Raw genomic sequence first — 72,089 nt, forward strand, 5'->3', positions numbered from 1 at the left:
CCTCTAATGAAATATCAGAGCAATCAAGACACCGGAGGATGGGGTGTTAGTAGCAGGTTGTGAATTTAGCAAGGAAAAGCTGTGCTCCTTTGATAAAACAATTTAATGTTGCATGAAGGAGGTTCAATCAATGTCTGAGACACTCTAATTTAAGTCAACAGAGAAAAAGGGGGAGATTGATAGTTGCTATATGCAGCAGAAATGTCTTGTTGATTATCAGCCCAGAAGCAGATTAAGGGCTTGAATTAAGTATTAAACAGAAAAGCACTATGTACAGTTGTCAGCTCTGATTAAGAAAAGTTATTTTTGATGCATTTGTAAATCATACATAAAATTACAAACCGAGAGTAGAAGTTGCTGGGATACTGATAGCAAGGGATGCTCAGCCTCCCAAAGTTTAAAAATGTATAATTATCCAACACCAGGATTGCACATACAAATTTGTACAATAATCTGAATCATCAGCCAACTGACCAAACACCAACAGATCACAGCAGCTGCCTCCATGGGAAGTGGGGGAGATATCACTGTTCTACAAATAGGGGAACTGGCAGAAAGGGGGTTGTGGACCCAGGACTAAACTCAGGAGTTCATAAATTGCTGTCTAGGTACAGTACTCCTACTGCTCTGGTTCTTTCTAAAATATTTAGAAGCTAATTTTTATTAACATTATTTAAGTTGATTTCACATTTACATTGCCACTGGGGGTGTGTAGCAAGAACAAGAGCCAGTGGCTGCTGTGCCAGCTGGGGGACTGCTGTGCACATTGTGCTGCTGCTCCTTGTGAGCCCCTCTGGGAGGCTGGTGGACATACCACCACATTTGGAAGCACAAGGGATGCAGTGCAACAGCTTTCAGATCTAAGCTTATAACCCTGCGCTATTATATGCTATATAGACATAGCATCTCTCATTCATATGGGACAAGAGGCACAGAGGTGTGCTGGGCTGGGTTTGGTGAGACCATTGAAGTGTTGGGATGCTCAGTGTTGCAGTGTTACACTTTGGTGTGTCAACGCCGCGGTGGAGTCCCTCATATGAGTTATGCATCTCAGTTCCTACAAAAGTGAGTTGCCTTGCAAGAAAGGAGGGTTGCAACAACTGGTGTGTATCTAATGATTATGTGAAATACATGAACATCTGGAACAGAGACAGGAACTCAGGATGCCTGTCCTCTAGGTGGATGACCTAACCAATACACGCACACTTGCTACTCCAGTGAATACTGGAAGGCTTTGTGAAGAGTAGGATGACTTTACATGGAGAAAGGCCAAACCCAATCTATGCTGACACTTGGTGCATTTTTCATTCTGGAAGCTGGAACATATGGGTTCAAGTTTTCACAGGTGGAGAAGGGAACTGAACCTAATTTTCAAACGTCTTGAGGAAGTGCTCTCACCTCTGAACAGTCACATGAAAGCACAAGCATAATCCCCTCCTTCTCAGGTGCTGCTTTCTGCGCAAAGCCAGTTGCCTTTCCTTTTTGAAAAAGCCGGCCCAAGAGGCACGCATGAGGTATGCTGTGGGCGTGTGTGATGGGCCCCGAGGGTAATGAACATGAGAATACAAAGCCTGAGGAGTGACACTGGGCTGGAGGTCACGTGGAGTTATCCAGCCCTGACCAGAATGGGGAACCTGGGGGCACGTGGAAGTGCAGACGTAGAGGGTTTTCCACGGGTGAGAGTGTGGGAACTTAGAGTAACCAGTAGGTTTTAAACCAAGCGAGCACACAACAGCCAGGGGCGGGAGCAGAGCCCACCCTCCGCCTTACATCACACTGCTCTTTGATGATGGAGGAAATAATAGTAAAATACTTACCATATAGATACTTTTTGTATCTAAATCATATTCCATGTTTGCAAATGCTTTACTGAAAATCAGCAGCAAGGAAGTGATCTTGTTTCACCACAACCACTGGCAGCAGGGAGAAATCCTATATTTATCTGCATGGAGGGAATGTGCATTTGCAACTGAGAAACACAAAAAGCAACAGTTTTAAGGAGCACGTTGGGGTGTTGCTGGTGAACTTTCACACCACAGACTGTCTAGCCTGTTCAAAGGCTTGGTCCTTTGGAGAGTTAACCTAAGCAGAACTGACCTGCCCTTGTTTTTTCACTGGATGTGAACATCCTCTGCTGGATTTGGCCCTCGGTAACTTATGTTGTGGGGAACTGAATTCAGATCTCAAAAGTCGTGAGCCAATGTCTAAGACTTTGTTGTCAGACGCCATAAACTGTGTTCAGGTATCTATAGTTACATGTGAAGTTTCAGGGAATGAAGAACCGTCCTTATTGTAAAATGGAAAGCAAACAGTTGTTTGAAGTTAGTCCTCTTTTCTGCTTCTGCAAACACAATCCTTTTAGTACAGACGATCAAAAATTGTAAAACATCAGACTATAAATGTTTGAGAAACAAGCACATGGATGGTGTAATATCCTACAGAGAGATATTTTGGCAGTGTGCCGTGTAACAGTGAGAGCTTTGTTAAAGCAGAAATTCAGCAAAAGCCTAATTACATCTACACAGAGATTGGGTACCTGGTAGAAATTCTCCATGGGGACAAGGAAATTATATCCCTACCAGATAGAAAGCAATTTGCTATAATCTGAAAATAACAATGTGAAAAGAGGGTCGGTTGCGTAAAATCAGTTCACAGGCAGAAAAAAGCAAAGGGGCGAGACAAGAAGAAACTATCAGAGTCTGACTAGACAGAGGGAGGAAGGAAAATTGGTACAACGTGATGTAACTTGCAGATTCTTGCTTGTATACTGATCAGGCGGTATATTGTCTTCAGTTTTAGCATTAGTAAGACAACTTAGCTTTCACTGATTGCTATTAAATGAATAAGCTGAACCCTCCAGCAATAAGGAATATGCAATTAAAGACTGCATACCAGAGAACGCATGTCGCTGTCTGTCTTAAATCTGTGCTAGTATTTGAAGGAAGTGTGAAGCACCATTTAAATTCCTACAGCAATTAACCAGTACATTCCATTTCCCCTCAGGGGAACAGAGCTGTCCTTAATTCTCCATTTTCATATTCAGAGAGAACGCATATGGAGATCCATATTAAAAAAGAGAACCCATGAGCTGAAGTCCACTGGGTTGTATTTGTGGAAATTAAGAGTAACTGTCTTGAAATCAACCTACTTTCCATGTACCCAGTGACAGCAGACAACAGAACATTGTTAAAAAAAGAATAGTTTCTGATACAATACTTTTCATGCAACACCTGAAGTAGCAAGTGCCTAATTTAGGTTACTAGCAAACAAAGTAATAAGGTGATTAAAATCTACTAAGTATTTTATTGGGAAGTTTAGTTCATTTATTAAGTTTGCTTAGGACTAGCATAATATCCAACATTTCACTGAAAGAGCGCCATTCCTAATATATGCATGGTTTCACACATTTTGATGAATAAAAGGTTGTTAAATAGTGAAACAATCCTGTCCTGAATATGGGACACCTTCAAGTTCCTCTTGGAGTATCTCTTCTGTGAAACTCTGCAGCATCAAGCAAGATCCAAACATTACTGCTACATTTCACCACTCCACAGCTATCTTACTATTCAAATAGTTTAATTGATTCTAGCATAGTGTGCTTTGACAAAATGCCATTCAACAGAAAACATGATTAGGGAAAAGAGAGATGAAAGGTAAGAGAAAAATAATCAGGTTTTGTGCTGAAGTCTGACAGAGATTACTTCTCTTCAGGTCTTTTGAGTTTCTTCAGAGAGAGATGGGTTTGTCTTCAGTAGCACAGGACTGTTTTCATATCTCATACAAAATGTCAAGATTTATTATTCCCAGTTTTCCACCATAACAAAGGAAACCTTTTATTTTTTTTTTTAATTTTATTTCCCCCCCCAGTCTGAAGTAGGAGCAAAGAGATTCAACGTAGACCTTCCCTGTGTTCATGTTTCTGACACGACAGCTGGGCAGTGCCCATGGCAGTGTCCTTGCTCTGCCCAAGCTGGGCTAAAGGCTTGAACCTCTGTCTCCCACGTCCCTGCATATTTTGTGCATTAGCATCTAACACCGTGGTGGCCTCATTGCTGACAGGGTTGTCACAAGTACTAAAAAGTAGTACATAAGCAGCCACATAGGAAGATGTTTTGGCATCTCCTATGTAAATATTACCTAAGCTGGATCTCCACTCATGGTCTGGGACTACCCTTCTTTGGAAAATAACTCAATTGCAGAGGGAAAAGCATGAAAAGAAAGAAGTCACTTACATAGAAACCTTGCATCTTGGCCCTGAACAAAACTCCTTTGATATAGCAAACAGACATTCTGAGATTAATTTTTCGTTATATATGGTCACCTGCACAATGTGCTCTTTCAATGGGTTGTGTCTTTATCTGGATCTTAGTGAACGACTCGTTTCTGTTTGATGCATTGGTGTTGCATCTCTTATCTCCTGGGAATACACATTTAATGGAAATTATGTATAGTTCTGTTCGGTGTGTTTTAAAAATGCAGCTCAAGCCAAAATGATATATTCCTGAAGATGAGAAAAATGAACACCATAGGAATGGGGAATGCTGTCAGCTGAAAAGCAGAAATTTTGCATTGTCTGATAGGACTGTGTGGAGTATCCACTAGGAAGCAATTTGAGGATACTTATCTAAAACTATTCTTCTGTGATCAGGCTGGCGTAAGACTTGCTGAGAGAATGAGTTGTTATTTCATGGCACGCTTGACAAACACACGTGTGTTGTGGGACTATGGATGAGAAACATTTTGTATTCAACTATAGCAGTGTTCACTGAGTTTCCTTCTGGTCCCAAGGGGTTCCGAGAAGAAAATGTGAACAGTAAAGCATGTACCGCCAGGGCATGCAACACAATTGGGAGATAAGGGATGTCACCATACAAATATTATACCTGGCTGTGTGGCCAGCCTCTCAAAACCAGACAGCAGCTTTTGGGTACTGGAGAAATCTTAAAAGATCTGTGATTTTCAAAACACGTATCAGTTTCTTCTGAAGACTGAGGCCTCTTTATGGGATCTTGAACCAGACAGAGACACTTAAAATACTAGCAGCACTGAAACACCAGACCCCAGGGGACTAACGTTACATAGCTTGTTTTGAAATGCTTTGCCTCACCATTTTACTGTTGTGTAATTCCAGTTTTCAGATGGATTTTCTCTTAAACACTTTGAATGAAGTACATCAGAAAGGTACACAGGCATTAAGCTTTTTCTCATTAGCATTCCTCTTGGCCCTCAGACTTCACTTCTAGTGCCTTTTCAGCTTTTAGTTCTTTAAAACTAGAGTCACACGGAGAGATTTTAAGTCTCAAAGCAGCCCTCCATGCTGGGATTAATAGTAATTATGTTGAAAGAATTTATATTGACACAATAAAAATACATACTCATTTGCTGGTGTTTATTATTCAAGAGACACTGAAGAAATCCTGAAATTTGACCTACCCAAAGAGTTTAAATATCGATGGGTAATGTGACCTTTTGCAAGCTGTTTCCCTGTCAAGAGGATTAGTAGTCATGATTTATGGACTGGTGACTAGTAAGAAATCCATGCAATTCTTTGTAACAGCATAAGCCTCTGGGATGAGAAGAAGAGTTGAGAACCACTGTCATTTTTGCTGCACAGCATGTTTTTTTTAGCATCACTTTGGAGTGATCCCACAGGGCTTATTGTACAAACTATTTAACTTATCTTTGTGGACTCACACAGAAAAACAACACAAAGTCCTGGGATCCAGCATAAACTGTACATCACCCTTTCAGGCACATTTTCATCAGTTCAGCATTTTTTTTTCTGTCTGATTCATCAAACCCTTTGTGTGAAATACTTTTGTCTCTCCCAATGTCAGTCATTATGTACAGGCCAAAATAAGCATGATCTTGTTCAACTGTCATCCATTTCTCCCATTCCAGTAGGAAGAATTCCTGGAAATATTTTAGGACTCTATAGCATGGAAACTGCTTCTGAGTTTGCCCAGCTCTTCGTGGTTATTACTAACATGCAAGGTTTGTCAAAAGGTAACAGAATTTTATTTCTGTGGTTTTGCAAGTGTTTTGGTGAGGGCAATAAGTCAAGAAAGAAACTGGAGATTCAAGCACACAGCAATCCTAATTAATGCTTAATAACTAGCTGTGAGAAAGGCTCCTACAAAACTTAGCTGTATCACTCCTTGTATGTTTCAGTAATTGAAAAACAATTTATAAAAATACCAGAAAACCTAACTATTGAATTACACTATCACAACTAAAATGTCCAAGAATGGTAAGCTATCAGCAGCTGGATCCTTTGCAAGTCACCTTCTTATCTACAGGGTTACCAAGTGTTATATAGACTGGTTACATTTCTTTGGAAACATACTGCTCTCTAGATAGAAGCTGATCTTTCCAACAGTTTACACCATACGTTCACAATCACTCTTAATGGGTTCAGAATTAGGTAGGAGACAGTGTTACACTTAATTATGAGAAGCTGGATCTGCTGGTTCTTACAGCAAGACAATCCAGCTTCACTTGTGAAATCATCAGCAGGGAATACCTCTGATAAGGAAACTGGTAGAGTTATATATTCTGCATACAAATGTAAATACAACTGAAAATACTGCCTAGTCAGCAGTCTGTATAACATTTGATATTATAGTTCACATTCTTGACTCAAGACAGGCTCGGTTCTGTATAGAATTCTGTCTCTGATGGAGAGAGAATGTGCGGTTGCAAAAGGCCTCAAGTCCTTGTTTTGTGCCCTGCAAAACTGCACTTCACCATCCCAGTGTCAAACCAGAGACTAAGTGCAAAACCAGAGCATCCATTCTCCTCTTATTATTAAACAACAGAATTGATTCTTCATCTTCGGACAGTAGATAACTATCTACTCCTGCCTGCCATGTCACCAGTGGCTTGACTGCTTCCCTTCTTTTAAACCAGTTTGCTCTACACTGGTAAGACCTCCTCTCTGATTTCTTGCACCGCTCACTGTCTTTATTCCCTCGGTCTTATCGGGTTTTTTTGCCAAGGTCCCTTTTGTGGTCTTGCTCATCTCTGGATTCAAACAGGACACAGAGTTGACAATTTTTCCAAATGAGAAAAGATTAGGAAGTACAGGAGGACTACAATCTCTCCCACAAGTGGAACCAGAAATAATTAGAATGCTACCAACCTGCCTAATGTGTTAGGAACCCTCCCTTGACTTCAAGGTGTTTTGCTCTCTTTGCTTCATTATCACTGGAAGTAGAACACAAAAAAATCTTCTAGCACTAATTCCTGTGCAGGACTGAAGCAGGTGAATTTCAAGTGTCAGGAATTGCCTAAATATAGACAAAATGCAAACTACTTCCCTTTGAACTTCAAGAGCAAGCAAGCAGCTGAAATGTGAAATTCTGATAAAACTCTGATGTATGACTTGGCCTCCCTTAAGATATAATTGCCATGTGAGTTTGGAAAGAAACTCACACATTTACTTAGAAATAAACACATGAACAGCAGCATGTTTTCCCTACTGATGATCAAGTAACACACTAAACTGTTTTTAAGACTTTGACTTGCTCACCATTAACATTTTCTAGGAGCTGCAGCCCCTTCTGTAAGAATCTAGCCTGACCGGTAAAGACTTGTCTCTCTCAGCTATTTTTTGCAGCTCCTTGAAACCTGGCAGGTGTGCCAAAGTACGTGCTGAAAACTGATTGAAAACCGCTGCTCCAGATCATTGTTCTGCATGTTTGTGGCTTGCGTAGAAAGATTCTACAGGAAGGAAATTACAGCAATGACACTACACTATTGCAGATACTGAAGACTCCTCTAACACCTTAAGTGCTGTGTACTACTGTGCAGATGGTTACTTCAGATCCTCAGTATAGAAATTCATCATAAATCGGGTCTAACAAGGCCCACATCTAAGCAGAGCTTAACAACTCAATGCCGAGTTGTGAAAACTGTACTTTCAGCCACAGCCAAACAGAGTATTGTGCTTTGTAGTGCAACGGCCTGATGCTTCAGGTAAAATGGGTGGGAGATAGTCACAGGAAATTCATGTTAGACATACAATTCAGATTATTTGGATTTAAACTATTTGTCTTCTGAGAGCAGCTACTAAGCATAGGGAATGCAAGCTCCTATAAATCCAGATGTTTCGCAACATACCTTATTCCAGATCTAGAGCAACCACTGTGAATATCATCCACTATTAGGAAAGCAAATCCCAGTCCTTTTATATGTTTTGGCTTTGTTGTTGTTGTTTGTTGGTTTTTTGTTTGTTTTTTGTTTGTTTTGTTTTTTTGTGTGTGTTTTTTTTTTAACAAAAACCAAAAAACCAAAACCAACACAGAAGGGCTGCAAGAAAACTGAAAACCACATGTAAGTGCTCTTGTAGGATACATATTCCAGAACTAAATAGTATCATTATGCAAATGAATATTACTTAGCAGTACAGTTGCACTGGCTTTTGAATTCCTGCCTGAGAATGAACCCACACAGCACGCTGACAGTCAAAGACAGAAAACTGGCTATTACTCCACCTTTGGTCTGCCAGTGTTGTGTGTGTGGTAACACAGCTCAGCCAACACAGTGAAGATAACAGCACACACCCATTTCTGATGTACAAGAAAAGTAACAGATTCCTTTGGCTACATTTAACAAGAACTGCTGAAACTGTTTGTTGCACGTGTAGTATCATACACATGCAGTGTCATCCTTCTGCCATCTTTTGGAGCTGACAAGTTTCAGTAGATTTTGAAAAGTCAAGTAAGCTACAAGCAAATTCATGTTAAAGCCTGGTGTTCAGAATGTGTAGCTGTAACTGTAGGTAATGAACGCTCCTGCAGTAGAATGTCCCGAGACTCAATGGAAATGGAAGAAATAAATGTTGACATCTGACATTAAAGGGGAAGTACACTGCTATGACACATTCCTAAGAAATAATTCTCCATTTTTACTTTGAAATACATATTTTTATTCCACAGTGTTTAATTAGCTTTATGGCCAGTTCCTTGGAAATGAAATGTCAGTCAAGGAAACAGTTCACATTTTCAAAACAAGTGCTTACCAGGATATACCTTAATGATTGCGCTAAACCTGGCAATTTTGTTATAATGTATTTTTTCTTCTTTAGGCTACATAATACATTATTCTGTATCATACAGCTTTCATTCTTCTCTTTTCTTCAAACACAACTGTTGTTCTCATTTTGGATTTTAACATGTTCACGTGCTCAAAGATATTATCCTAAAAACAACTTACCAGGTCACACATCAACAAGGAAATTGTAAAAATAGTAATAAAACTGTTGTCATCCTTACAGACTACCACCCTGCTGAGACAATGTTAAGGATGGAGGGTCAAGCACAGCTCTTGGCTAAGCTAGTGCAGATCTGTTAACTTCAAAAGGAATCCATCCACCCTGTAAGATTTCTTTGTATACAAGCTTCCCTAAAAGGTTAATGGAAATCAAGCTTTCAACCTACTCTAGATTTTCAAAAGGGACAATTTATCTTTTATCCCTTGGCAAAAAGGAATTTTCCAAAGTATTAATGAATTTCTGTCTCATCCATGCTTTGAAGTTTTGATACCATTCTATGAGTTTTTTTCTCCTTTGAATCTTTTCTTGTAAGTTCATTTTTTTTTCTTTCTCTAGAACAGCAGGAAGCTCTTTCCAGTTTTTAATAAAGATAAATGGAGCCCCCATGGTTTTTAATAATTGCAATGGAGCACTGTGGTACATTGATGAATTTCCGCAATCACCTGGTGTCATTACATCTTCTATAACAGGCAGAGATCCATATGAACAAGCTTCATAAATTCTATAGCATTCTGTATTTATTCCCACTGGGCATAATGTCAAATCACTCTGCAGTAAGGCATCTTGATAATTCTTGAAGCTTTCATTTGTTTCTTGAGGTTGCCACCTAGAAAAATAAAGGGGTTAAAAATTAATATTTTCCCACAGGCACTGCAATAAGAAAACAGAGACACACTTTAATTTAAATTCTTTATAAAACTTAAAATACTGTCAATGTAAAAATTTTGTATTACACACACAATCAATAAGCTTTTAGTCTTAACTATTCTTAAAGAGTATTCTAAAAACTTATTGAAAATGTCACTGTTGAAAATAAATTGTAACACTTTTTAGACATGGTTCTTTTAGGAAATTATTAATATTTAGAAGTGTAAGAGGCAAACTGAAACTCCATTTTAAAACTTCTTTCATGACTTGCATGATGCATATGTCAATTTACTTCACAGCAGAGTTCAGAAACAAATATATGGGAAGACACTTAATGGATTTCTAAATGAATTTTTTTGGCCTCAAATACTTTAAATCATCACAGGTTTGCTCTTCAAAAGTTAGGATGTAAAGCAATCTGTTATTCTGAATTCATCTGCCTGAACTGCCTCAGAACGTCTGTGAGATAGGAGTTCATGTCACAGAAACAATCGATCTCATATTCTTCATCAGGGTAGCTGAGGTCTTCCCAAAGCACTGCTCTGCCTGCAATCAAACATTTTACAGGTGCTGTCTAGCAAAATTAAGAAATACAATCAGAAGTCTATTCCTGTTAGTTAAAAGATCTGTCGTACCTACTTGAAATAAAGAATAGCCATGTTGTACAGATTATATCCACTCTCTTATATGGAGCACAACAAAACAAAGGGCTTTTTCAGCTACTCAGACATTATAACACTCAAGGTGCAAGACAAATATTTCTTCTCCCACCATAATCAAATGTGAATATGAAAAAACAAAAGATGGTCTGTATGTCTAGTATATGTAGGAGATTTTTCTATGTATTTTAAAATATGCTTTATGTATAATATATAAATGGAAACATTATGAAGGCCTATACAAATGTTCTCTGTTTTAATTACAACTGGTTACCTTTATTTGTACTATTTTTCAACACTCAAGAAAGGACTGGTAATAATGAACTAGACAAAAAAATCTGAATATTTTCTTGAAGTAAATCAAAGTCTTACTGTTCTCTCGCTCCAATCCAGCAAAGTTTATCAAGCCCATCCTGCTTCAGAATCTCCATTAGGGTTTCCCTAGAAGAGTTCTTATAAACTGTTCCTAAGAAATTACATAGGTATGTTCTTGGATCATGTAGCATTGACCAGCTGGGTTCTACAACTGGAAAATTTCTGTAGCTGTAAAAAACCATATAATTGTCTAATGTAATACACTGTTATGTCAAAGAAAAAATATTTTACACCATATTTACACCATTTTATCTTTACTGTAGCAGATTCTAAGACTAAAATCACCTACTTGTTGCCAATCCACATCTATAGACTCAGACAGACCCATGAGTAAAGCAGAGTAAGCACTGTCCTAAAAACTGGTCTTTATTCCCTTTGCCCCCACCACTCTCTTCAGAGACTTTCCAGAATACTTATGTCTTCTTTCAACATGGGAGATATTACGTGTATATGTTATAAAATGTTCCTGAGAAAGATGCTTTTTCAAAAGCAGTTGGTCTTGACACAATCACTAGTTTTGACTGAAATGTTCGGGTTAATGGTAACTATGGAGTTTAGGTCTCAGATACCTTAATCTCAGGGCATGCTTATCCACTGAAAATACCACTGGTAACCTCTCAAATGAAAATGTCACTTTAATCTGGGTGGAATTCATTAATCTTCTGGCTACTACACAGCTTGTCATATAAACTATTTAACTTGTCTTTTTGGACTCAACAAAACCAATGCAAAGTCCTGGGGTCCAAAGTATAGCATATGTCATCCTTTCAGATATGTCTTCATATCAGGCATTTTTCTTCTTTTTGACTGATTCCTCAAATCTTACATGACTCATTTTGGCCAGCGTGACAGCCAGTTGAACACTGCCCCAGCTGAAGGGCTGGCACTAACTTTTTTCATTACATAAAGTTACTATTTTCTTTCCAGAACAGATACATGCTAAAAAAAGTTTCTGCTCCTTTGCATTCTCCAATTAAGACAGATATTCATTTTAATGTTATTACAGGGTGTTTAGAAAGATGGATCCAATCTGAAATTTATATACAGAAATATCTCTACAATTACGAACCGCCCATGAATGAAACTCTTACCGCTTGAAAGCGTGGGGCATAGAGTTTCAAATGATTACCACTAGATGCCTCTATATTTTTGTGTGATTATAGCACGTTGCCATCGTGAAATACAGTGCTTTGAAATTGCGTCCATCTTTTTGAAACACCCTGTATTTTTGACGGATCACTGTTTTACTTCCCTGGCAGAAAAACTATGCCCTGATCCCAATACTTTGCTTGTTTCAAAGGTAGTTTCTACTTTATTTCACAATTATTTCTTCATTTCTATTAGTGAATGGTTCTCCGAACACATATTAACTTCCTTGATCTTCACAAATTTTGATGGAACAGATCTTTCCTAGATCCTCTACATGATTAATATTAATTTACTTTCAGAAAACCTTTTTGTCTTCGCGACAAATATTTTTGCAAAATTCTACATGTTTACTTTCCCTCTTCAGTGAGAAAATTCGGCACGTTTGCGTACCTTTAGCCACTATTTTTACAACTGTTGTTGGCGCACAAGGGCTGCAAACCCCATTCTGATACCCGATGCATCTTTCTCCGCCCAGCTTTGCACCCCGGTTTACTGTTCTGTCACTGCTTTCTGTTTTCTGTCACCATAATCTTGGCACCTAAAAACTCAACTTCTTTTTGCTTAGGAACTTCCAATACCATTAAATTTCTGCTACTACCAAGAAGGCAAATTTAGTGTATTTCAATGACACTATGAACAAGTTCAAGATATGTATAAAAACTCCATTCAGTTGGCCAACTGGCTCAATACAGGATATTGAATTAAAATTCAACACAATATACGAAAATAATCCTGTATTCTTTTCATCTTATGGTACTGTGATAAGTAAAACACTATTAACTCTGCTACTAAGGAGTAAAAATGCATTTAAGTGAATCAAACCTCCACATAAATACTTTGAGCAGTAAGTAAAACAAAAATGTTTTTGTGAATGAGCAGTTAAGTCAACTTAGGTTACTGTGGTACCAGAGTACATTAATTCCAAACAGGAGGTGTACGAATTCCTTTTGAAAGCAAAAACCCGGGTTAAAAAAGTACTACCAGTACTATCCCTTTCCTTTCCTAAACAATCAGTAGTTGAAATTTAATTATATATTTCGAATTCCCATGTCACTGGTACATATTACATCAGCAGTTATGATAAACCTCTATAGCAAATCTACTGAAGAAAAAATAACCAAACAGAAAACCCTACCAGACACAGGTTCATTTTTTAAAAGCTTCCTAAATCCTTGCATTATTTTCCTGTTTTTGTTTCTATCGCTAAACACAATTTTCAAAGTATCCAACACTTGATTTAGAAAATTATTAATACGATCATGTTCTACATTTTACCTACTGTAACTGTTTTGGGCATCAGCAGAAGTATTCAGACGTATTTTCTGTACCTCATGCATAACAATTAAGTTTCAATCGTAATTTGTGTGTAACACTTACGTAGCTACTCCTAAAGGCCACTGGAAAACATCTTCTTCATTTACCAATGCATAGTCATATGTAACAAACAGCAGATTTACAAATCCTCCATTTCTTTTGAGGTATGGTTGAATCCATTCATTGTTGCACTGTTCGTTTCCAAGCAGCACAACCGCTACACGCTGTATTTTGTAGGTCTGAATTAACGTTTGTGCGTAATGCAACCACTGAGTGGCGTAAGCAATCTTTGCTTTTTCTCTCCCATTCAGAACCAGCACAACATTCTCAGCCTCAACTGAGAAGTAGCCAGGAACTACAGATGGACCAGTGATGAAGCTGTGAAAACCAAAATACAAACAGTAAACACTCTTAAGACAAATTATTGATCTTAATCCTCTAAACATCCTTACTACACAGTCTGTACTCCAGAGATTTTTTCTTCAATAAAGTAAATGCAATATACTCTAACTGTGCAATTGTAACCATTTCTGTTGTTAGCATCTACAGTTTAACAAAGGAATAAAGCTGCTTCTGTCTTTATTCAGGAAAAAGGAGATTTAGAATTAAATGAAAATAAGGTATTTTGCTGATAAACCAGAACTACTACCTTATTCAAACATCAATATGTGGGCAAATCAGTCAACTTCTAAAAAAGTATGTACTTCGATGTTCACGAAAGGTCAAAGTTTTTCTTGATTCCAATAATAATCAATGAGTACTATACAAGAGAGAAACCCTCCCAAAAATATGCTACAATATACTAAACCAGGTATCTTTGTGAAGTACAGAAAGCTGGCCTGGTATACTACTTTCTTCAGTAATTTTAGTTAAGGTTAGACAAAAAAAACACTGTGTCATCTGATACTGAGTAGAATCTATAACACAAGAGGTAACTATCTAAATGTAAACTTATGTTGCCTGTTGGACCCATGTCAAACTTGAGGCTCTGATATAAGGTAGTAAGCACAAACATTTGAGGTAGAAAACTGCATTTCTAGATCTTGGACAATGTATTTATCAGAGGAATTTCAATCATGTAGCAAAATCACTGGCACTAATAATTTACAAGTATCTGACAACAGCCATTTATGAACCTCAGTGAAGCATTACTGCTGCACTACTACAGTTTTTCAGCTACCAGCAAAACTTAACTTAGAATTAAGTATGAGTTTTAACTAATTTAGAATGATGATGAGTACTAACTCATGAACTGCTGGGATTGACAGTTAAAGTGTACTTAGTGCAGAAAATTCACAGCAAAAGCTGTAAAAACTACTCCCGCAGGTTATCTGAAGCAGAGAGACCTTAGGCAAGCATATTTTAAACCTGATCTAAGCTGACATGCTGCTGGGTCAGTGCAAATGGCATATTTTGGAGCCAAGCTTCATGAGACTCATGATTTGGAATTAAGACAACTTAAACCTGAAAGTTTAACAGACAACAAGAAAAGAATCACTGGGATTCGTAAGAGAGAACACCTTGACCATCAGGATGCCAAAAATAATGAACAGGATACACAGCTGATCCAATGACCACCTTGTAAAAAGAGACCTGGGGGAAAAGGGTTTTATCTGTGGACAGTGCTATGAGGCTATCAAGCCTACAGGAATTACAGGATTTACAGTTAGGCAAGTGACAATCTGTGTTTACGAAAATAAGTTCAACAGCATAAAATTGTAGTGGGGAAATGAAAGAAACACTATGGAAATCCCATACTTTGATAACAAAAACACAGTGCTAAGGTTGTACTATTAGCACCCGGTCAGAATACAATTGGTATTGGGAAATGTAAGAGAGATAACAGAAGCTTCAAAATTAAGACAGTAGTCCTAAGGGATGTACACCAGTTGCATGAAGGCTAGATCAAAGACGGTATGGGGAGATTACATTTTTCGGACTCAATAATTGACTTGCTTCCTATAAAGTCCTTGCTTTTCCTTACTAGTCTTAGAAATCATATGAAAAGATGCTATTCCAGACTGGGTCTTCCAGCCCTAATTCCAAAGGTGTTAGTGAGACAGCCATTCTGTAACAGCAATATGGTTAAGTTTAACACTGCAGCAGGAGACAACACACATAACATATCCAGCATAGAGACAGATACTCCTTATGCAATAAAGGAATTACTTAAAAACGAGAAAAATCAATAAAATAACTCTGAAAGGAGCAGCCCAAATAACGAGAAGCTTGCAAGATGTGTGTAGGCTGTTCAAAATCACTGTATAAGAGGCCCAAGCATGCTGCATGCTTCAGTCCAAAATCAAAACAATTACAGCGCCCCCCCAAACCCATACAGCATAATATAAAAGTTAGAGGGGCTGTCAACAGTCAGCACTGAAAACAATGAAAAGCTTGTCCAAACAAGGAGGACACAAAGCTCATAAATATTGCTCACAAAATGCAAACAGAAAATTAAGGCTAAAAGCAATTTAAAAAGCACTATGTAAAAGGATGTTTTGGCTGCTAGGTAAAGGTTCTTTAAATAGAGGAAAATCAAAATATATTAAAAATATACCAAAAAGACAACTACAGAACTGGAGGGACAACAGTTTAAAGAGGCTTTAAAATGCGATGACAAAGCCATAGAAGAAAAGATTCCCACACCTAACTCATTCTCCTCAGCAAGAAATATAAGGTGAAAAACCACAAGAGCTATATCAAATTGAGGATTTGGACGTGGATGGCATTCACTTGAGAGTTCTCAAGGAACACATAAACAAAACTGCAGAACTGCTGGCAAAGTTATGCAGCAGCTGTCATGAAGAAACACTATGCCTGATGAGAAGGGGTCTGTCAGTGTCTCTCCCAGCTACAAAAACAGCTTGAGAGGACTCTGGAGCAGACCAGTCAGTATGAATTCCCTCTCTGGAAGAGTCTGTAATAAACAGTAAGATCACTGGATCTTATTAGAAGGTAAGATCACTGATCACATACATGAATAAACAGTGCTGGAAATGAGTAATCCTATCTCGTTAATCTGATGAAGATCTATGAGTGTGTCAATAAGAACACAGATAAAGGGAATGCAGTAGATACAGTGTATTTTGATTTTCAAAAAGCTTTGCTAAAGTCTGTTAACGAAACTAAATTGCCACAAGCTATCCTTGGCAGAATCCTTTGGCAGCTAAAGAAATCTTTGCTGGTTGTTAAATTTGTTGACCAATTTGTTTTCATTCTGACATGAATCAAGATGGTTGTAATTTGCATAAGGAGGACAGGAGAATGGGACTTAAGAACTGCTGAGCAACTGGGCTTAACAAGGGGTGGAGGAAGGCAGCACTGCCAAAATAGAGAGGACGTGTCTCCCAGTGGAACAGAAATTTAGGAATGCTCTTAATCATAAAAGACAAGAAGTTTGGCACTCCCTACTATACAGCATCCTCTTAGGTGACGGGAGAGAAGGGTGTGAATTGCTTCAGGCTGAGAAAAGTGCTAAACCCAGCTCTCCTGCTCCTTGTATGAACATGCCAATTTGTCACTAAAATCCACAGCTATGCAGCTCTTTCTTCACTCAGGTTTTTCAATAAATGTCCCTACTTAAAAGTTATACTTTTAACATTCTTTGGGCAACTTCTTTGGTAAAAACTTGAAGCCATCAAAATCCATATTAAGTATGTGCATTCTTCATCATAAATATACAAAATGGGCTTATTCATGCAACTGTGTTCAAGTGATATTTTGGTACTTTTATGTCTTTAGATTTGATGTTATTGAAAAACATCCATGAGAGCTCTGTGTTTTAACAATTATTAGACTTACCACATACAACTGCCCAGCAGCACATATTCTCCAAATATGTCACCTCAGCTAGTTCCCTCTAGCCTCATCTAGTAATCAAATGGAGATAATTTACCTCAGCCAGGCAATGAAGAAGTCAGCAATTCTAGAAAATCTCATAACCAGCAAGCAGCCAAAACCATGTACTAATTCTTCCTCACAAAAAAATACAAAGTAACATTTTCAATTTGAATAAAAAGTAAAACTTCTGCTATTTCATTTCATAATTCTAATCATTAAAGTAACAGTTATATTTGCATACTTTCTATACTTTGGACAACTTTCTACTAGCCTGTCAAATTTTGACCTGTTATGTTGGCACCAAACTTAAACTTCATATTTTTACTGGATCTAGCATCCAAGTTGGTTAAAATAAAGACTCTATTATCCCTGGTTCCTCTAAACATAACAGGAACGTATTTAAATGTCAGTATAGAAGTCTTTTATTTGAGAGATGCATACCCTAAGGAACCATGTGAAGCTATTATTCATCTGAAACAGCCATACCAGAGAGAAAAAAACCATAATCAGTCAAGTAACAGACTCATTAAGTGCAGCAAATTATTTTAATGTTATAAACATGAAAACTTAGGGTTTGAAAAAATCCTCATGTCCATACTAAGAAGACAATCTATCTGGTAGATTATTAGGAAAAATTTTGTCACGGAAAGGGCTGTCATGCACTGGAACAGGCTGGCCAGGGAAGCGGTAGAGTCACCATCCCTGGAGGTGTTTAAAAGATGTACAGATGAGGTTCTTGGGGACATGGTTTAGCACCAGAGTTAGGTTGTGGTTGGACTCAATGATGTTGAGGGTCTCTTCCAACCAACATGATTCTATAATTGATCTCTATAGCTTCTGAGATTTTCATTCTAGAAACAAAAAATTTTTTTGACATGATATGACTGAAAGAGTGAAGTCCCTTTTCTCTGAATACAACAGAAAGCAAATAGTGGGGGACATCTTGCCTCACAACCCCAAGCTTATTTCAGTGAATTGTCAGGCCCAAATCGCAGTTCTCAGACTTCCCTCGGGGTTGTATTTCCCCCCATTCTGAGGTCTCTTGGCTGCCTGGACCCTCAGCATGTGTAAGTCTTTCCACATTTCTTTCAAATACACAAATCTTCATAAAACGGCAGATGAAATTTGCTCCTTAGTTTTCTATTTTTTAATAGCTACATGTTTGAGCTACAATGTGCTGGTTTTATTAAGTATGTACTTCCATGAATAAACATAACCATTCCTTGCGATAATTTTGAATGAGAAGTTGTATGCATATTCCTCAGTTAACAAAACATAACAAAATTAAAGTATTTGCAACTGATATTAAAAATAACTGCAGCTCTGATATACACAAAATAATGCACCTGTGCATCTTATCATGTTATTTAACTTTCCAATGCATCATTTATTAAAGTTGAAGTTAACACCATGTAGCCAGTACCTGAAGTAGGTTTTTCCTGCTTTTTGGCTTCCTTCTCTCCACTGTGCAGTCACATCAGCTGGTTGAAGGTGCCCTCCAAAAATATGTTGCCAAAGGTAAAGACCTCCAGAAATGAAGATATGATGGAGAATTTGAATGCACAGATCTTGCCTACTCTACACTCCCAGCAAATAAAGCATTTCTGGGAAATGAAAAAGCATAACATCATAAGAAATTGCGGAAAAAAATGTCAGAGCTTCCTATATAATATGGACACTGTTTCCCCAACTCTGTATGACTTGGAATTAGTTAAGGCATCAAGTCAATTCCGTATGACTTGGAATTAGTCAAAGCATTTAAAAAGATTACTTGGCTGTCAAAATATCAGTAGATGAAGATATACCATGGTACCACATATGTTAGCATCTCTTTCTAGTACACCTACCACTGAAAAATGAGCAAAAATTAATCAGCGTTTTAATGACAGGCATATTTCTCGTAAGTTTTTGTGAAACATCTTTTTTTGTGACAGAATGTATTACCACGTAACAAACCAACCTGTTCTACAATGCTACATGAAAGTTCAACTTAAGTTGGAAACTTTGTATTTTCAAAAAAAGTTAAAATAATAACAATGACATGTCTTCAGCAGTGCTGAAAGATCTTGAGAGGACCTTGGCCCCCAGTTTATGTGGAGACTTGGCATGTTCTACAACAGAAGAATTTTCAAGTTAATCAGTGGCAGTAGCACTGCAGTACAGAAAACGCCTTATTTCTCATTCTGTGATGCTTTATTTCACAAAGTGCAAATGTGAAAAAATAAAAAATCTGTTACAACCAAGTAAGAGGCTTGTCCTTTTGTTGTACGGCAACATCAGATTCAAAAAGTAACTGTTTCACTGCCATTTGAACCATTTTCTTTAACAGATGTGAAAAACAGCCTTAATGAGAACTGACACAAGGAAACTGGAGTCTAACTACTCTAGTATTGGTCTTACCATAGTTTTGAGTAACAGCTCCTTAATGCTCTTAATGTACAGATAGCCACATTATTTAATCATACACATAAACACACACATAAATTTCAGTCATGAAGGAGAAAAGTGGTGTATCAGAAAGGTTAAGGGATTAACAGACATTGACTATATCTGCTTACCAATTGCTGCTTTGCCCCAAATCTGAACTCTAAGACTGGTTTGCTCTAGGTGAGATCTTGCACTTTTTATCATTTTAAGATTAGCTTCGTATCTCTGCTGAGAAGCGACCAGTTCATTCTTCTCCTCCTCTTCCCACGGATTCCACTCTTCATTTCCCAAGGCAGCATGATCTGAGAAACCCAAAAGTCACATTTAAAAAGTCACATAATAAGAACAGACTTATAAGTTTAGAAAAAAACTGACCAATTTTCCTGAATTCAGGATTTCAAGCAGCATCCAGCAAGACTCCCGCCCCGCCGGGCCTGCTGCCTCACAACGCCCCGGGGAAGCGGCCGCTGCCAGCGCAGGCCCGGCGGGAGGGTCGGGGGAGCGGCGAGGTCGGGGGGCCTAGGGCCCGCTCCCCCTGCAGGCTGCCTGCGAGCCCCGCCCGCCGCGGCCGGCCCGAGCAGGGGCGCTGGAGGCAGCGCGCTGGCCGGGGCCTGGAGAACACAGACCAGGCCGAGGACAACACCAGGCCGAGGCGCCGCCGCTCTCCCCGAGGCCTCCCTGGCGCAGGCAGGAGGTGATCGACCGCACTGGCCCCACATCAAACCCGCCGCCCCCGTCCCCGCGGCTGCGCCGCCGGCGGCGGCCAGGCCGGCTCGCCCGCGGCAGGGCGGCTCGGAGCAGGCCCGTCGCCGCTCTCACCTCGCGGGCCGCGGCGGTCCCGGTGCGGCGGGCGGGGGACGGCCGGGCGGCGGGGCCGGAGGAAGACTGTGTAGGCCGCGTAGAGGGAGAAGAGGCCGTAAGCGACGATCAAGGCGGAGCACAGCCGCTTGCGAGCGGCCCGCATCCCGCCCAGCGCGGGCGGAGGCCCCGGCGGGGGGCGCCGTGAGGCGGTGACGGGAGCCGCGCCCGCTGGGGCGGGAGGGGCCTCCGCCCGCGGCCCTGGGCTGCGTCCGCGGGGAAGAGCCTCAGAGCCCCGCGTACCAGGACCTGCCTCTGCCGCCCCAGCATTGCCGGTACAGCCTCAGGTGCGCGTTGAGTGCTTGAAGACGTTGTCCCGCGGTGGCTCGGCGCCTGCAGCCGAGAACGGAGAGCTGCCGGCCTCGTCCTCCCACACGTGCTGGTGCCTTCGAGGCTGCTGCCCTCGCGGCTCCGACAAGCCGGCAGCCGTGGTGCACAATACATGGTACGTTCTCCTCCCGAGGGCTTCCAAAGGCTTGTGAAAGAACAGTATCAATATGCACTGAAGATCGGTTTGGAAGCTCGTAACAACTTAAGGCTGTTGAACATACGTAAATACATGTCACCTTTAGCATTTGATATATGCAGCCCCAGTGTGAGCTGAAGCTCCTGTCACCTGTGCCTGGTGGTTTGATGCCTCTGGGGCACAGGAGGAAGGGTGGCCCTGACCAGCAGCTGTGTGATATGTGCAACCAGATGGTAAAAGGATAGGTGAACAGCACTGTCAAGTCATGGGTATTTTCTATAAAGGGGAAAGCTGCCAGTGAACCAAAATGAGTGATGTTACACAGGGAATGTTGAAGCTCTTTTTAGTCTATTCACGAGTCCTTCTTAAGGCACATCTTCTGTAGAGCCTCTATCAGTCTGTTTTCAAACACCATGGTCCTCATGGTGGCCAACAGCACAGGGACCTTCACCTACCTGAAGCTGAGAGTCTGGAACAGTGTAGATGATGACACGACACACAATCCTTCAGCCTGCTCTGGATCTGAGTGTTGGGGTTTTGTGTTTGTTTTGTGGGGTTTTTGTTTTGTTTTTCTGATCATTTTTTTTTACTCTTATGATCCTTGGATTTTGCTCTAACCCTGACCTAAAATTTATTCAGTGGACCTCTGCTTACTCCAAACCAACATCTAACTAGCTGTCTTAGCAGACCTTCTGAAATAGCTTACAGTCATCCCACTGGCAAATCCTAAATCTAATTTAACAACCTGCACACTCACTGAACTACAAATTTATCCTGATGACCCACATTGGCACCACTGAGTCCTTTATTTTGATATCCCTTTCTGATTGTCTGCATTAGCTTCACTCAATCACGTTTTTCCCGCCCAGCTCTTAATCCTAACTGTAACCCTGATTTCATGGCACCATAGAATTACAGAATGATTTGGAAGAGTTGGAAGGGACCTTTAATAATCATCTAGTCCAACTCCCCTGCCATGGGCAGGGACATCTTTTACTAGACCTGGCTGCTCAAAGCCCCATCCACCCTGGCCTTGAACACTGCCACGGATGGGGCATTCACAGCTTCTCTGGGCAGCCTGTTCCAGTGTCACATTACCCTCATTGTAAAAAATATATCTCTTACGTCCAATCTCTTTCAGTTAAAAACTGTTGCCACTTGTCCTGTCACTGCAGGCCCTGGTAAGAAGTTTTACTCCATCTTTCTTATAAGCCCTCTATATATTGAAATCCCACCTGTTTAAAATCTACCGTAATACAGATTACTCTTGTCAGTACTAGTGGTAATCTATTGCAAATTGCAGGTCAATACGCTTGTTCCTGTTAGGCGTTATGACCACTTCGCTTTGGTTATAGAAATGTATAAATTTATGGAAAAAGTGCACCAGATAAACGCTTTCAAAATAAAGACTGAGCTTCTCTCATGCTTTTCTTGCTTAGTGCATCTGTGTGAATGCACAGTGAAGTGGTATAGTCACAAACTTTGGAAATATCAAAGACATGATGTCTGTAGTGGTTCATATTAAAATAAATTGTTTTCAGCTTTAACTGCAGTCAGTTTTCTAGACTGTACCAATAACCGAATCCATGTGCTGAGTTGCAAAAATTCATAGAAACCTTTGTACAAAGACTTTATTTTAAAACAGAATATGATAATGAAAGTATGATAAATATAGAGCCAAAAGGAAAGAAAAAAGTACTAGAAATTAAGAAGAGCAAAGAAGAAAGTAAAATATTCAGTCATTTGGGAACACAGGTTTCCTGTTGCACAGCTTCACTGCTTTGAATGATTATTAGAAAGTTCTCTCTTCTGCCTCAGACAGGTGCAGTTAAGTTCTTATAAAAATGATAGAAGAGGCTTGAAAAGAAGAAGTCAAGAAGAATTAGGCTAAGAAGAGTTTGGATTACATAGACCACTTCATAAATAGAGTGTCATGAAAGTCTGCATTTGAATGTGTGAATTTCAGTAAGAAGTGCAGAAAGTGAGTGTAAGAAGAAAAGTAGTGATCATTGCCCAGCGGGTCTTTCACAATAGTGATGATATAGTCATCTTATTTACAGCAGAGGAGAAAGGCATACCAGCCGAGGTGAGGTAAACAGGCAAAATCTGTCAAAGTCTTGGAACAACTGTAGTAGATTATGGCCTCAGAGTAGATGACAACATTTGATCATCTGGCAAGAAATTCAAATGCAGTGAATATGTAGTAAAAATATGTGTAAGAAGGAAGAGCGTATACTTCCTGAATATAACATCTTAATCTTATATTTCCTACTCATAGTAATTTGTTGTACATTTTGCAAGTTGCATTGGCTTATTTCGTGGGCAGAACAGGATGGAAAAAAGCTATACATAATGTAAAAAAGCATACTCATTTTATAAAAAGAGCTTTGGCTCCTGTTCAAAATATCCATCCAGTTCAGGAGAGACTCAAATAAATGGTTATCCTATAATGCAAACACAAATCACATAGAAACTAGTGGAACTTAAGAATATATTTAATGTTAAAAATGTGCTAAGTGTTGGGGCTGAGGGGATGTACTTAACAGAATGCCTACATGGATTAAGATCTTAGAGTAGGAGCTTTGGCCAGGGACTATAGAGGTAGAACTTATAGGAACATAAAGCTGTAAGGAATCACCTTAACCACAGAGTTCCCTGAAATCATGGGAAACCATTCAGCAGATACCAAATTTAGGAAATACCTTCACTTCACACACAGTGCCTGTGGGGGCCTACAAAGGCCTAGCAAGTGCTGTTTCCTAGTACTCAATAACAGACTTCAGAGATGTTGCAGAGAACCAAAAGTCAAGTGATTTGTCGCAAGAAGGGAGGAGAGATCAGGAGCATCAATGATGACTTAGACCTCTGTGCAAGCAAGATAATTAAATCTCCTAGATGAAATTAAGCAGCAGACATGTCCTACAGTGTAGAAGAGAGTGAAAAGCCCAATAGTAGCAGCTAATGAGACTCACAAAAATCGTGAACTCAGATCCAGTAAATTAGAAGGCTTCGATTCTTCATTAGCTCTGAGGCAGCTTGCTGTATGATCTTCTGGCAAATTATCTTGTCTCATGGTGCTCCAGCTGACTCCTTGTAAAATGCTCTGAACTTCTGGGAGTATTATGACACTGAACTTCTGGAAGTATTATGAATCCCAGCTGATATAAAATAGTTGACATTTTCTTTGAATGACAGGCACTCAATAAAGACAAAAAGCTCTAACAAAAAAAAAAAAGGAGAATCTATTTAATAACAAGGATTTGGGTAGTAAACAATTAAACATTACAAATTATTTATGTTATAAGGCATCATAAATTAGGAGATACAGGGGGAAAATGTATCATCACGTTCAATAACTGTGTTTAGAGATAGGAAAAAGAACAAAAAGAGCATGAAAGTGTCAAGTACATTCAACAAATGCCTATTCTGTTCAAGAGTTCATTATAATGAATGAAAAATAACCTGGAATTTCAAAATTAATATTGTGAGTATGGCTGGAAGCCTAAGTCAAAATACATTCTGCTATACATCAGGTAATTTGAGTAAGGAGCTGTAAAAGTAAGAGTTCTACTGTGAAAAGCAATTTTTTTCTGTACATATTATGATAAAACCAATACTTCCTGATACTTGTTTTTACTACTCATGACTGCATACAATAAATTATTCTTAGATCTCCATTTCATTCTTCCAACAAAACCTGTTGTTAAATTCTGTGATGTTACTTATCCTAGTCTCAGCTCATTGACTGTTGGTTTGGAATTGATTGACAGATGTTACTGGGAAGTTCTAGGAAACTGTATTTGCCAACATATAACATGCAGACCTGAGCAAGGTTTTAAGACACAACTAGGAACAAAAGAAAACATCAGTTAGACATCTAGCCGGAACATGGAATGAAGATAGTTGTTGCCAGAATCCCTGAAGAAAAGTTTTGGGGTATAGTTACTGCTCTATTAGTGCTGTTCTCATTAATTAAGAAGTTTGCAGGGTTTTCTACTGCCACCTGCAGAATTTACCAGGCAGCTGCTGTTACAATTTTCTTCAAACGCCTGAGTCTCCTGTTAGGCGGGACCATACAAGACAGGATGAAAGGAAGAAGTCTGCAGGAGGCAATTAAAGAGTTGAATCCAGAGAGAGGCCTCTCTGCTGGCCACAGATCACAGCACCTGTTCCTGGGCTTTGGCAGAGGTTCTCCTCTGGATAGGTCTCTTGTGACAAGAGAGATAATGGCTCCTGGTGCTCATTACTGCTCAGTTAATGGAAATACTTTCTTCTGCTGGCTCTGGTCCCTGTGAGCACACTCTGGCATCATCCTCCAGGCAGAATCAGACTCAGGTTAACTGCATTTTTACCTGAAACTAAATAGTGGCTGAACTGTGACCTCCACGGGGTGATTGCCTGAGGCCAAGAGGTGAGGGAAAGGAACTACTGATAGTGCTGAAAAATTAAGGGCAGTGACTTTTTTTTTTTGGTATAGCTGAATCAATAAGTGGGTGTCCACCTGTGGCTGTGTAGCTTCTTAGTTTAAAAGAGAATAGCCTCTTCCAGAGAAACTAACGCTTATAAAACCAACACCATTACATTGGCCTTTTGCATAAATCTTCAAGGTTTTTCAGTAGAATAAATGGTTTGTGGATAGATGGGATTATAGTCTCTCCTACCCTAATTCTTACACTGAGTAGCAAAGAGACACATGTTTGTATATCACATTCATCTAACAGATTCCAAGGGAAATAAATTATTCTTATAGGAAGAACTGTAGTAGGTTTCATACTAGCAGGAATTTTGGCCATGTTTTAAAATAAAACTAAATTAGGATATCACACTGTGGTGTGAGTCACTCTGAGTTTCTGTATCACATGGCCTGCAGGGGAAAGAAAGGATCATTTAAAGTCTACAGTGTCAATTGAGGTAGTTGCAGTGCCATTTAAAATCACTTGAAACGGCAATTTCTCTAAAAATTAATTCCCAGAAGGCAAGCAATGTAATTTCTCACGGAGCAATTCTAGAGCTGCAGTTTGTGATTCCCTCCAGTATATGAACAGTTGTGCTTCTGGCACTTGATCAGACCATCTCCTGTGATACTCTTGTACAGGCCTCATTTACGTGGCAGTTACACAGGTGATAAGAGAAGGAACACAGAGCACTTGGCAAAAAGTGGCACCCTATAACCTGTCTGAACAATCCAGATGAGCTACACTTTGTTCACTGCCTGCATCTAGGGACTGATCAGGAGACAGGGCAGCTCTGTGGGAAAGTTGTTCTGGCTCGAAGGCTTGTAGGCTGGGTATTATGGATTTTGCTGTAGGCTTCATTCAATGTAGGTTTGGAAATTTCAGTTAGCTATAAGAGGAGAAATATTTCATGAGATAGATACATTTGTGAAATTGCAACTGGAACTTGGTCAAAAATTCTGGATTTGGGCACCCAATACTTCTTTGTCTGATGACTTCAATACTGAGGAATTTTGCCTATTCTTAAACTAAAATTCTTCTAAAAAATGGCTTTTTAAAATTATTCAGAGCAATGAATTATTTAAAAGCTGGAGGAAGGCTAGAATGGTGGGCAGTGGAGTTTGGACTCTGGTCTTCAGGAGAGCAGCACTTCTCTTTGTTTATTGCTAGACAGTCACCTGGGAAGATGCCATTGTGTGTAAAGGTGCCTCACTATGGCAGGATCATTTTTAAGGAGCACTCAAAAGCAAACAATCCTCCTGTGCAGGAAGACTGTAAAATTCAGCAGAGGGCCTTCTTGCCTAAGAAGTAAATTAATAATGAAAAAGAAAACAAGGAGCATTCAAGAAGTAGTAATCGACTCTGTGCCCAGTCAGTGTTTTGTGATAGACAACATTACCCAGGGATCCATACGAAGGACTATACTGTTCAAATCCTTCACTAATGACATGAATGATGAGATAACAAATTTGCAGATGCTACTAATCTGGGCAGGAGGTTGGGTGGCATGCTGACCTTTCAGTCTGGAGTGTTAAACTGACAGAAGTTTAACAAAGAGAAATGCAAAGTTTCACACCTGGGATTGAACAGCCCCATGTGTCAGTAGAGGGTAGGGGCCAGCAACCCTTCTAGAAGAACCTGGATGTTACAGTAGATGCCAAGTTGACTGTCAATCAACCAAATATTTTCTTTACAAATAAAGTGAACTGTATCCTGGGCAGCTCTAGGGGAAGCATGACCAGCAGACCTAGGGAAGTCCTATGTTTTCTTGGCATTGATGAAGCCACAGCTGTACCTGTTTTTGAGACCCTGAGTTCAGCAAAGATGTTGAGAAACTGGAGGGTCCGGTGGAGGGCTACCAAGAGGTCAACATGAGCCCACAAAAAGTGTGGAGAGATTAGGGGGCTGAAACTGTTTAGTTTGACAAACAAAGGAGGGCAAAGGGAGATAAAACATCAGCCTACGACTACATGAGGGATAGTTACAAAGAAGGTGGGGCCAGAATGTTCTTGGTACTGGCAGTCTACTTGAAGAAGGTGAGAGAGCCACAGACTGCAGCATAGGGTATCCAAGCTGGACATCAAGATAAACCATTTCATTAGAGGAGTAGTGCAACACTGGAACAGGTTATCTAGAGCAGCTGCAAATCTTCGTCCTTGGAAGTTTTCAAGACTCAACTGGGCAAAGCATTGACTGAGTTTATGTTGGCAGCAGTCGTACTGTAATCTGGAGGTAGGACTAGAGAACACCAGAGGTACTTTCCTACCAAGATGTCTATGGTTCTTCCCACCAACAGTTTTAATTATTTTGAGGTGAATCATGTGAAGAGTTCCCAGGATTCAGTTTTCATTATCTTGAAGTCCAGACCTCTTAAAGATGCATTAGATAGATGACACAGAGATTTGGAGGAGGGGTCTGAAGTAGTGAATCATTCCCAATTCTTATCAAAGTACTAAATGCAGCGTAAATTTTAGATAGCATACCCTTGTTCCTGTAGTAGGTGCTCATCCTTACATGGTGACTTCTAATTTAACATTTCTTTAATGGTATTAATAATGGCAGTTTTGCAATTTGGGGAAGAGGAAGAATTAGTCGTTACTAATTGGTCAGAATCTGTTCTTGCTGAAATCTAATTTCACTCCCATGAAAACAAACACAGGGGTTACATACATGGCACTGTGTGTTACCCAAAACTTCATTGCCAAAAGTTGAATGGATGAAAGCCGATTGGGACCTGAAGACAGACTAACAGAAATTGTATTTTTGCTAGTCTCAACAGAACATAGGGTTCTGTTGTAGAGATTTACTTTCACTCATCCTGATTTCAACATGTCTGGTCTCTAACAGGAAAAATACAGTGGAAAAAGTTAGGTTCTCTGCCTCCTTATTTTAAATATTTTCTTTAACTTCCTGTCTTTACATTTACATAAAAATATTCTGAACCGGATCTGATCTGAACCATACCTTCCTTAGGCTTCTTTCAAGTCTTGTTTACTGATCTAGGAACTTGGATTACTGTTTGGCTCAACTGGGTTTTCTCCAAAGGACATTGGTAACAGAGGCTGGAGACCTCTCCTGAGATGTGAGCAGTCCTGTGAATGCCAATCCATTTTGCCACTTCTTCTCCATCTCTCCTCATGTGTGTTCAAAGATCAGAGCTATTATTTTGAGTTCTTCATACTGGACATTTATGAGTAATGTTTTATGTGGTTAGACATAAATCCAAACCCACTATGTATAATCTTTTCAGGAGATAATCCTTTATCAGCAGATGTGGAAGTGTTCAGACAACCATCACACCCCTGAAACATGACAAAGAGCACAACATCAGGGAGTGCTCTCATGCTGCTGTGGTTTGAGGGATGATGTACTGTAACAAATGCGTATTTTCCCCAATTCATATGGAAAATATAAAAGAAATCTGCTTTTAAAGCCCATGTTGGTGAATTAATCTCAGGAAGAAATATTATCCTTGAAATGACCTTTCTTATATCTGAAAGAATACAGTTTCAGATGTAACTATAGATGTGTTTGAACATGACCACATCCTCAGAACGAAGCGTGATTATTCCCCAACACTGGTGTTCCTATCAGTGCCTGTTCCCTGTGCAATGGGCCTTTAAACAGAAGCAATTAGAATAAAGGCTTTTGGGAGTACTGAGCATTTAAAGAACTTGGACTGGATCTGCAGCAGAGGTCAAGCTTCACTTCGCTCTTCAGGAAGGCTGAGAAATTGATGATTTGGTTCATGTTTGAGCAAGGAATGAAAAAGATATCCAAGCATTGGCTTGTCCTCATGCGATTTACAGTAACTTTAAGTTAAGGCAATCACATTGGAGCTGAAGGGAAATTCTGTTGCCCAGTGCTGGTACAGCAGTCCTGCCACTCCTAATCAGAAATTGTTTACAGACCCAGCTATGGGTGTAGATGGAACTGAATTTTGCTGACCCCAGGATGAGGATAAATTAACAAAACAGTTCAACTTTGCATTGGCAGCAGAATGGCTGTTTTACCAGTCCTCCAAAACAGATCCAGGTACCAACTCAAATATGCCTTTTGGCCCCCCAGTAATGGTTCTGATTTTTGTGTGTCTCACCTTTGCCAATACTCAGTATTTTGCAAAAGAATGGCACCTGCCAGCTGGTGGGAGGGAAAGTGAAAAGGGGAATGGTCAGGCACCTTGTTCCTTCCTTAGCTCTGGACCAGGTTACTCTCTGCCGAGCCTCTCCTGGGCTTAGGGCAGCCTGACACAGGCAGATAGCTGTCCGTGCTTCATCTCATCAGCTGATTAGAAATGATGGTATAAGAAGAAGCTTCTCCTTCGCTACGTGAATGTTAGGCTGGTACGTAGCCATTACCTTACACTACATGTCAATATTGCTGACATGTTGAGACTTGGTTGCGGCTGTGAGATATGGTAGTGCAAGTGAGAATGTGGCTTCACTACCTGTGTGTTGGCTTTGGCTGTACCTGATGCCCATCTTGGTCCTCTGCTTCCATGCTGGCAAATGGATGGGTATGTAACATGTAGCTGTAATGTCATCAGGATTCAGGCTGAAGAGCAGAAGTTCTCATGGACAAGGGATATCACATATTCAGCCTTTTTGCAATACTGTGGTATCATAAAGTACATGGAAACCATTTTATGCCCGCTTTCTTGGGAGGCTTGAAGCAGCTCGTTGTAATGTCCATATATGATTGCTGATATCAGGTTCTTCTTTTTGGCTGAAAGCAGTCATTATCTTATTATTTTAAAAATACAATCCTAAATTGTGATACAGTTAATAGATAAGTAACTTATGTGACAAGCAGAAAGGAATATTTACACAGAGGACTATTCCAAAGAAAATAATAATACATCATACAGTTAGAAACAGAATGGAAGAAGGCCAAACAATAAGATCAGAACATAGAGGTAATGACCTCTAACCTGTAGATCAATGAACAAGGATGTTTATGTGCTTAATAAGGAGCAGACACCTGTGAAAGGATTGTGAAGGATAGATCTAGGTATTATGGTTCAACAGGATGAAACTTCACCTGTTACAATCTGTCGAAGGCTCAGGAAGGGTAGTGCCTCCGTGACTGCCTGTGATCATAGTGCTCCTGCTGTTTCCTTTGGCCTTTTCTACCAGCACGGTCTCTGTTTTCTCAGGCTACAAAGGCTCACTTTCCTCTTTAAAGGCTAGGAGGCTGAGCTTCTCACCTGTGAACATTTCTTTATTGCCTGACCTCTTTCTCAGAGTGATTTCCCTTCCAAGGAGGAGACAGGAATCATATTATTTTCCAGCTCACAGACTTTTGTATTGAACAGGAAGGACTGGGCTTTCCTGTCGTTTATGACTTCTCCAAGTGCTTCTGTACAATGGCTCTTTGTCAGGTTTCATTCCCTCTTTCATCTTCTGCAGTCTACCATAGCATGAATTGTTGTGCATGCTCTCTTCCAGCCCTCTTTCATGCCACTTGAACAATCAAGAAGATATTGTACATGGATAATCTTTCATTCAAATATTTTACAAGTTGAGAATGGCACATGTCAATTAACTTAATCTGTTCATGAATCTGAGACTATCTACAAGTACTTTAACAACTTCTAAACAGGTGGAGTAGTGTGAACATTTTGAAACAACAGTGCAAAGAAATAAAATATGTTCTGGAAAGAAATTGCTTCATTCTGGGCTGAATAAAAATCCATTTTGAAGATAAGCTTTTTTTAATCTATAATGATAAACCAGAAGAAAATGCTCCTAGATGAACTAAAATAAACTTCTCTTCTTCCTTAAGCTTGGTGGCTTCACTCCTCCATGCACTAGTCGGGCTACCAAGAAGAGTTACTGTCACAGCTCTGTTTGGGTTTCATGTCAGTGGTCAGCCTGAAGGTGGTTTAAGTGAATCTTCTTTACTTCCCACTATATAAGTCTTAAGATGACACAGAAAATCAGTAAGTTACAGCTGAGAGGCAGCAACTTGCAGTGGAAGAAAAATCATTTTTTGAAACACTACCATCTTTTTTCTGATTGTGAGCATTGCTCTCAGTTATTTATACTAGAATTACCTAAGGAAATGCAGCTGTGCCCTTCTTCTTATGCATGCAGTCTAAATCAAATCCTTTGTGTCTATTTTATCTTCCTAATTTTTATATTTTTTTCTACTAGACATGGAAATAATGAAAGCCCTAGGCTTTCTGAATATATCCCAGTAGGAAGTGAGTTAAAAGAAGCTAATTATGAAAGCTGTAACAAGTAGTATGGTTTTATATTTAGAAGCCACCTTTTTATTTTTGACTATCTGATTTTTCCTGTTGAGCTCTTTCATCTCACTGAAAGGTTTTAATTATACGGCAAATCCTTTTAGAGTCCTTGGATAGATAGTAAATGGAAAACTATTGAAACTGCTCCTTAGATTTGGAACTCCTGCTCTTCTAAAACTTTGAATTTGAATCCGTAATGAAATTCATTTGCTACTATCTTCACAGGTTCGTGTGATACTCTTATTATTGACCCCTTATATGACCTGCCAGATACTTTTGCTTCTAAGGTGGTTTTACTTGGCCTCAAGACATCTGGCTGTGTGCTGGGCTGAGAAATTGCATGAATTGTACTTTGAAACCCTGTTTTCAGCAGGGTAATTTATTATTTGTTAGGATGGAATTTCAAGATACGTTATCTTTGCTTATCATCCTTTTGGATGTACTCTGCCAAAAGGAAACAAATCTAAGTGACTCCAGTGTTTATGTTCTGAATGGCATCTATTTATGCAATCTCACAGTTCCCTAATGATTAAGTTATGGGGGAAATGAAACTATTTAAATCAGAACAGAACGTTTCTCTTTTAATATGGGGAGTCTGCCTGTCTGTCCATCAGGTGGGGCCAAATCCGTTCTCCTGTTGAAGCTGCTTAGGAATCCTGACATGATGAAAGCACTGATTTTTAACAATTTTTTTTTAACATCTTTTGTACCAACCAGAGATAAGAGGCTCTTCTCTGTGCAAGGAGCTCATGGATGCCACTGCAAGACTTGTCCTTCTGGTTTCATTGACAAGAACATCTGATTAAATGAAGTCATCTACAACATTTCTAGCAGTTTAAGGAGAAATTTTTGCTACACCTTTGTGGTCCACACATCTGTGATGTACACACACATCGATGTATTCAGTTTTCCTAAATGTGAAGTCCAGTTCTGCTCCACTGTGAATATTATGTTATCTGTTCCAGAGTGAGATCCTAACCCATCACCTGCTGTCATGAGAAGGTAAAATCCAGCCTGGCACATTGGACCTGAGAAGAGGTAGTGTCTGATCACACCATCCTCAAGTGAAGACAGCTCAGAAAAGTTGATAATGCCATTCCACTTTTTATGCGCACTAAGTTACACAGCCAGAACGTAACACCCTCCGGAACAGGAATAGGATGAGAGGGGAAGTATTTGTTCACTGATTTCTATTCCATTGAAATGAGCTTATGCATCCATGTTGTGGACTTCAGCATGTTTGACTGACTAATTTTGTATTATTGATTGTACGTATTTGATCCACCTGTATAGATTTGCTCCATTTTAAAAAACCTTCAGAGGGACGTGTCCACAGCCCACTTCAGAGAAGTAGATTATTAGCACAAGTATATTGCCTTTGACAATGGACCTAATATATATTGAAGATTTCAGCTCGAAGCTGACGGAGAAGTGACAGAATGGGGTCAGCTGACAGTGTCCTTCAATCATTGCTAGGATTGATTATTTTAAATTCTTGTTCCTTTATTTTCCAGTTAATCTTAGAGCATCTTCTGTTTTCAGGATAACAGTTCCTCACAAAAAATCGTGCAGCCAATCAACTAACATTTTGAACAATTCCATTGTGATTAACACTTCATTTTTATCAGTGTTGAATAAGATGCAGCTTTCTAAGAAGTCAATACAGTTGTTCATTAACAAATGCTGTATAACATGAACACCATTTATATCTGTTCTGACAGTAAAATGAATAGAGAGGGTTTCATTTCTAATTTTTGTTCATATGAAGTAACTGAAGGAACACAGCTCATTAATTTTGAAATATTTGGTGATACTGAGTACGACTTGGTGATGCTTTATAATATGAGATCCTCTTCTGGAATATTCTGTGAAAGAGAAGTTTACCAGGTAATAAGAGAGAAACAGAAAAGGACAGAAATAGAGCAGGAGTGGGGAGAGAGAGGTATCTTTTTCTTTGGGTTACAGCATGTTCAGTCCTTTGGATAACTATAATGTATGTTGGGACTGCAAATTCTTACCTTTGCTTTCTGCTGTGTTTTGCATGCTGTCTGTACAATGATGTTATGCAGCACTGGCTTGTTTGCTGTATGTGTTACAATATACTTCATTTAAGGTAAAGAAGACATCATTTGAATAACTGCACAGCAATATAGCAGATGAATTTCAGTGCCAATAAGGCCAGTTAATGCTTTTGGTTTGAAAAAATAATGTCTCTAACTACAGATGCATAGTGACTGTCTCTGAATAAGTTGCTATGATTCATGGAGAAAAGATTTGGAGTTATTGCAGCTAGTGCTCTAAAAACATCAATGTAATGCTCAGGGCATGTCAAAAAGGCCTCACATTAGAGATCATTAGGGAAGAAGTAGAAAACAAAACCATGCTATCATTATACCACTGAATAAATAAATGGTACATTCTCAGGAATGAATCTGTGCAATTTAACTGTAAATGATAAAAAATGTGGGACTAGAAACCTACCACGATTCCTCTCCAGGCCATTTTATCAACATCATTTTTAGACTCTTGTTTAGTGGTATCCCCCTGCTGTGACAGCCGGCATCATAATACGACAGGGATAATGTCTATGCATTTGGAATGCTGCATGGAGTTCCACAGTTTCACAAGAGATAAAGTGTTCTGTAGAACCACAGAAGCCAAATAGCTATTGGCAACCTCTGACAGCTACAGGAGCCTGGCTGACTAATTTCAGAGTAGCAAGTCATCTGCTTTGGCTGTTGGTGGCTGTCTGCAATGTAACTTTTGAAGTGGATCATGAACCTCTGAAATACATCAATTTTAATATTGTAGTGATCATAAGTAATCAAACTAGTGTGGCTGTAGAAAACTTTAACAGAAAATTTTTCTATGGTTAATGCTGAGGCCACTTGTACAGGCCAACATAATTGTAGGCAAAGATTTGGTTGTTGATGCTTCTATTAAATAAAATTTCTGTTTGCTAAAAAGTATTTATAAATATTGCCTGTGACAAGACTAGCTTTGAGGCTGGAACCTGCCTAATTTGCTCATTAAAAAAATGGAGAGACTGACTTGAGGCAATCTTTTTTGTAAGAGACCCCAGAATCAGACCAAAGCATCAGGACTTCCCTCAGACACTCCTGTCTAGGGGTGGACCTGATTTTTTTCAGACATTCTTCTTCGAAGAAAGGCTGAAGACAGAGTCCACAGCAACAGGAGCTGCTAGTCTTGGGAGGGAAGAGAGAGTTAATGACTGTTGATAGGTTTCTTAAACAGATAGTAAAGCCCCTCCACAGATGTTCACTTCCCTTCTGTAATAGTCGTACAGTGAACCCCTCATAATAATCATGTTACTTATTTATGTATTCTACTTAAAATTGGCCTTTGTTGTGTCTTGATGGTATTCTAAGCAGATGGCAAAAGTAATTTTAATGTAGCAAACAGGATTTAAAACTTCACTTCCTAACATTTCCCATATATCACATCCTGCCCTTACACTGGTGGCATCTGCATTAAAATATGACCTCTACATCCAAATTTAGTTTATGGATTCCTCCATTTATTTTAAAAATTTTGGGAAGGCCTCCCTTGCAGTCACACATGATCCAAGGTGGCAAACTCTCAGCATAAAATGCCCACATGCCACCTTCTTTGTTGCTGTACCAGAGGCAGGCGCCTTCAGCTGCTATGATGGCTGCAGCTGCCAGCATGCCCTGCAAGGAGGCAGGCAGATGTGCACCACCAGCATGTCATCAAGGATGATAAATGCAGGTAAGCAGAATTTATCTGTCTAACTTAGCAATGTAGAGTTCACAGCCTTTCGTGTGCATCAGGCACGTGAGCTTATGTCCTTTGTGTGCCACCAAGCTGTGGAAGCTATAGGCTGGTTTGAATGTTAAGCCCACCATCTTTTATCATATTCAGAATACAAGTGACAGCTGATACAGCTGACAGAGCAAGCCAAGCACTTGCAGTGGGAAGCATCTCTTAATAGTTAAATCAGACAAAGTCTTTGCTGATGAAAGCTATGCACAAATTTCAAATAATTATGCTGATTGTAAGGCTTTCTGTGGACATATTCTAGCAGCAAGAGAACAGAAGCTTCTATATTGCTTCTTATTTTGCTGGTGTTGTTAATAAACTGTAGGAGCCCTACCATGGGCTACTGGGTGGAAAGCAGGCAACATTAGTATTTTTAAATAAATTTTCACAACTGAATACTTTAAGGTATGATTACAGAGGGCTCGTTTTATTTACAGGTATCAGCATCTGTTATCCCGTATAGCCTGTCAGCTGTGCTCTATACTTTTTGCTTTTCCAAATAGATACTGAATATATAAAGAATACCAGCAGGATCCTCTGCAATACCATTTTGACCTTTCCACAAATAAGACAAACATTATCTTTTTGAGAGCCTCTATGTAGAGAATGAAAAGTTTTTGATAATAAATCATGAGACTGACGTTCATGCAGTCATGAAGTGTTGATTGAAATACAAGTTTCTGGAAGTACTGAACATGTAAGGACTGAAATGGCATATTAATTAGATGGCAAATGCCATGAGGATGTTTCTGAGGTGGAGCATCTGCCCTCACGACACAGGCTGCTTCTCTATTGCAAACAACAGAGACCCAAAGCATCCCCACAACTCTCTGGTCAATGCTGTCCTGTTGAAGGGTCCTCGGGAATCACCAAGCTGGCTGCAGAGGCAGCACCTCTGCATGTGAAGTGATGATAAAAGACAAGGCAGTTCTGACAAATCCGGCCCCATGATCTGCGAGGCCAGGTGTTGATGAAGCAGCAGCATTACTGGTAACCATTACCTGGCAACCTTCACCCTGGCTGCTCAGTGAAGCCAGACGTGCCACTGCCAAGGGACGAACCACGGCCTGTGCCTCCACCTCACAAGTGCTGCCGGCCATTTCCGTGACTACCCTCTGAGAAACCATGCAGTCAATGGGTAGATTTCCCTTGCTTTTGTCAAGGTTGACATGGAGGGGTTTGTACCAAATTTCTATTCTCTGTTTTCTGCTTCCACACCTCCTGTCTCTTCCAACCTGCCACATGCATTCAGCAACATCAGACAAAAAGGGAAATGGTAAACAGTTACATGCACCAGCCCAACACAAGACATCTTGCAGGACCAGGCTTGCAGTGCTATCAGCCATTTCAGGGGCACACTTCTTGTAGAAAGATTTACAAAAGGCTCCCTTGCAGGCAGGCCTTTGCAAATTTATTACAGTAAGGTAGAGCCCCTTAATTAATCTTGGCTGTGAAGGCATTGACTGCTGATTATAGTTCCTTGTTGAAAATGGGCTTGCCAGGACAGCCTGCCAACTCCAGATCCCTCAGTTTGCAGTAGGCTTACTGCTGTAGCTGCAAATCATCATCACTCCTCTCAAGCCCTTGCCTTTTCTGGTGGGAAACCTCCTGGGACAGATGATGGAGAAATTCTGGTTTAAAAACAACAACAACAAAAAAGGTTTTTTGACTTTTTAAAGACCTTTAATTCCCATAAATGGATACCTATTGATAATGTTTCCATTACTCAGCTTCATCTCAGAAGATAACTGTTGGAAGTTGAAGTGTTTGGGCATGCTTGTGGCTTTTTAGTGCATTATCACAATATTTCAATCTTCAGGAGATGTAAGAGGATTATTATATGATGGAAAGATCAAGTTACTGTGATTGGGAAGAGCAAAGTGTGTGTATACAGTGTGTGGCACCACAGTGTACACCAGGCGCAGAAGGAGGCAAAGGTGGCTCAGAGCAATACCACAGGGGCCAAGACTGCTTGCAAATGTGTTTACAGTTTGGTTTTACAGCTTGTATTGGATTTTGTGCTGTTACAAAGGCACTGTCTAATTCTTAACTAGCAGCTTGTCTAGGCTTTGGCTTACCTTGATATCTCTATTGATTCAACAGTCTGTTATTTCTGTACTGTGTTGTCTGTCACCCATTAATCATGAAAAAATGAATTACTACATGTTACCAAAAGATTTCATTGCGCTACATATAACACAGAATCATTAATCAAGCTAAATTATATGGGTCCCCATGAGTCAAAACTCCCAAATACCGAGATCTATAGTTAAATAGCTAGAAAGCACAGACAAAGCCTTCTGTCAATAGGGGCCCATAAAATTAGTCAGGCACAATACACTCCCTGCATATTAGAGGAAGTCCCTTCCTCTCAGGCACCTCTACGCTATTAAAAAATTCTGCGCTATACAAAGTAGTTAAGAAAGCCTATGTGGTGAGTCAGGTCGGGGTGGCAGAGCAGCCTGTTGTCCCCAGCCTGGCTGCAGTGCTGCCCATGCACAGTTCAGCCACACACACCGGCGCAGCCAGCACATCTCATGTCCCAGCTGCTTTGGGAAGCGCTGGCTGCTCACCTCGCAGGCGCTGTGCAGAACCCGGCTTGCAGCAGCCTCGCGGGGGTGGCTGCCAGCCTGTGGCCCCTGCCACTGCCGGCCTTCAACCTGCTCCATGCACCCCAGCCATCCCAAGTGCTCAGCAGCCAAAGGAATTTTTTTGAACAAAAATCTTTGGGGGCTGGTGCCTGGTTCAGATCCCAAGCCTGCCTTTCCAGCAGGTGTGGTGTCCAGAGAAGCTGTTTGCCCAGATTCCTCTCTGCTCAGCTCTTCTGGCTTTCAGTGGACTTCTCCTTGATTTCCTACCTTTCTTGCACACAGACACATGCCAAGAAGTTCCTTTCCTTAGTTTCTGCATCTCCAAGAGCTCAGAGTTTTGTCTCTCCCTATGTGTGCACAGAGCGACAGATAGGAAGCCATGGGTGAAACCGGGAATGGTCTAGGCCACCAGTATTTTGGGAGGGAATAGGCCATGATGAAGCAATGAGAGAGGGTGATCTGTGGTATCAGAGCACTCTTCCTCTGCTCCCATGGCTGTGTAGGAAATCCAGTGAGGAAGCGTGTAAGGACAGAGAAGGACAGCAGCTGCCTCATGTGAGCTCATTCGCGCTCTAGCTCATTGTGGCAGAATGCAAAACCCCCTCTATCCCCCTCCTTCAGTATGGAAGGAGTAGGCACATCTCCCTCTCTCTGCTACTTGAGGCTAACAGCTTCTTTTGTTTGGCCCCAGAGCACTCTGGCCAGGGCCATTAGGAGAAGGGAATGCCGAGGCGCCAGTGAGCCGCTGGGTGCCTGCGGCCAGTGTGGGGGATGTTTGGAGGCTTCAGGGGCACCCCACACACGGTGTGGGGGTGCAGAGAAGCTTACAGAATGCCTACAGTCAGGTCTGATCAGCCTATAAAAAATGGGACTCTCTCATCGAGACTGGGCCCATTGTCGCCGGTCTCTTGGAGCACGAGCGAGATGCTGCCGCCAAGAGCCCCTCTCCCCGGGATGGAGGCTCCGCTTGCCTTGCCGCCACATGTGTGACTAAAACTTCTCGCAGGATTGCGAGTATATTTATACTTTCGGTACACATATGCACATATAACTTCCCATGCTTAATATAAGCACGTGTAAAATTAATCCTCGCATAATCGCGAGTGTATTTATCCTTTCCGTGCACATATGCACGTGTAACTTTCCATGTTTAATACAAGCACGAGTAACTTTCCGTGCACATTTGCACGCATACTTTAAATTATTTCCTCGCACAATCACGAGTGTATTTTCCTCCCGTGCTTCCACATAAGCACATGTAGTATTCTGTGCACGTTTGCACGTGTAAGTAAATTAACCCTCGCAGGATTGCGAGTGTATTATAAATTTATCATCACACAGTCGCGAGTGTATTTTCCTCCCGTGCTTCCACATAAGCACGTGTAGTATTCCGTGCACATTTGCACGTGTAAGTAAATTAACCCTCGCAGGATTGCAAGTGTATTATAAATTTACCCTTGCGGAATCGCGAGGGTACACTTTCCGTACTCACTACAAGTACCTGTATCTCTTTAAGAATAATCGCACACCGTGTTCAGGCAAGTGTGTACTCCTCTGGGACTCAGAGACGGTTCTGGCGTTGTTTTGGGTGAAGCCACATGCATGCACACTGTGGACCGCCTGTTGTATTAGTTGCTGCCCCTTAATAATTTTCCTCAACTGATATCCGAACCTATATTTAAGTCACTTTTGGAGTGCTAAAACCCCGTTTCTCACTGGTTTAATAAAAGTTGTTTTGGACCCCGTTGTCCCTTAAACTAATCTCAGGGTGCCTCCGTGACACTCAAACAGTGCAATTCTGCATCCCAGATCTGGATATTTTTACTCCATTGAGGAACCAGCTGCTAAAAAAGCAATGCTACCTTTTCTGCTTAAAAGATAACAGAAGAACCCTGGAATTGACACATTTAAAATTTAAACTGTTAGAAAAAGCACAAAGATTGCAAATACAGATTCTTGATAACTAGGAAATACCGCAGTTGCAGAGAAATTCTCTACAGCCTCATGGATGTGCATTATACTGTACCTTTATTTCCTCATTGTGCATCATTTTCTCATAGGACCTTTACGAAACTTACTGTGGTGGCAGGATGTATTCCAAGAATGAACTGGGGTTGTGCAATGTTATTTACTATCTCTGCCTCACACGCTACAGAAGCAAAAAGTTCTATACTGGTCTAGGGAGGGGATTTCAGAGTAGGAAAGATTGATCTCACAGTTAAATCTTTGAATGTTGCCCTGTAGAACTGGGTTTGGACACTGAGTTCCTGCAGTTCTCTACTGCACGAATCACTTGAAATAATTTTTCATCCACAAGTGGTCATTAACTGTGCGATCTTAGTTTTGAGTTTCCATGTGAATTGCTAGGGTTTGATTTGTGGTAGTAATGAGCTTTCAACATCCATGACTGATGCCAGTAGAAGCTGTGCTCTAATGTGTGAAGTGCTTAGAAGTGCAAGGTACAAGCTTTTCAAATTGTGCATCCACAATTAACAGGTGCTTTCAAGCATAATATCACTTTGGTGCTCTTGCCCTAAAATACCAAAGTTCCATTCCTCCATTCCAAACTGGCCTGTTGTACAAAATAATGTGGGTGCACAGAATCACAGAATGTTAGGGAGGTCCCTTCCAATCCCTAATATTCTGTGATTCTGTGTGATTCTGTGGAAGGGACCTTGAAAGATCATCCAGTCCAATCCCCCCACTGGAGCAGGAACACCTAGATGAGGTTACACAGGAAGGTGTCCAGGCGGGTTTTGAATGTCTCCAGAGAAGGAGACTCCACAACCTCCCTGGGCAGACTGTTCCAGTGTTCTGTCACCCTCACCAAGAAGAAGTTTCTTCTCATATTTAAGTGGAACCTTCTGTGTTTCAGTTTGTATCTGTTGCGTCTTGGCCTATCATTGGTTGTCACCGAGAAGAGCCTGGCTCCATCCTCCTGACAGCATCCTAACAATACAGTAAAATAAATTTCATTAAAAAATATCATAATATCATAATCACATACTGTAAATACGGTATGCCCTCCCCACACAATGAAATGAAACAATATAGATTCTAACCTCAGAGATGATAGTTTATTCTGATCCCCAGTGAAGCAGCACAGATTAGTTCTTCCCTGAATTAGTTTTTGTTTAACTAGAGCATCTCTTTTTATAATACAGAAAATCTCAATTTAAATCTTTGCAGTATGGACAATCCATCATTATTTTTGTTTAATTATTGAAGTGATTAATTTTCATAATACCAATGCATGTAATTTCTGTTTCTCAGTGTCTCTACTTCCAACTTCCAGGCACTCAGTCTTGTTATGTTTGTGTTTTTGAGACTGAAGAGCCCTCATTTATTTGATTTCTATAATATACCCCTAGAGTTAATTGGAAACCACAGTCACAGAATCACAGAATCATATAACAGTTTGTTTTGGAAGGAATCTTAAAGATCATCTAGTTCCAACCCCTCTGCCATGGGCAGGGACACCTTCCACTAGACCAGGTTGCTCAAAACCCCATGCAGCCTGGCCTTGAACACTGCCACGGATGGGGCATCCACAGCTTCTCTGGGTAGACTGTTCCAGTGCCTCACCACCTTCATGGCAAATGATATATTTCTTCTATCCAGGCACAGTTTAGCCTTTTTGTTAAGGTAAACAGACTGAACTTCAGTTTTCAACTGAGGCAGGTTTTCCAGTCCTTTAATCTTTCTCCTGGTTCATCTCTTGAGTTGTGGGCACCCGCACTGTCCACAGCATCTCATAAGACTTGCTAGTGCCAGGTTCTGTAACCTTTCTAACCTTTTCGTTATTATTTTGCTCATTTATCCCAGGACTGGCTTTTTGTTTTGCTGTTATTCCCTCTGCAGACTGCACAAAGAGCTCATCTCCAGCTGACTGAAGTGATGCCCCAATCATTTCAGTTGCTGTTCCCAAGATAGTGTCTCATTATGTCTATAATTCCTGAATATTGTTGAATTACAATTATCTGTATTGATTCACATGTCATTTGCTTGCAGCAGCTTATCAACTCATTTGTTTCACGTCCCCCTTTTCATGGGTCACATGTACACTTTAATCAGTAAGAATTCTCTCATTTCTTCCAGATCATTAATAAAAATGTAAAGGCCAAGAACTGACCTCAGCATGGCCTTAAGTATACATGCCCTTCATGAGGCCTCACTGTTTACAAGTGAGACCTTTCAACAGCTTTTAAAAATTCATTTTCTGTGTACCACATTGCTTCTGTTTTAATTATCAAATATAGTGCCAAGTTTAAAGGTTTCTGGCGGTTCCATATAACCTCTGTTCCCTTTCTCAGTCACTGAATGAGAGCTTGTTAATTGTGTGTGGAGCGCAGGAGGCATCTGATGGTAAAATGGATGTGGTCCTGTAATTAAAGACAGTATCACAGTGCATTGATGTAAGACAGGTGAATTAAAGATGCTCAGGCCATCATAATCCCCACATATATACATTTTTGTGTGCTGGATTTTAGGTCCTAATTTTTCTAATAGAAAGGCCTTCTTTGTGTGTGTGTGTGTGAGAGAGAGAGAGAAAGAGAGATGGAGGGAGTGTTTTGATATACACACAAAAAAGGGGGAGGTGCACCTCACCAGCTTTAAATATTTACAGATGAGCTAGTCATGCAGTCTCCTACTTTACCTAATTGAGGGAAATAGGCATTTCCAGAATATCACTCACTCCTTCAAATGGAAATGTATAAAATAGATTGCATAAACTGCCTTCCCTAAATGCATGTTTCTTGCTGCTCATTAGAGAGACTGTATAACCAACTCCAATGTAAATGCTGATGTGAGGTAACCAACGTCAGGTGAGATGAATCCCAAACAAAGCACAGGGACTTCCATCGTGATTCTTGGTTTTCCATTTTGATAATGAAGTCTAAAAACCAATTCAATTTTATGGAAACCGAAAAAGAATTCTGAATGTTCTTCTTTACTAAACAGCATTTTGTTTGTTAATCCAGCAGCTATTTACTTTAAAAACTGGATTAGCTAATTAATCAGCATTCATTTTAACTACAGAGTTAGGACATTTCTGATAACCTCCCTTTCACGCTATGTAGCCCAGAGCCCACAGCGAACAGAGGTGTGCCGTGGAGGTCCTGCTGCCTTTGCTCATTTGGGAGCTTGGACCAAAGAAAAGAATGACTAGATTAAAAGAAAGTTTTGGGAAAAAATCAAGGCCATGGGATATGTGCTTTCCTAACTTTTCTAAAATGACTCATAAGAATTCTTGAGTAAGAGGTAAAAAAGAAAATTAAATTAAAAATATCTCTTCTTGTCTTATCTGTGGGGATAATTTCCTTTCTCTAGCTGGGTTTCTGATTTCAGTAGCTTGATTAAGGAACAATAGCTCATGTGATGAAATGATTTGGCCACATTAGCGTATGAATGCTAAATGATACGGCTTAGAAACTGATTAGGCCTCATCTGTCTTACATGTCTGGAGATTAATGCTAATAGCACTTAATGCATTAAGATTTGGATTAGATTTGAGCAGGGAAAATGAATTGAAAAAATCTTTGCTAAACTTTTAGGAACTTCACAGATATTTTTTCTCTTTCACTTTGGATATGAAAGTTTCTTCTTCTTGTCTATTGCTAGCTTACCCATTCTTAGAAATAATAAGAAATAACCACTCACACAGTCTAGAAATCACATGAGGAAGATAACAGTGTTTATGATGGAAAGGTCTGTGAGGATATCTCTGACTTTTCCATTCTTGTGTTTAGATAAAGCAGGCAGTAGGAGTGAGGGTACTTACTTTCAACAAGCTTTTCCTTTTCATAAACACAAGAAAAAGCAAACTATAATTTTCAAGCCTTGACAAGGAATGCTAAGGAGTCACACTAAATCTTTGATATTGTGATCACTTATTTCTGATTTAAACTCTCAATATTTTGCTTATACTAGAATGATCAGAGCAGCTGATACAATCATAGGATCATTTAGATTTGAAAAGACCTTTAAGATCAAGTTCAACTGTAAATCTAACACTGTCAGGTCCACCAAATCAGATGATCCTGAAGTGGTTACAATGGTACATACTATACACCAAAAGGGTGCCCTGAGAGTTTGCCATTTGAAAATGGACAGGCTTCAGTTGAAAGAGTTCAAATGACGAATTAGGTCAAGACAGAAACAGGTTTGTATTAAAATTAATCAAATAAATTGAGTTACACGTGATTCTCACCAGTGACAAAACTTCACCTCTGCAGCCTGCCTCATGGTAGCAGCAACATGTCTTCACTGACTTGAGTAGCTCCTCCATGACTTCTTAGACTTCTCCATATCTCTTAGATGTGAACTGTTGACCAAGTCTGGGGCTAAGTTTGGATCCAGCCACACCTAAACTCTTCTCTGAGAAGGAGTTTAGAAAGCAAGGGCATAAATTCTGAAACTTGTGACTCAACAGAAGAGCCTCCCACTACCCTTTTGAATCTCCTGTCCCCACAGAAATCACTCTAAAACAACTCTCACCCAATTCTGGTTGGCATATTTCCTTCATGCAGTTAGTAACAGAGCAAACCTTGCCATCAAACTCTGTTAAGTCACCCTTTTCTTTAGGTGATCTAAACACTGCTCTGCAGCAAGCAGTACCCTAAATCACTCTTTCTCAACACATGGCACTGCCATGGTCCCTGAGGGCTCCTTTATGATCTCCATCCTTCTTTTGTACCACGAAGGGCTGGAGAAGAAGCAGAGACCTTAGTGTGAAAATATGAAGTTCAAATTTTTCCTGTATGATTTGACTAAAATTGTAACATAACTAGAATGCTGCAGAGTAATGAAGCTGAACTCAGGTGTACCCCGTAGTCCTCCAACAGCAGTGATGCAGGCTCACAGATTCAATATATTTCTTTGAAGTCTGAGAAGGGTTGAGCACCCAGAAATATGTTTAACCCAAACACTGCATTTTGTACATTTGCCTGAAAACTCCAGGTTTGGGGTAAACGAGTAGCAACTGACAGAAGATCGTATAATATTCTGTTTATACTTTTATATAACTGCTTTTTTACACCTGTGTATAACTGCTTTAACTGCAGCTCTAATCAAATGAGAATACTCCACTGAAGCTTCTGAATTAAACCTATCTATAGATAGGAAAATTGGAAAAGACAGTATCTGGTAGATAGATAATAAGGAAATGAGAAGGTTTCACAATGGAAATGCAGACTGTGTTTCTGTGTACCACCTTTCCATGACCCTTCTTTCTCTTTTCCCCCTTTCTTCTCTCCTCCCCCTCACTGTCAAGGAAAGTAATTTGAACAAGTAATAGCAGGGACTTGCAACTTGTCAGGGCTAATGAAGGAACTCTGAACAAGAAAACTTGCCCACTTTTTCCAACTCTATCAACTGGTTTAAAAAATGTAATGCCTCACCCTGCAAAACCTGCTTAAATGACAAGAAGCAATTTAAAAAGTATGTAGTATACTCTATGAATAAAACATGTCATGTGGTAAAACTGGAACTGAGTTATGTTTGTGTATGCTATGTTCTGTCCATCAACATAGCTACTATGGCATTTAGGGGATGCCTCCCCACCTTGTAGAAGTCCTCCTGGTGTCTCTGGTGTCTAGTGCCTACCTGTGTCTTTTCTGGCATTCAAACAACCGAGAGAGAGGACTGGAATCACTTCTTTGCAGGAGGCTGGAAATGTGTAGGGATTTATGAGAGAGATTCCCATCTGTCTCGCACCAGCAACTCCCAATGGACTCATCCTTCTTTCCTGGGGGCAAAATTATCAGAGCAAAACAGTGGAAGCTCTTGGAAGCTTCAAGAGTTGTGCAGAATTAGAAAGAAAAAAAAAAAAAGTTTTCTTGGTTTTCACATTTGCATCTTTATGCTTGAGCAAGTCTGGTAGTGAACTGAACGAAATTGCCCTTCCACACACTCAGGGGTGATCATTTATTCTTTGCTGCAAGGGATATGAGAACTTACCTGCATATCTGAGATCTCTGTGTGAATCAGTTTCAAAAGCAATTATGTAAATTATGGAGGTATCATGAAATAGCCCAAATCACCTGTCATTAAACAGTAAGTTTTTGGTCTCATGGAATAGTAATTTCTGGCTTGTTTTCACTCTGCACTGTGCCAGGAGTGAGCTATGAAGTAACTGTTTACTCACCACCATCAAACCGAGCCATTAGGGGGTGATGTTAAAAAGATGTGGCTTCAGGCCATGAGTTACATGGCTGTTCCATATGCCGTATGATTGGCTGAGGGAATAGACCTCAGAGGCAGAGCCCTGATTACACTGAAACCACTTTCCATGGATCTAGCCACAAAAAGTGGCCTAAGAATATTTGTCCTTATTGATTGAGCATATTGTATTCACTAGGAAGCAAAGCAAATTAATTACAAAGAGGTGCATCAGGCAAAAGGTGGTGTCCGATGAAAATCAGCAAAAATTCCTCTAAAATAATGCCTGTATCAAAGGTATGTGTCTGAAACAGGCTCAACATTTTTTATCGGCGCAGACAAGAACAGGAAAGAGCCACATGGTTCCTCAGGCTGGCTTTCTCTCCTCAGTCCTGTCAGCAGGTCCTCCCCAGTCCCCTCTAGGGTGCATCTCCCATGCAGGTGAGCGCCTGTGAAGAGTCATGGGGATTCACAGCAAGTCCTGCTCCTCACACCCACCTCATCGTCCTGTGACAGCCTCTTGCTTCACCCTCTCTGAGACCACCCCTTCCTCCTGCCTGCAGTGAGAAGCACTGGGCACTGTCCATAGCTGTGTGATAATGATTATGGAGAAAAACTTGCTTGTGGGAAGTTCATAACTGGTCTCTGTAAATCACCATATTACATGTGGAATTAACTGCTTGTAGGTGATGAAACTGCTGCTTTAGCAAGGGCAAAGTACAAACAGGATGTTATTTGCACAGCATGTCCCCCTTCCTCCACAGCTATTGGGAATGCGAAACAAAAATAAAGAGCTTGATCCACACCTTTGTATTTAAGAAAGCGACAGCTGATATATGGGGAATTATGTCTGGAAAAGCAGGTTGGTGTCTGCTTCGAAATATTTGGCAACCTACTCAATGGCTTCAACTACCATGGACTGCTATCTGCACTCAAGACTCACATTCATCCTCCTCAGTCCTGGTCCCTTGTTTGAGAAACACTGTTTTAGATAATGCAGTCATGAATGACGCAGCACCCCTTTCAACTGGATGATGAAAAAATTCTCAGCCACTTTCAGGAAATGGATGCTGATCCGTATGGTACACCCAGGAAATCAGAGAATAAGAAGTGGTAGAGAGGAAAGGCAAGTAATGGTAATTTGGGGACATGATGGAAATGTGGTGATTCATAGATGCAGATTTCCTTAGAACAAGCCAAAACACTGTATAGATTCCCCCATCTCTTTTAAAACAGTTCTGTTGAGTTTCATTATTCCCAGGGCAGTAGAAAAAGTGCATTCTGAAATTCAATAGTAAATAAAATCAGGAAAACTGAGGCTATAATTCTGTGACCTTGTTGCACTTTGACATCTCATTACGCATTTCAAAACGGTGTACAGAAAAAGGATGCATACAAAAATGTATACCAAGAAGAAGGAAAAGAGTAAACAAAGAAACAAATACCACAGAAGAAGCAAAGTAGCATTTTATGTAGGCTAAATAAAGCACTGAGCATCATACACTGCTGCAATTATTTTCAGAATACAGCTTTAAATGAGTTACAAATATAATGAGGGAATGAAGAGGGAGAATTTGTGGCACTTAAAACATTTGATTTCTACTGGAATGAAGCGTGGACTACCTGCTCTCCTGAAATTCAAGATTCAGTCTCCAGCTCCCTGCTCGCTGACTCCCATTTTCCTCATTGCATCTAGTGATGTGCTGTTCATAACATTAACTATGCATTCATGTAACAGCAGCTCCATTTCACTTGGGACATTGACAAAAAGCCAATGCTAACTCCCATAAGCAAATTTAAAATATGGTAGATACGGGTTTCACTGACATTCATCATGAGGGCAGACTACTAAAAGGGTTGCCTGTTGTATTTGGTTTACATGGCAAGGTTTTGGTAGTGGTGGGGGCTGCAGGGGTAGCATCTGTGAGAAGACACCAGGAGCTGCCCCCGTGTTGAACAAAGCCAGTTCCAGCCAGCTCCAGAAAAGACTTGCTGCTGGCCAAAGCTGAGCCCATCAGCAACGTTGGTAGCACCTCTGAGATAACATATCTAAGACAGGGTAAAAAATGCTGAGCAGCAGCTATGAAGGAGAGAAGTTAGAAAAATGCGAGAGAAACAGGCCTGCAGACACCAAGATCAGTGAAGAAGGAGGGCAGGACGTGCTTCAGGCGCCAGAGCAGAGATTCTCCTGCAGCCCATGGTGCAGACCATGGTGAAGACCACTGTCTCCCTTCAGCCCTTGGAGGTCCAAGGTGGAACAGAGATCCACCTGCAGCTTGTGGAGGACCCCACGCTGGAGCAGGTGAATGTGTGAGGGAGGCTGTGACCCCATGGGAAGCCCACGCTCCTGGCAGGACCTGTGGGCCTGCAGAGAGAGAGGAGCCCATGCTGGAGCAGGTTTGCTGGCAGGACTTGTGACACCATGGAAAGAACCCACGCTGGAACAGTTCATGAAGAACTGCAGCCCATAGGAAGGACACACAGACTGCAGTGAAGCTGAGCCTGGGAAGAAGGCAAGGGTGGGGGGAAGACAGTTTTAGTTTTGTTTTTATTTTTCACTATCCTATTCTGTTACTAACTGGCAATAAAACAAATTAATCTTGACTCTATGAGCTTTTTATTGTATTTTCTCCCTTTGTCCTACTGAGAAGGGAGAGGGAGAAAGCAGCTTGGTGGGTACCTTGCAGCCAGCCAAGGTCAGCCCACCATGCCCATAGAGACTTTCTCCCCTCACTTCGCATCCTCTGTGTCGGGCACAGCCTGCGTGGTGTGCAAGGGAGCACAGTGCCCTGCCCCGGTGTCTTCAGCCATGGCCTTGCTGGGGACAGCCCTGCTGCAGCTTCCTGAAAGTCGTGTAGGGTTGGAGCCACTAGCCACCAACTCAGGCGGCAATAAAAGGTGGAAGTTAGAGGAACATGGGAGTCATGTACAATACCCTCATATCTGAAGGCTTGTGTAGGGGGTGAAGTTAATGAAAATTTTGCCTTTTTAAAGCTGGGAGGATTTTGTTCCCAGTGGCTCATTTTCCATTTTAAATGCAGGAAAACCTAAGGCTGGTCTGATTTAAAGATATTATCAAGCTCTTGCCTTCATTTGGCCTTATGCCTAACTTATTTTAAAAAAAGCACTGGTTTTGATCAAATTATTTTTTCAAATATTGGTGTTACGAAATAGTATTTTGTAGCCTGGTTGTGCGTAAGTACTATCCTCAAAAAAAAGAGAAAATATAACAAAATACAATATGGTGACTCATTCGTGCTTTTTTTCATATTTCAATGGGAATGATGCAGCAGAAAATACTGCATGGCCTGATCAAAAGTACCAGAGCCTGATCAAAAGGATTTGTTGAATTAATTGTTAATGGTCATTGCAAAATGCCTGAAATTGTGATATATTTAACTGCCACAATACTCCTCAATGGATGCTGAGCTCACTGGGTGGAGTAACTTCTTAGTTATTACAGACGCAGGAAAGTTGCTGCATTTGAAATCTTCTTGTCCTCATGCAGCTCATTTACATTGAAATTGCCTTTCAACATCACATCATCAGTTATATTTATGTTGTCCATTGACAGTCAAAGTATTCTTTGGGAAAAACAGATGCTTGGCAACATAGGAAAAAAACCAGCACCTCATGACAGAAAATTAACCTTTTTTGTATCCACAACTGTATGAAAAGTGTGTGATGTTCAAGGAGAGTGTGAGAAGGACAGGCCAAAATGAAACTTGCATCAAATGCATTTTAGTCCTGCATGTCTACCTTCCCAGCCTTTGAAAATGTCAGATCCTTGTGGAGTATTATCTATTGTGAAGAGGAATCATTATTCTTACTGGTAGTGGTATTTTTAAAGAAATGGGACTAGATGCGTCACCACTGAAAAGCAGGAAATTTCCATTGACTTCAGAGAGAGTGGGAAGACAAGGAGAGGCTCCTTAGAATATTGTATAGGAAGAGCTCAAAGGATTTTTCTTGTTGTGTGAATGACAGATAAGAGGAGATAAATTCACACGGCAAGGTTTGTGATGTAAGGATCTGGTATTTCCTTGACATGCTTTGCCTTTTGGACCAGTGATCAAATATTAACTCTAAATAGTAACTGTGATGAATGCTGACTTTTCTCAATGCCCTCTCTGATACTTCAATGTGAGTCATCATTAATAATACATAGCTTGAAATAAAAAAAACCCTTTATCTTCAATAATTAAAAATAATAGGCAGGAATTTTAGATTGGGTGATTTCCACTTTCTCATATACCAGGTTGTCTTACTCATTTCACTGCAAATGCTACATTTCCTCCACTGACATTGCCTCTGCAGGTCACCTCAAGGCTTAACCTTGATCCTGCCTTCTAGGTATGTTTTATGTATGTGTAAAACAGCTTTCGAACTGTAGTATCTGGGAGTAAACCTGAGTCTCACTTCTCATACAAAGATTGTGTCAAGGGTTTAGATTTTGGGGTGACAATAAAACCCTGGCAGATGTATTGTTAACCTCCTCTCGCCCTCAATTCCCCTTTTTGCCCCTCCCTCTCCCCCTTCCCACTAAGGACAGGCAATCGGGAGGAAAAGAAGGACAGAGAGAAGAGAGTTGGAAAAATTTAACATGTTTTACTAATGCTACTAATAAGAATAGAGAAAATAATACAAAATATACAAAACCAGTCTTGAAAAGTCTCAGCAACTGCAGAGCCGGCACCCAAAGTCCTGGATTGGACTCTGCAGCCAACCGGAGCTGGATTCAGTCTCTCACTAGGCCTCAGTTCACAGGGACAACTAGCAAGGTCCTCTCCTAATGTTGGCCATAAGGAAAAGAGAGCGAGATCCTCGTGATCTCCCACTTTTATATGAAGTATTCACGTGAATGGCATGTTATACACAGTTGGTCAGTTTCTTGGTCACTTGTTTCTCGTTGCCCCTCTCGCGAGATGTCCATCTGTGCTTATCAATAAGTTTGCATTCCATTGCTAGGTTTACCAGAACATGTATCTGGTTCTTCAGGAAAATGCAGCTAATATGAAGGCTTTAGTTGACAGGCAAATTCACTAAAAGAGAAACTTGTTTTTTTTAGCAAAACCAGGACAGATTGTTAGAATAGTTTGCCCGAATTCTATGGTCTGCTGTTACTATTTTTTTGGAGTTGCTCGGACTTTGCACCGAGGTAGCACAGGGAAATGCAGCAATCCTTACGCTGGTAGCCAGCTTTGGGTCTGTGACCTGAACACACTGCTGTTTTGATGTCTCTGAATAGCATGTGGGTGATACATGCAAGGATTATATCTTTTTTTTTTTTTTCCTTTCATTAAATTAAGATAAAACCCCAAAGACCGTGCATTTCCAAATTATCTGGTGATGGAGTGCCAGTGAGGATACGCTCATGCTAAAGTTCGGTATTTCCAGCACTTCTGGGCAGAGCTGGGGGTGCTGGTGAGATGGAGCCTATAGGGGAAGATGATGGGGGTCTGGGAAGTTGTACCTCCTGGAGGAACTTTTCCACTCCCTACATTTGAGGTTGTAATCCTTAGTGACCTTGACCTAGAAAGGGAAAAACACAGCAAAACACCTCTGAAATTTGCTTTTTGCTCTGTTAATTTTATTTGAGGATAATAAGGCTAAAAAACCCAAAACACCCAGAGGGTCAGAGAGCAACAGCAACTAGTCCAAGGTTAAGACAGAAGAGAAGTCCCTTCCAGCCTAGACACACTGCTTCAATGACAACAGGAATATACTGTGTGGTCAAAAGATTTTCACTTCATCCTGAGGAAGCAGAGCAGCATATATTATCATAAAATTTTGGTAATATTTGCACTGCTTCAGGAATAAAGATTAACATAGGCTTTTAGCCCAATTAATCAGTATCTCTCCAGTATAAAAATAATGTCGTTAGGTATTTTGAAAATGAGCTGTTTCCTATGCCATACAATAGCTTCCTAGAACCAGGAGATGGAGCCCTGCAGCCAAAGCCTACCGTCAATTGCTATCTCTACACCCAGAAGAAATAATGCTTCACTTATATTGCATTTGAGGAGAACATGTTTCGTTTCTGCTTCCCCATGATAAGATTTCATGTGTGCCTTCGCTCAGTTGATTTGTGACTACTTGGTCAGGAAACAGGCCGATGGACATCTGTCCTCAGAAGAGGGTCAGCAACTGGAAGAGTGAAGGTGGCAAATCATCCATGCAGTTTTATACAAATGGCTACCAACACTGATAACAAATGCTCCAGGTAACACTAACAGGGCTGAGATGAGCTGTCTGCTGGGTCAGAGAGGGGAGTGGAGCAATCCGTCTGTGCTGGGGCAGTGGAGACCCTGGGCTTCCCTCCTAGCCCCTGCTCCACCAGGGGCATGGCATGGGATGGGATGCCTGAGGGAGAATCACCCCACACGAGGGGGGTGCCACAGATAGGCTCAGAGGCTTCCTTGGCCATCCCTGATGCTTCGGGGCCTTTGAGCCCCAGACACCGGCTGTTTAGGGCTCTGCCATTTACATGGTGTTTATATTCAGCCATGCCGTGACAGTTTAATTAATTAGCAAGGCAATCAAGCTGGGGGGACCTGGCTGCAAGCATCTGGTGTGGCCTAAAAGCCCTCTGTGTACTCAACACTCAATTTACCCAGCTTGTCAAAGTCTGCCAAAACTTGCCGCTTCCCTTTTTGTGTTGCTAGCCAGTTATTAACAAGGGCAGTGCTTAGCAACTCAATTCAGCAGCTTTAGCTAAGATCCTCCCGGAATACAGGTGTCTAAGTCACACTCGTTGCCTGCACTCCTTGGTTTCAATAGGAGTGTTGCACCTCGGTAGGAGTCTGCTACCTAAATGGTGGGACGAATAGGGACTTTTCAAGGCACATATATACATACATACACACCACACACACAATTTCAAGGAAAACTAATCACTTCGTTGAATATATACATGCAAAATAATATGAATCTTGCAAAACCATTTGCTCCTTGGACTACACATATATACCAAAAAATACCAAGCAAGGAAAACCATTTGCTACACTTATTTTGTTTTGTTTTGGCAACACGGAAGGCTGGAAGTGAGCTGGCTCTCTTGCCAGCTCAGACAAGCACAGGGTTGCTGGAGCAGTGCAGAGCAGCATTTTCCATGCCAGTGACCCTCAGCTAATTCTTTCAGGGTGATTTGGGGGCAAGGAGTCAAAGGACAGCCCCAGTGTCAGACTCCAGACCAACTGTGTAGATTTCAGCTAGCTATTTCTTGTGTTTGAGTAAGATCTTCAGATTCATAGCGGTTTAAAAGAATGCTTTCAAGATTATATTGCTAATGGTGTTCAGTTAATCGATTTGTCAGTCATACTGGTACACTGTATGCCAGCTTACATTCTGATACTAATAGAAAACAGTGAAAAGTAAATTAAAAAATGGAAGTTTAAATTGTCATGCTTGCAAGAGACACAAACTGGGGCCTCCTGAGGAGGCTGATGGCAATGAGCACATTTCAAAGATATTCTAACACAGTAAGAAGTACTCACCGCTATCCTGACTGCACTGGGGTTTCCAGCTGCTACAATGCTCATCAGCACAGCACGTAGCTAGGGAGTACAATGTAGAAACTTTTCCCAAAACCACTGTTTTAAAATATAATGAAATGTTACTTTCTGGTTGCTGGTGTTCATGCTGGGTATGGAAAGCGTTATATGGCACCGTGCGGATGCTCTACATGCTTCCTGCTTCTGCAGCTGGTGGAGAAACATGATGTGGTGAAAAAAACTAGGATATCATTCATCCACCATTATTAATGAATATATCCATTTCTTGCTGCTATCTCAGTGAAAAATATTTTAGAAATGAGTTGTTGCTAGTCACGCACAGAAACAGACCTGATTTAATTGTTTGGATTTGATGATTTTACTTAACTTTGCAGCCTGTAAAAGGCACTTCCCCTGCAGACTCACTGTCAAAAACACTCTAAATATTTGAAGTGATGCTTCAAATGGATTTGGGAATGGGGAAGTGTCTCAGAAAAACCCTCAACAAAACAATGCTTAAAAGTGATCTGCAAAACAAACTTCACATACCAACCTGTACTGTCTGGTTGTAGAATAATTAACTCAATAATCAGGTCCTGGCTGTGCATGCCAGACTGGCATCCAGACATGACAAGGTGTTTGCAGTGCTCCCTAGATGACTGTGAAGAACCAGGAGGAGTTTGTCTTCCTCTTCCCTGTTTATTTCAGCAGTTGCGGAGACCAGCTAGAAAAATGAAAGTACAAATAGCCCTAACATATGCTATTATGTGCAAACTGTAAAGATTGATTGCAGGTAGAGGTTGGAAGGGTCTTTCAAAAAGTGTGTTTAACATATGTTTAGTGGAGTTTGGTTTGCGGGAAGAAGTAGTATCTTTTATTAAGTCATCTGATGCAGCTGGATGAAAAAAGATGAACTTTTGGCATGAAAGCCCTTTTCGCATGGCTGTTTCTAAGTCTTGATGTGGCCTGCAGGTAAAGACAACAACTAATCTAAAAAATGGATATATAGTGTATTAAATACGTACTTCGATGTATTTAAAGAACATGGCCTCATGCTCCACTGCTGGATGTATTTCATGGGAATGTTAGAAGTCAGGGGATGTTTTCTCCATTGGTTTGCTGCCTTTGTGTCTGATGATTTAAACCAGCCTTGTCAACTGCAGAGTGTTTCTTTTAGAAATAATTGGTCCATAAATGCAGCTTCACAGCATATGGATTGCTTTGGAGAGTGTCAGGAGAAATTCACTAAAATTGACTGTTTTCCAACTGAATAATTAAAACTTGTGCTTTGAAAAGGATGATCTTGTCGTCAGCCAAGGAAAATAAACCAGCTTTTTATTTATCTGATACCATGATCAAATGCTTTTCTCTTGCTATTTATGAAGTGCCTCTACCCCTCATTTGATTGTTGTCTGGGAGGATAAAAAGAAAGACCTGCCAACCCTCTTGTAATCCCCACAACCTCCAAACAAACAAAAATTTCCTTTACCTGCCTTGCTGTGTTTTTTTTTGGTAAAGAGTGTATTAAATTTAAGTGAATGGCTTTGGGATGAAAGTTGTGGATTTAATATATTTAGCTGCAATGAACTCCAGACAAACATATGCAGTGAATAATGTCATGCTGTAAGGTGTTTGGATTATCCAGGATTTACTGAGAAAAAAACCCTCTCCTCCTTTTGCTAGGTGGTCCCTGGACATCAATTAGCAACTGTTTTTCTTCATCTTTGGAACAAAATGAGTGGAGCTCTTCACCACCTCCTTTTGAAAGTTTCATAAAATACTAGTCCCTGAAATGATTTTCTATGCATGATCATATTTAAAATGGATAAATTTCAGTGTATACAGGATACATTTTCAGTACTGGTCTATAGATGCTATTATTGGTTCTAAATTTCTTGGCCACATTGCTCCATACCTCTTTGAAATTACTAATTCCTTTATTTGCATCCATTATTGAAAGTAAAACCTGAGCATAAGTAAGTTCACATGTTATTTCTGAGAGAATCATGCTAGGAAAAAGAAAAGGAAAACTAATGCAGCTAGAACGTGGTGCTTAACAACAGATCCCTGTGACTTTTCAGAGCACTATGTCACTTTACACTGAAGGAAGATTCAGGCCTCCAGCTGAGTTCACAATGAGAGCAGGTAATAATGAACTATACGGGATTTTCAGCATGGGAGCTCATCTTTGTTATACTACATTGTTTTCTCTGAGAGAAGGAAGACGTAATCTTGCAAATATTAATTTGGCATACTGAAATTGGTTATATATGGGATGATGCTGCTGGAAGCTGAATGAGGGTGAAGAAAGGTACCATGAAGAATGAATGGTCATAGATGTGTCCCTGGGTTGCTATATGTTGTCGCGTTATGGAATAACAAATATACTTGATGCTGAGTGAAAGTTCATCTAGGGTTAACAATAATTACCAAAAAATATTTGTTAATTTTTCTTCAGCTTCTTTGTTTTCAAAAACCTCTGTTCCACACACCACCTTATTTCTGGTGCCACTGTAGCTACCTGGGCAGACAGTGCTGGTCCCAAAGGTCTTGTCCCGGGGATCACTCTCTTGGCTGAGTGAAGCTGCAGCTGAGAGTGGGTTAGATGTGTTGCCTGGGTAGCTCTGAGGAAAGCAATCACTACAGAAATCCCCTCAACGCTGGTGAGGCTGAATGTCCTGCCCAGCAGCTGAGAAGCAGCTGCTGCTGCTGCTGCCACCTCACTGATTTCTCCTCCATGTCTGTGTATATTTGTGATAAAACTCTGATAACAGGTCTTCCAGGGGTGTTATTCCTTCTCCATTGAGCTTAATGACATAGCGTTCTTCCCTTCCTTTTTTTGGATCTAATTTCTAGGGTGCTAATTCTATGGGGCAATAGGGACTGTGAGAGAGTGTCAAGATGAAGGTTGGTCCCTCCATATGGCAGATACTTCAAACTGTTTCATCTGCAGACTTAAAATCGCAAGAGCATATGTATTTGGTGCTCTGGTGCTGTGCAAAGGATGGGATATTTAGCAACTCTTGCTAAAGATTTCTTGTGTACGTTGAGAAATAATGTGTACTGTTTTGGAAAACTTTGGATGATGGAAATATTATTTTCTCCCCCCCTTTTTTTCTTTCCCTAATTATAAGAATAAAAGAACAATTTATCTACTGTACTCTAGATGACATGGTACAGAATAGTGGTTTTTGGTGATAACCAGTGAGGTATACATGATGTCATTGTTATCAGTAATTATGTTGATGTATTTGCTCTACTTACGTTGATTTCTGTCTTTCATTTGATTTCTTAATGTTGCTGGGGCACTGACTGCAGTATGAAGAAAAATGTGCAAAGCAGTGATATGTGCCTAGAATTGAAATTTAGTGAAGTTTTCTTTAAAAAATGGAGGAAAGGAAAGAAACCTTTCTACTTCCTTTGTTTGTCATACCCCACAATGTTAACCCTCTGACTTTGGGAGAACACTAGAATAACAAACCCTGCCAACCATACTTCCACAAATCTACTGGAAAATTACAAACACATAATATTGCATGTAGACACCAGAGTGGTTTAGTTAATTGCCTTTTACATCCTTTTTATTTTACCTGCTTTGTTCATTAGGTGTTGTATAAGAGATTTCATATTTGGAATTATTTTCTCCTGTCCATCTTGGATATTTCAGATCTTCTTTCTTATAGTGATATTTTTCTGTATGTATTCTGTAAATATTTTTATTATATTAAGGTAGGACCTAAAGGTCTCAGTGATGATTAGGGTGGCATTGAGGAGTTTACATGCATTGATTTCAAAGCCCCAGAAGATAGCTTTGTCATCCAGCAAGTGTAGGTGTTAATGAACAACAACATTTCGAACAGGAGCGTGTGCAACAGTTGGAGTCATTCTGCTGTTCTCTGAAAGTAAATGACATGAAGCTAATAGCTTGAGGTTGGAACAAATTAAACATGTTATTGCCTAATAAAATATGCTAATGGTGTCCTTCACAAATTAAAATTATGTTTCTTATTTACATGTGAATGTCCTATTTAATCTTCTTGTGGTTGGATTCTTCTTTGTAACGTGTTATGATAAATAAGGCTATACAAGAAGAAGTATCCCTGTGGACCGCATGTGAAAATAGAAAAACAAAATTCCAAAATACATTTTTTATTGGTTCCCACTATGCTTCTCATCTTGTGTGATAGGTTAGTGATAGACTAGACTGTGTAGACTATATGTATGGTTTTTTATAGAGAAGGAATTACATATACATATTTCATCGCTATCCCACAAAACATTATGCAAAAAAAAAAAAACCATTCAATGTCTTTTACCTTCTAAAAATATACCTAAATAATGAAACATGAAGTAATTTTACTCAGTTTTGTGCACGTATTCATACTTTTGGGTTTATATATAAGATAGCACAGAAATATTTTAAAAGCTTAAAAACATTTACTTTAACAGCAAAGCTCTGTCTGGTCTTACAACCCCTTTTGGAAATGGCATTTCCCAAAGAGAATCATAGAAAGTCCTGAGTTGGAAGGGACCCACAAGGATCATAGAGTCCAACTCCTGTCCCTGCACAGGACAACCACACAGGTCACATCGTGTGTCTGAAGGCGTTGTCCAGTCTCTTCTTGAACACTGTCAGGCTAGGGGCCGTGACACCTCCCTGGGGAGTCTCTTCCAGAACATACAGCATGTTTAGATTTGCCCTAGAGTTACAATCTGACTTTCTCGAAGCTAACATTGGCAGAAGGTTGATAAGAAAACACCCTAGATTCAAGGAACCACTGTTTAGAATTTATTCTAGAGGTCAATGATAAAAGTAATCAGATTTTAAAATACTGGAAGTCTCATGCTAAGTAGAGAAGAGCGAAAAAAGGTCTTGCACATATGAATTAGGATGCTGTAACTTTTACATACCCCATGATTAAATGCACTAATATCCCATGTAAATACAGAGCTGTTGTTTGGACTGCGAGTTTTAAGTGACCTCTCCTGAAACACCCAAAATGACATTTAAGGTGCAGATGGTATAAATAATTCCTTCTGTTTACTAAACTTTCTTAGGTTTGTTTGTTTGTTTGTTTGTTTGTTTGTTTTTAAACCTGGAGTTCATGTCCAGCCTGCAGCTGAAGCCCAGAGAGTCTCCCTGATAACTGACTAACTGTGCTGAAATGGGAAAGGAGAGGAGAGATGAAAATGTGATGTTTCGGGCTCCCTGATGGTAATGTGGCTGCCAAAGGAAAGAGCCGATAGAAAAGCGGGAGAAACGTGTGGTCAGAGGGATTTGTAAGTGCTGGGCAACACTGGAAATTTCCTTCTCACTGGCACTCTCCACACAGATGAGCAGCTGGAGAGGCTCAGCAAGTCATCACAGCAGACACCCAGGATCTTCATCAGTGACAACTTTTGTTGTTTGGACCAATTCCCTCTAACTACCCCTGAGTGTGACTGATTAATCTGGGAGATGTTTCTCAAATAGGGACTGTTTCCAGCAGCAAAATAATTTTCCGAATTTCCCCAACCACAGAATGCACCATGCATGTCTCTTAAAAAATGAACTACCCAACCCATAGCTGCCAGATTTTGCCACTCTGTAAGAAATATTGAACATCTGCATACTTGGAAGACGCTGTCCTACTTTTGGGGTTGTCATTCACATTGTCACAGCTCCCTGACACTAACACTGGCATGTTGTCCTGGAGAGCTTTTAGGTGTATAATGTAGATACAGGTTGAGATAATCCATGGGGGCACTGATCTGCAGATGTTTTTGACTGGGAAGAGCTGAGCAAAGGTCATTCAGGCAGGAGCTGTCACTGGTGACTCTCAAGGGGTTGATCTTGTGGCAGACAGGAACCTCTTTTGGAGACTCTTTGTGGTCAAGGTTAGGAAATGAGCTTTGGGACATGTTAATTAACACTTTCCTTGGTTCAGAGGGCCTTAGTCAGGGAAGAGACGTGATATTTCTTTCATGCTAGAGTTGTTAACATCTAGTTATTTATTTTGAATGATGAGGACTTTGGTTGAACTGTCTTTTCAATGACACAAGTGAAATAGATGGACACACTAGGGGAGATGCCAGGCTAACCAGATGAAATCTGATGAGTTTCACCCTTTATAAAACGTTGTAGCTGTTGTTTGCACAAAACAAATCTGCAAATCCTTCCTACATCTGGCAATGGTATTGTTGAAGTGAAGCACTGGTTCTAATTAGAAGAAAGCTATTCAGTTTCTTTTTATATTTTTATGGAGCAAATCCAGTCACATGCATAAAAATTACCAAAACCAGAAGACTCAAACACTGTAGTGTGTTGTAAAACCAGTTTTGCATTTGTGAAGTTTAATGAAGTTTAGCTACAGATTTAAATGGATCATGAATTAAGTCTTATGTACACTATTGAGAAGATGTGGATAATTTCTAATATAATGGTTCTGTTCAGATATATCTAGATTTCTTCGCAAAGGAAAACAGATTGTATATAACTGGTATATATGAGAATCAACTGACTTCCAACAGTGATTTCTAGTTTAATCTTTATTACTCAGAAACACACTTCAGAGCTAGCAGGGCATTTTCATGTTCAAAGAAATTTTAAATAATGTTTTTCAAACATAGCCTGAGATTTTTTTTTTCTTAAAGACATATTTTGATCAGATTAGGAAGCTGAAAGTACTGTACACAATTTGTTTAATCCAGAATTAGATGAACATGTTATATTACTACACTCAAATGACATTCTGGTACAAGTGTCATCTGTCTTCTCAATAACAGAAGGGAACTTTAAAGCTGGACTAAACAGTGAGCTGTAGAGTCATGTTTTATAGGGTTTTTTAACCCTCAAAGTTGAAAATTCATAAATAAGGCCCCTAAATCAAGACTTATACATAAAGATTAAGAGTCTGAGACAGCAAAGAAGTGATACCTAGTTTTGTTCGCTTGCATTTCTGAGACATTACAGTGCAACATGGCAATATTTGCAAATTACCCCAATCAAATTCTATGATCTTCACAAAAGAGATCTGCTAGTGTTTTCCGGACACTCTGAAAGCTGAGATCCTTAGGCAGTCTCTTTATTCAACTGCTGAGGCTTTATGAAGACTACATGATATTGGTTAAAGAGTAGAAAGGCTACTACCTCCAGCAATGAGTCCTTCAAAACAATGATTAAAAACCCCATGATCATCATTGCACGTGATCTGGTTTTGCCTTGTTCTATGTTTATGCTTTTTTCTACTAGAAATAAAATCCTGTAACTCTCTATTGTAGTTTTTGTTCTCACAGTAATGGCGATTAGAAGTTGTGCTGGTTTTAACTGGAATAGACTTAATTTTCTTCATGGTAGCTGGTACGGGGCCATGTTTTGGATTTGTGCTGGAAACAGTGTTGATAACACCGGGATGTTTTAGCTATTGCTGAGCAGGGCTTGGAGAGGTCAGAGCCTTTTCTGCTTCTCACCCCACCCCACCTGTGAGGGAAGAAGAAGGAGTTTGGGGGGATGTTTGGAGTTATGATGTTTGTCACCCTAAGGAACTGTTACACATGATGGAACCCAGCTTTCCTGGAGATGGTTGAAAACTTGCCTGCCCATGGGAAATAGTGAATGAATTCCTCGTTCTGCTTTGCTTGTGTGTGCAGCTTTTCCTTTACTTGTTGAACTGTCTTTATTTCAGCCCATGGGTTTTCTCACTTTTACTCTTCTGATTCTTTCCCCCATCCCATCAGGGGGGAGGGAGTGAGCGGCTGGAAGGGGCCTTAGTGGCTGGATGGGATTAAACCACAACAGAAGTCCAATGCATCGCAAAATTATGTTTGCTCTTTTGCCACAAAAATCCAATAATCAGTGTTTGATCCGCTGTGACACTTATGTTAGGATTGTCAATAGTCTTTAGGGACTTTAATTGGTACCCACACATTTATCAGTACAAGTTTACTCTGAAAATCCTGGCTATAGAAAAGACATTCTCTTCAAAATACTGATGGACAAACCAGGAAATAAGTAGACTAGAAATTTATGTACATCTTTTGAAGTAAAAAAAAAAAAAAGTTTTGCCACATAAAAAGATTACAGCTGCTAGAAAAAGAATCATTTCAAATTTTAGAAGAAAAATTAAGGAGAACTGAGATGGAACAAAAAATTGAAAACAGTATTTAGCAATACAGATTTGCAGGAATGTTTCTTGACAGCCTGTATTTTTGTTTTTGCTAGTAAAGGTAGAATTCTACATAAACAGTTAAACAGCGATGATTTTAGTTACTGACATAAACTAGTGCTATTTAGTACTACTTCAAAGGTATTGAACTGCAGAGTTATAGATCCTTCAGCCCCTATTTTGGCATCCTTTTGCAGCTTCTTCTTCAGTTTTCTTGCTCTGTTTTTGAAAGCAAAAATAATTTAAAAGAAAGATGGAAAAGAAGTCTTCAAAATATTGCTAGTCAGATGAATTTGCAGTTCTCTTGACAGTCCAAACACAGTGTCTGAAGACAGTACTTTGTGGTTTTAAGGCAGTATTTTGTAGCTCTTTGAAGTCACTCAGTCCAATCTGATTGGTAGGATTAGTTATAAAGGATGAAAACATAGCTTGCATGAGTACTGGAAGTCTCTTATTTTCCTCAGTGGGCACCTAAGGTGGTCTTGCTATATGCTGGAAACTGTTGTCCAACTTTTCCTTTGCAGGTTGCAGTCCTTATACAACAGATGGAATGGGATACAGATGCAAAGATACTTTCAGATGCAAACACGTCACAAGGATAAAAGAGGAACGTGAAAACAGAAAGAACTATAAAACTTAGTTTTCTGTGATGAAAAATGAGTGTCTTCTGGTAGTCAATACAGGTGCAATCCAGGGTACCTGCTCTGTCCTCACCTGAAAGGAGAGCTGCAGACCACTATGCCCTTTACTTACCCTATATCTTATCAAGTCCTTTTGTATATATATACATTTGTACTTTAGTACAAAAGACCAAAGGAAACTCAGAATACTGTGACATAGGAAAAAAGCAGGACCTAGGTGTTTCCAGTACCTTAAATCCTCCTGTCCCTACAGATGTTCATTGCCAGAGTATGCCCTATGTTGACATGTGGGGTTATCAAACTAATACAACATAAAGGGTGTTGCAGCAAGGCAACTATTCGGGCATACTAGGAGTTACCTGAGCACTGGGGTGGCTGTCTGTTTCTGAGTGGGTGTTAAGATCTTGGCCTTAAATCATGTAAGGATAATAATCCCATCAATTTGAATGGGAGGTTGAAAAACTCAACATAAGTAGGATAGAAAGAAAATTAATGTTTGAGATATTTTTGAGCTTAGAAGACTATAACGAAGAGCAATATTTTAGTGACTGAGGGAGATTATCACTGTGCTTAATGCAAAGGTCTACAAGGCCATACTCATGGATATTTTGGCCTATTAGCAGCCTGGCATGAAAACCAAACCTGTCAGTCATTGTAACAGAGCCATTCCCTACTGCCTCCACCATGGCTATCAGCTTCACCAACCTCTGCTGCCACAAAGGCTTTCTGAGGAACATGGCAAACATTTTTAATAATATTTAGATAAATATTGTGTTCCAGTTTTTGTCTAATGTTTAAGCAAATCCTGAAGCTGCAGGACATTTTAAAAAAAGTTGTGTCCACAGACTTCCCTTTGATTCTTTACCATGAGAGGCTTATGTTGGCAAAGGTCATAAAAGCTCTAGGGAGAGATCCATCTTAAGGCAAAAGAGGAAAGGGTTTGCAACTCCATCCCAGGTGGAAGCAGGGCAATTTAGGTGCTGTAGGTGCTCCACAGCCTATCTACACAAGTTTCCCTTCTCCAGCAAATCTGGCAGAGACGAGTTTTGGTAAGTAGAGATGAATCTATCTGGCTTTTTTTGTATGTACCCACTCAACAGGGGAAAAACATTTCTGTGACAGGCAGCTTTATTTCCCTAAGGGGGATAAAGCAAGAGCAGAGGGTTGGGAACATCATGCTTAAGGCCAAGTGGTATGGCCACATCTTACTGGGCAGAGCTCAACATCTGAAAGTCAGCTGAAGGACAGCATGAGACCCTGGAAGGTCCTGCCTGTGGCATGGAGTATAACAAAGGCATTGGGTTGAGCTCCATCCTCCTACTGCCAGTTGCACCATAGACATTGCTGTTTCTGGAGCTTCCCTGCTTTTATATCGTGATGACACCCCTAGGAAAGTTCAGTCTATCTTTTTTCTCCTCATGAAGAAAGGCTCAGCAACTCAGAACTGCAGACACAAACCATTAGATGTACAAAATAAATAAGAACAGTGGGACACAACCAGAGAAAGAATATCTATTCTTTCAAATTAGCCCAATAGTTGAGAAACTCGGCTTAGAAAATCTGTGGAGACTGTAATCAAGCTGTGGCTATATATTCCTGCATGTTGAGAAATTGCTTTAGAGGAATGGGATTTTCTGTCTCTAATTTTCTCAAGATATTAAGAAAGTTTTGTGCTGTTTTCCTAGTTCCTGCAACAGATTACTACGTACTTAATGCTCCCAGCATTGGAAATCATCCAGGCATAACGAAGATAACAGTCAGTGAGGGATATTGTAAATTAGTTCTCTCTGACCCTCTCTAAGCCCTCATTTTGTGAGACCAAAAGGTTTCTCAGTGTGCATTAGCTGAAATGTATCTTGAAATCATGAAGTATCCATCTACCTGGTGCTCATGGCTAGCTATTTTCTTGGGGAGAATTTGTGTCCTAACTGTAGAGGCTCTTCATGGGTATCCAGTTGTAATCTCCCTCCTGAAGAAGAAATTAGGATGGAAGCTGTTCTTGCATGCTTTCACAAATGAAACAAATTTGAGTAGGTGGTAATGCAAGTTTGATCCCTCCCATCAAAAAAAAAAATTCATGACCTGAGGGCTTTCTTGAGAGGGGAAAAAAAAGAAAGAAAAAAGGGGGTCATTTTTTTATTTTGGGTGTAGTTGTGAGGATGTAAATTGGCTCGAAGTAGCTTTAGTGGAGTAGAGAAGACAGAGGGAAGTTTAGACAATTTGCCTGCAATCCTTCCTGGCTCCTGGCAGGTACCGTAGGACGTGACAGAGGTCAGATGGCAATTTAGAACAAACCATGAGGTGCAATGTAGAAAATGCCTCCAGCAGCACTGTTAATATTTGTTCTCCATTGCTTCTGATCTAAAGCCAAAGCTCCCAGCTACCCCTAGCTGCATGGTCCCAGGCACTGCCAGAGAAGAACCAGAAAGATAAACTCTGGTTTTAAACAAAGAGCTTGCTGATCACTCCTGAGCTTGTTAAACAATACCATTAGGCAAGAATTTAGGAAATTTCAGAAAGGCCACAAGATGTGCAAAATTAATTTGCTGTTGGGTCTTTACAGCCTCCTCCGTATCCTTTCTCCAGCTACGGAAAATTGAGAACAAAGGAAATAAATTGTATTTAAACATTGAAGAGCAGGCTTTTTAATTGATACAGGAAATCAGTTAAATACCACTTTAAAGTCCTTTAGCTGGACCATACTGTGGGTTAAGAGCAGCTTCCAACTGAAAACACAAAGCAAATGCTGATGACCTTCTTTCCCACAGCAAGCACAGTGCTATAGTGTTAATTCTGGAGAGAAGCACAAGGTGTGGGCTGGCAGCTGAAAGTTTGGGTGAATTGTTGAAAGGCAGAACTTGTTAAACTGTGCCCTATGAGAATGAGAACCTTTCCGCCGTATATTTTCACTGTTACCTTTAGGCAGGGTGTAGCTCTGGACATCCCTGGAAACAGTCTCAGGTTTATGTGGACTACCATGAATGCCCAGCGGCCTAGTGGAGCTTCTGGGCGTATTCACCTTCGGGAGATACGTTTCACTCAGATGGTCATGGAAAGGTCAAGTTGCTGTCCTGCAAGCACAGTCCCACCGGTTACGAAATTTAGAATACGAATCCCAGTTTGATTTGATCGAAGTGTGGATGTAAGTGAGTCAGAGTATTGATGAGGAGAGACAGTATGTCATTTGGCTATTAGCAGCATTTATTCCTGACATTCAACAGATGATAGCTTATCTTCACACAAGGACCTACTAAAATGTTAAATCAATTAAAAAAAAGGGAAAGTGCCAACCTCATTATTTGTGTTCACTATAAATAGTTTGGCCCAGGTTAACAAACCCGTCAACTGGATATACAGTATCAATTTCTCAAATACTAGTATTTTCTCACAATGGTAGGGTTTCTCTCTATAAGTAGGCAAGAAAACAAGCACAATGACTGACGTATCAATATATGTAGCAATAATCAGTAGATACTGTCTTTTTAAATTTTATATGTCCAAGTGTTTAGATCGAATGATATTCATGGGCTATTAATTGTATAAATCAGTGAGGCTTAAATGTTGAGTTATCTTACAGCGTAACTGTATGCAATCAGTATTTAGTGACTTGTATAGTCACTGAAAACCTAAGCCTCCACAGCTGCAGCTACTAGAGAAATAAAACCAGTTTCTGAAGAGTTCAACAAGTTGCACACAGTATCAAAGGTTCAGGAAAAGCACCTCAGGCTCTACAAAAGCAATTAGTTACCTTGCTGACTGCACTAGGAAAAAGACTTCTGAATATGGCTGTCAGCACCTGTCTTTATCAGCACGACCAAGAGAAAGAGGGACAATGCTCATAATTGAAACTCAGCTGAATCACAAGCAAGGGTGCTGCAAAGATCATCCGTCTCAGCACTGCTGGGGTACCCTGAAAAGATGCAAGTTACAGTCTCTAGCAAACAATGTTATCTCATTCCCATTAATTTCAGGTGGATAATTGGGCAGAATATAGGCTGTGTAATTAAGGAGAGAGAAGAATATAAAATTTTAAATACCTTCTTTTCCACAATGCTGTAAGATACAATGATCTTGCTGCTCAGTGTGACATTGATTTTTAGACAAATCAAAGAGTGAAAAGAAAATGTTAGCCTTTTTAATACTACTTACTGCTTTTTAAAAACAAAAGGTGATGCATTAACAAACTGCCTATGTGTTGACTTTTTAGTACTACATAGCTTTCTGGTGACTGATGGCACAGGGAGTAGGTACTTTGGGCCTGTCACTGGGGAAGAACTTAGGAAAATTTTCATGTATTAAGTAAGAACAAGAATTTATAGTGGATCAGTTAAACTGCGCTATGTTCTGTATGTCATATAGAAATGAAATGGCGATATTCTATTTCCAAATTAATTCAATTCACCTTAATTCCCATTAAAAGCAGAGTCTCCCAAGAGGATTTGGCTCAGTTTAATCAACCCATTCTAAAAATTCATTCTGATCAGTTTCATTGAATGTCTTCACGTGAAGAAGACCTTTCTTCTTAATGAGCAGCTGTATAAAAATATATAAACTAAATTGAAATCAGTAAATAAATCTACATAAGTAATTAAAAGCAAGATATGTTTATCTCAAAATAATATTGGATGTGGGAATATATAGGTAGTAAAATGTTATAACAGTTCAGTGACTAACTTCCATGGAGTTTAAGCTGTCATTGTCTCGATGACTGAATGCTGAAGAACGTTGATTTACCAACACAATCCATAGTGCAACTGTGCCGCTGAGAGTCTCGATGCACAAGTCTGTATGATAAAACTGGGTTTTTGTTTGTTCCCCGAGGGTGGTATCTGGAGAGATCAGGTTATTTGGGCTACAATGGAAACACCTGATCTCTGCCCTTGCTCTGGAAAGGAGCAGACACAGTGACCTGTCAAAGAGGGAAAGTGAATGAGAAGCTCAGGGTGAGAAAATGTGCCCCAAAATACTTCCCAACCAGCTCATTTGCAGTTGATCTGTTCAGGGAAGTTCTCTTCACAGAAGCAAGAATAATTAATTTTGTCATTTTCTCTGAGGTTTCTTTAGACACTCGCTAATGTTGCTTTATATGTCACTGTGTCTGCACCAGCAAACACCTCACCAGCTTGATCGGCGCTTTGCTTGCACCCTCTGATGGGTGGGGGATGCATTTGGCCATGGAGGCTGCTGCGCTGGGGATCACTGAGCCAAATAGGCTCTGCCACTGGACTGTATCATATTGATAAATGTATTTGCCTTGGCCCTCTGCATGTGATCCAGGATCAACAACAGAAAATATCTACTTAATATCACTTTTAGTGGTGTTTTCTTGAGGGTAATTTAACAAAAGTTTCCTACGGACTACTTTATCCAAGTTAATACAGATGAAGTCTCTGTAGTCATTTTACTCAGTGTTCACTTCATGACTCACAGTCTGATTGATATTTTTGCCCTGTGAACTTACTCCTGAAGACAAATTACCATTGCATAACATTTTGCTCCCAGTAAAGTAATATATCACCTGCTTTTAAGAATAAGTTTGTTTAGGTTGCACCCTGGTGGTTTTCTTCTTGCTGCTTAAACTTCTCCTTTGGGTGTAATATTTCCAAACTAAATACAGTAACCTTTTCATAGTTTTAATAGAATTTGAAAATAAAGAGAAATGGCTTATAGCTAGGTGTTCACAAGCATTTTCCTTCAAATGCCAGGGCTGAGGCCATTATAGCCGTCAACCCGCCAGATTAACAGCGTCATAATGATGTTACTAGCTTTGTAAAAGGTCCATTTATAAAACAAATGATCAACTGAAAAGAAGGTAACTTATCTGTTGTTGTTATGGATACCAACACAAAAGTCCTTGATCAAAAATAACAGTTGCAATTTCAGATTTAAAAATTATTTTCATATTTTGACCAGGAAAAAATTGTATTGGTAAGAGTATTGGCAGACTTGTCTTTTAACTGAGTTTGGATTCTAAAAATTTCTGAACAAACTGCAAAGGTCTTGTACCACTTTCTGTTAAGATATGGAAACCTTTCAAAGACATGTGCCAAAGTTTCCAGTTCTCTAGGACACACACATTCTGACATGGTCTTTAGAAGTATGACCACATCAACCAGTTTGACTTGCATTAGGTAAATGAGATGACATTTATGCCAACAAAGGAAAAGTTCAACATTTTTTATTAAAGCAAGAGACTGAACAAGAGAATAAAGAAGTTAGAGGAATTTCTATCATCAGGTTTTCCTGAAGTCAACTTCTTTTGACTGTTGGGGGAGCTCCAAACCATGGCGGCAGTTTGACAGTGAAGCAGGGTCAATCCTCACCTGTGTGCCTCAGGAACATGCTTCAAATATCCTGTCTCAGCTCAGCAAATGCTCTTTGTTTTAACAGTGAATGATCTTTACCATTTACTTGTGTGAAAGGGTTGCAAGATGTAGGTGTGCAATGGAGAAACCTGAAGATACTGAGAAAATAATTGAATTTTAATTTTTTCAGAATGTTTTCCCAGTAATTTTAACTCTTGTTGGGATCCATGCACTGCCAGGCTTCATGTAGACTTGTATGGCAGCCCTGTGTGAAGACGGTCAGAAACTAGTACGTAATGACTCTTGCCATGGTGGAAACACTTGAGCCTTAACTGGGCAGAGCAATGTGCAACTCAGCTGGGACGGCAGGGAGATTAAAGCAAACTAAGTGAGGAAAGAGGCAAGTGAAATTCTCCCTCATGCCGATTAGGGAATCAAACTGTCACTGCTGCAACACCATTTGGTTTCTACCCTCTGTCTGCAGCAGTGTGGCTTACACGGGCTTCTCCACTGACTTTGTTTGCAAGGGTTTTCACCCAAACAGCTCCTTACTTTTACCAGAGAACAGTAAGCTTGATGCAGAAAGCCCTGTGTTATTGCCATCAGTGCTTTCCTGGGCAGTGGGATCAGCTCCACATGCTGCAGAGGCCGGGTGGCTGTGGGGACGTCCGGGTGCCCAATGCAGCCCCCTATGTACAGCCCCGACACTGCAAAAATGTTCATTTGCAGTCTCAGACGTGGAGTTGTTACGTTGGCAGCAACCCCGGGCAGACTACTTTCTGGCAAGATTGCACCCACTCTGATATGTAGCTTGCTGCTAATGAAGTCTCCAAGTTCTTCTTTATGTGTTATTTTTTCCCTCCTCTAAAGAATACTTCAGAGCAACACAGGCAGCAGGTTAGCAGCTATTTCTGATTGATTCTCTTCAAACTCAGAAGCAATCAGAATGTAGTAATGAAATTTATTGACCACCACACACCATAGAATTCAGCAGTCAAAAAAAGGTTATGACAGTCCCTATATACAGCAAGTACTCTAACACCATTATTTCTTTTATAACTTCTGGATGAACTGAGCTTCAAGAACTTGTTTAAAAGTAATGAATGTTTGATTCCTTTGGGTAACACTGTGGTACAACTGGTTCAAATGATGGTTCCAAAAAGTTGTGTTATTTTTCTTTTTAATGTATTTTAACACAAATAGTTGTTATAGAAAGCCTCAGAAAGTTCATTTGTGCACGTCTGTGAACCAAAAAAATAACACTGCGTGCTATTTTGTAAGAGACTGAACCAGAGGCTACAGTTAGTTTTAAGGAGATTAATTTGGTGATTGGATTGAAGGTACTTTGACAGAAATCATGGTGTGAAAACTAGACAGATTATATAGAAATTAAGGAGGGGACATGGAAGGTTTTATGTCTTCCTTATTACTTTCAGGAACAGCTCAGCATACAAGACATACACTCCACTTATGCAAAATGAACCAGGGTTATTTGAATTTGAAGACGGAGATGTTTGTTTATTACAAACAGAACTTGACCAGATGTTTTACATGAGATGGTTCATGTTGAGGATTAAAAGTCTTTCCTACCATTATTTTTAAAGAAGCATAGAGCAGAATGAGAAATATATCTAGACACAGCAAATCCTAAGAACACTGCATTTCAGGTCTGATTGAAAGAGTAGTGAGTAATGTTATAAATACGTGCTTCTAAGATGGTCATTCATCTAAGTGAAACATCTTGCAAATTACCTTCACTCTTCCTTACAAGATCTTCAAACATTTTAACTAGTAAAAGATATGATTTATCACTATATTGTTGCAAGAGTGGTTCAATAAAACAACTTGCGAAATCTCACAAAGCTGGTCATCCACAGTAGCTTTTATAATAGAAAGATTTCTCATTTGTCTAAATAATCTTCCTTTTCTATTTCATGTATGTTACACCCCACAAAATTAAGAGGTGCACTAGAGTTGTGGCATTGTAGCAACATCATGTAATTGATAACAGCCTGTGTGCATACTGACTTTGCAAATATTATTGAAAATACAGCCTAGCACCAGCACAAATAAGGTGATGATGATGGCCAAATTTACTAAGTTCTAGGTAGGGCTTCACTTTATTTTTCTCTTGTGCATCACAGCCAAAGAATATTCTCCTCCTTTGGTAGCATGGATTTAGAGGTAGGGTCATGGATTATAAAGGATATAAATGATTTACAGAGATAATCAATGATTAGTAATTGTTGCTAACAAGCTGTGAACTTCAGCATGTATGTAAATTACATATATCAGTGGAAAATGCTTGAAGTCTCTGGCGGCCAGCCTTTAGGCCAGGCAAGTATCAATATTTTTGCACGCTAGCAAAGAGCTACATGCCTGTTTGCGGTCCCCTCCACATCAGGAGCAGGGCCCCCACGCAGGGCCCTGGCTGGCTCCAGCAGAGCTGGGCTGGTCCCCTGCCTGGGCTGGCCTGGGAGCCCTGAGCCGGTGCAGCAAGGCAGGGGCCACCTGGGACAGCTGGTTTTCCAGCGTGATTTTCTTCTGCACTGGCTGCACCGGGGAGTGAGGGTGACTGGAGAGAGGTGGCCGCTTCCCAGAAACATGGGCATTTTGGTCCTGGTCCCCGTCTGTCCTGAGGGATCTCCAGCAGCGAGCAAGGATGGATGCCAGACCCACAGAATTGCCTGTCCGCAGCAGCCCAGGCTGAGGCATCGTCTTTTCATGGATCCTTTGGGATTTCCAGTGGAATCTATTGCTGCTGGTTATCCCCGAAGCAAAACACATTCATTGGTTGTCACTCTTTAGACTCAATATTAAATACACATAAAAAAAAAACTTAAATATGACCTGTTGATGCTGTAGCGTTGTCTTCTGATTTCCACAATACAAAATATGATAATCAGATCAGCCTGCTATATTATGACTGAAAAAATCACTTGTCAAAATTAATGAAGAGAATATACATTTTGAATATTACCCTTATTCTATTTACCTTTTCTTAATTGATTTCACAGCTCACTTATTTATAGTGTGCCTTCTAGTCCTTACTGTTAATAATACAAAGATCCTACTGTTCTTTTCAATGAAGAGGCTTCTTAGAGTGAGTAGTCAAAATAGCCTGAAGTGATATTTTCATATATAAGCAGGAGCAGCAACAAAAAGCTTTTCAGAGCAGCCCCTGATCCAGTGCCATGAATAATCCAATGAAAACTGTAGCATAAACCAAAGTGGTGTCTG

The 72,089-nt window shown here is 40.2% G+C and overlaps 1 protein-coding gene across 3 annotated transcripts; it reads right to left on the reverse strand.

Annotated features, from left to right (window-relative positions):
* Positions 1 to 8,905: 8,905 nt before the first annotated feature.
* RXYLT1 (ribitol xylosyltransferase 1) lies at positions 8,906 to 20,712 on the reverse strand. Of its 3 annotated transcripts, none has more exons than XM_065858520.2 (6): positions 20,506 to 20,712; positions 19,818 to 19,988; positions 18,683 to 18,785; positions 13,483 to 13,797; positions 10,954 to 11,124; positions 8,906 to 9,881 (listed from the first exon to the last, which is right to left on the reverse strand). In XM_065858520.2, exons 1-6 carry the CDS (start codon positions 20,648 to 20,650, stop codon positions 9,464 to 9,466), a joined length of 1,323 nt encoding a protein of 440 aa, XP_065714592.2. In that variant the 5' UTR covers positions 20,651 to 20,712; the 3' UTR covers positions 8,906 to 9,463. The 3 variants fall into 3 exon arrangements, with proteins under 3 accessions (XP_065714592.2, XP_065714599.2, XP_065714608.2); XM_065858527.2 differs by lacking the exon at positions 20,506 to 20,712 and adding an exon at positions 20,062 to 20,202; XM_065858536.2 differs by lacking the exons at positions 19,818 to 19,988; positions 20,506 to 20,712 and adding an exon at positions 17,221 to 17,288 and having other exon boundaries at positions 18,683 to 18,841.
* Between the last annotated feature and the right edge of the window lie 51,377 nt (positions 20,713 to 72,089).

Source organism: Patagioenas fasciata, chromosome 1, assembly GCF_037038585.1.
Source record: "Patagioenas fasciata isolate bPatFas1 chromosome 1, bPatFas1.hap1, whole genome shotgun sequence".
Taxonomy (NCBI): domain Eukaryota; kingdom Metazoa; phylum Chordata; class Aves; order Columbiformes; family Columbidae; genus Patagioenas; species Patagioenas fasciata.

What these genes read in the sequence shown, in the direction of transcription:
- RXYLT1 (XM_065858520.2), bottom strand. Translation starts at nt 20,650, where the DNA reads ATGCGGGCCGCTCGCAAGCGGCTGTGCTCCGCCTTGATCGTCGCTTAC. An exon ending in GCAGGAAAAACCTACTTCAG is followed by an intron (nt 13,798 to 18,682) that starts GTACTGGCTACA and finishes TGGTTTTCACAG; the next exon opens with CTTCATCACTGGTCCATCTG. An exon ending in TGGCCTTTAGGAGTAGCTAC is followed by an intron (nt 11,125 to 13,482) that starts GTAAGTGTTACA and finishes GGTTTTTTACAG; the next exon opens with CTACAGAAATTTTCCAGTTG.